At 41.7% G+C, this 72,089-nt stretch overlaps 1 protein-coding gene across 2 annotated transcripts; it reads left to right on the forward strand.

The window, feature by feature from the left end:
- The first annotated feature begins 15,908 nt into the window (after window positions 1–15,908).
- LOC147304480 (uncharacterized) lies at window positions 15,909–42,534 on the forward strand. 2 transcript variants are annotated; one of them, XM_086281141.1, is made up of 5 exons: window positions 15,909–17,758; window positions 27,258–27,411; window positions 27,501–27,579; window positions 33,262–33,440; window positions 33,605–33,832. In XM_086281141.1, exons 1-5 carry the CDS (start codon window positions 17,742–17,744, stop codon window positions 33,830–33,832), a joined length of 657 nt encoding a protein of 218 aa, XP_086137267.1. In that variant the 5' UTR covers window positions 15,909–17,741. The 2 variants fall into 2 exon arrangements, 1 of the variants encoding a protein (XP_086137267.1); XR_015127001.1 differs by lacking the exons at window positions 15,909–17,758; window positions 33,262–33,440; window positions 33,605–33,832 and adding an exon at window positions 41,887–42,534 and having other exon boundaries at window positions 25,601–27,411.
- Window positions 42,535–72,089: the final 29,555 nt, after the last annotated feature.

Genomic DNA, 72,089 nt, shown 5'->3' on the forward strand with positions numbered 1-72,089 from the left:
AAAACCCCATCGCCATGGGTAATTAATAAATCAGATTGAAATGATGGAACACTGGGTAGGCGTTGTTTCATTAATCGCCATCCCCGTCCTCTTCTAGTATCTTCCATCTCAGTGTTGCCGTTCGAGGCTCCTAATTAAATTGTACTTTCTGTCGATTGTGCTCATTACTCAGCCAAAACCAATCAGTGGTCTGCAGCTGGGTCTGGTGAGATGTAGATAAATATGGGAGTAAATGTTGGTTGAGGAACACGACATGGGGTGCACCTCGATGGCAGAGACAACACGGTGGTGCTTCCTTTTGGGGGGATGTTTCAGCACGGAAACCGCCAGAGAAGTCTTGGTGGTTTAATTTTAGACTGGTCCCACGCCTCTTGTCAGTATTGAGTGAACGTCATGCAAACAACTGTTTTGACATTTTAACCTGACCTCAGCTTGACTTTGAATATCTACACTTATGCATCAGATCAACATAATTTTTTCAGAAATATTCTTTTAGCCACTAGTGGGGGAGGAACATGTGATGTTCTTTGACTGGATTTTTCCTTTTGTCGGTTTATTGCTGAAGTCTTCAATCTTTAAAGTCTTTAAAGACCAAAAATTGGGCACAAGTTTGGATTGGCAGGGTTCATTTAAATTGGGTGGGTTCCTGGTATGATCCAAGCTTTTACACTTTTTAACCCTATTTCAATAGGTTTGATGTCAGGGCTTTGGAAAGCCTATTCCAGAAGCCTAATGGAGCTATTTCTAAACAACTGCAGATTCTAGGATCACCAATTAAAACAACTGTGCATAAGTATTAGAGTTTAAAAGTAGATAAACTCTACCAATTCTGCCAAGAGGAGAGGTCACATGTCCAGTCAGAATTATGGCAGAAGCTTGGTCATGGACACTAAAAATATCAGCTTGAGGTGCAATTTTCTAAGGGATATTTAATCAAATGTTAGTGGAGGTGTATTTATACCTTTCACCTGTGCAGAATCCAAAGTAAATTCAAACTAACGAACCGAATACTTAAAGTCACTCAAGACATATGCTGTACAATCACTACAACCTGGAAAAAGAAGAGTTCAAAGAAATTATTAAAAGCCCCAAAATACCTTCACATTCAAGCTGGTGATGAGCGTAAGGAAACTTTTGACCAAAGATGTATATGTGTATGTGGGTGTTCTGGCTTCAAAAGATAGCCTTTGCTTTAAAAGAGCTCCTTTCAAGCTTCCTGTCAGTGTGCTGGAAGCTTTAAAGCTAAGAGGTCTCTGCAGCACTGACAGAGATTCTTCCTGATGGGATATTCCCTTTTCCCGACATTTCATCGTACCTGGCCAGTCAACCATTCCACTCAGACACGGCGCTTCCACCTCAACACTACAAAGCAGTTGGAGGTAGGCGGGCAAATGTGTTTGAAGAGATGACAGCAGCTAAAATAGGGTTGGCTTTGCCACTACAGAGCATTTTTGTAGTTAAAATGAGGGTCACAGCAGGTGACTGCTTTGCTCCAACGCAACTTGACAGATAGCCAAAAGTCCAAGGAGAAACTTTGGCATACTCAAATGGACCTGAACAACTATTTTCAAAGGTATTCTGTCTTAAAAGTTGTGAATTTGTTCCACAGTATCTAAAAACTGGAAATCAATATCTACATGGCAAGAAATGGGAAGTATAAGGCCCAAGGCATGCACAGCTCAGCTAACGCGGTTCATGAGGTAAGGTGGGTGAGTTTAAACATATGAAGAATATAATTTTGCCACTTTAACTTTTGTTTTCATTAAAAATACACTCGGAATACTAAAAAAAAAAAATACTACAAAATAACATATAGGCACACCTACAAAAAACTCAGAGAAACCTCACTTGCCCAAAGCACCCAAATGATTAGAGCCATCAATGACTGCTGATATGAATGAATATACCTTTTTATACTATACTGGCACTGTAATCAAAATTTTCTTTCTTTAACAATTGAAATGTATTGTTGCACTGTGTGTTGGCTTATTTTTACATTTTAAATGAAAACATATATTTAGAAACTGTACATGAATTGCAGTGAAAAACAACAAATCATTGTGCTACTATGAAAAAGTGTTGCTACTTGATTTGTACTACAAAATGAATTGTTTGAATGTGGGAAAAAACGCATACTTCCTGCCACTGCTAATTGTACTGTGTTATCGATTAAAAGGAACTGTTTTCTTGGTATTTTATTAAAATTATGGCACTGCTGCTACATCAATGTCTATGTTGTAAAGTGTACTCTGTTGTTAAAGCTGATTTGTTCAGTTGGTGAACACTTTCCTCTCTGTGTTGTCATGTAAATACTGGAAATCTTTTTAATTTATGAAGGAAAACTCGAGTTTTAACTGACACGATTTCCATGTTGAAATATACACACTGATAAAAACACAAACAAATAATTTAATTAGTGCGTTACATCCGTTATTCTGAACCAAAACAAGAAACGCATGACTTTTTCATTTTTAGTAAGAAACAAAAAGTCTTCTATTATGAAGAACATACACAGCAAATCCAGCATGTCCAAATTAACACTGTCGGATTTGATTTCAACACTATTAAAGTGTCTATATGGGTCCACACCAGAGAGTGTTAATTTAACTCTTTTTGGAGAGTTGGTACGTTAACTCTGATTTAGTGTTAAACACCAAATCTGTCTGGAGTTGATAATTTAACACTTGGTCTTAAGAGTTTATATATTAACTTTCAAAGAGTATTTTAGTTTAACTACGTAAGAGTTATCTTCTAATTCATTCTAAAAAGCGGGGATTTTACTGTTCTGAACTTCTAGAAATTTCTTTTGGAAATAAACATTTACTAAAAAGACACAATGGTTTTTGAAAAACATTTATTCTGAACTGTGCACCACAATTTCAAAACATTTTCTGAAAGATGTAACAGTATACATGTTCTCACAAAACGATAACAATAATATTTATATTTATAACAAGGTGCAATAATAATTAATGTGCAATAATAACAGTGTGCAATACACATACACTTATTCTTCTTTTTTATACTAAGTTAATATACTGTGTTGTGTTGTTTGTTACGTTGTGATGTGTCATATCGTGTCGTGTTGTGTTATATGTAGTGCCGACGTAGGACAGTTTTTCCAATTTCATTGTACTACTGTACTATGTATGACTGTGCAATGACAATAAAGAGTTATCTTATCTTATCTTATCTTATTTTCATTAGAATTTTGTTTATCAAAAGGTCTGACATGGTAAATGCAAATAACAGCATTCTCATCACTTATTTCTTCAATACAATATGCATGTCCTTCATTCATCACTTTGTGGAACTTCAACGCACTTCTGCTCTCCCCCATATTCCATCTTCAGAAGCATATCCTATGTGGAGATTGAATAAAAAATAGTTGACACTAATTAATGGCACAAATAATCCAGTAAACAATTGCAGCAAAGTAAAAAAAAAAAAATAATGATAATAATGGATTGGATTTATATAGCGCTTTTCAAGGCACCCAAAGCGCTTTACAATGCCACTATTCATTCACTCTCACATTCATACACTGGTGGAGGCAAGCTACAGTTGTAGCCACAGCTGCCCTGGGGCAGACTGACAGAAGCGAGGCTGCCATATCGCGCCATCGGCCCCTCTGGCCAAGACCAGTAGGCAAGTAGGGTAAAGTGTCTTGCCCAGGGACACAACGACCAGGACAGAGAGCCCTGGGATCGAACCGGCGACCTTCCGGTTACAGATGCGATTCCCAACCCCCTGAGCCACGGTCGCCCAAAAAAAAGGAATCCTCTTTGAGCCATTACTTGTGTAAAGTCTTTTCCCAAAAGACAAGGACACCGGCAACAGGTAATACTGAACTAAATGTAAAACCTCAACCTTTTTAATTTTTACCTAAACCGTGTGCACAAAACTCTGGAGGGATCTAAATGCTAACGTGGAACCAAGTCAGGACGTCTGCTACTGCTGTTTGCTCGTTTTTTTTGTTTTTTTTTTATGGGCGATCATTTTCAGGCTTCAAGTAGCACCATTATACCAACATTTCACATTCTACACATTGTTTTAGGCGTATTTGACCAAAAGTTTGACTGAAAATTCACATGCAAGCTTTTTTTCAAGGCTGTGGTATTTGCCTGCAAACAATACCTTTCAGCTAGCTAAAACAGAATATTATGCTATCACCGAGCAACATGGCTAATGCCTTTCACACAGCTTTGTCTCAACTCCAAAGAGCCACAGAAGTAAAAGCTAATAGTAATAATTGAAACAACCTTTGAACAAATGACTTACCAAGCATGGCAAACAACTCAAATATGTAGAGCAAAATGTTCTGAAACGGCTTCACTTCAGCTTCGATTGGAGCCTATGGTGCTGGGGGCGGAGTCTGTGAATTTACTCTATTGGTGTCATAGCCCCTGTAGGAGTTCAGAGTTAAGAGGTCAAGAGTTAATGTTTCCATTGTAACACCTCCAGATTTGACATAGAAACACTCATTTTTAACACTCTATTTTAACTACTATCATTTTACACCTCAGAGTTACATTAAAAGAATGTGACTCTACTTAGAGTAAAATTAACTCTACTTTTGCAAGAAGACTATTAACACCAAAACATTTAACACTTTTGAATTTGCTGTGTACCTGTGCTTTCCATGTTTTGAGACCTCAAGTTTCTAATATGACATTTTTGTGAAAATAAACTGGGTTTCTGGTATAGATCAGATAACAACACTCAACCCTCCATGCTGTAAGCTAGCTTAGCCAATTGTGTGTGTGCTGTAATTGCTTCTTTAGTACACAAACAGAAAATAAATAAATATACATTTCCTAAGTTGCAGAATTTTTCTTTTTTCCCACCAGATGCGCTGTTAAACAGCTTTGCACATATTCTCACCCCCAGAAAACACAAGAAAACTTGAAATCCTTTCTTAGAGCTAGCATAAAAGCATTGTTAGCCTAAATTAGCATATAAACCAGAAGAAACTAGCCTGCCTTTATTAAAAAAGCAGACCTACCCTGGTTTATATATAACTTCAGCTGTGCTCCCCAAGTATCTATGTCTCTCATGTTTAGGCATTAAAGTGTCAAAGTTGGTGAGAGATACTCATTATAGATCTTGTTCAGGTATCCAGTCTGTACCCTAGCCTAGCTTCATACTTGGCACACAAACAAGTTAAGTATCGATTTGTTTTGCTACCTTGCTCTAGGAAAGAAAGCAGGCGTTTCATGCAAAAATATTGTACTGTTAATCAGCCCTGCATATTTTCTCAGCTTGGGAAACACAAGAAAACTTGTGATTCAGCTGTTAGTCTCTGAGCATCACTGCTGGAGCAGTTTGGGGTTAAATGTCTTGTGGAAAGAACACATGGATGATAGTTGCTGGGGGCATTATTCAGTCTGTGTCAACATGCAGACATTTGCAAACACACACACACACACACACACACACACACACACACACACACACACACACACACACACTATGTTTACATACACGTTTCTGGAAAAGCAGGGTGCTCGGCAGCTCTCTCTGAAAGAAAGACAAGTGATGCAATGTTTTGCTCGTCACAGTCCTAGTTGACTGCTGTCTCTCTCTGTGTGTGTGTGTGTGTGTGTGTGTGTGTGCTATTGCAGGCAGGGTGGGGTAGGTGGGTGGGCTTGCAAGTGACAGGCCGAGATGGTAAGGGAGATAAATAGTCACACTGAGGGAAGCGATAATGGACTTTTCTTGTCTGCACTGTGTTGGCGTCTGCAGATGGTGAAGCAAGAGCAATGACAGACATGCTGATGTGTTTAACTTCTCTGGCTTGGAAAGTGAGAAAGGAGGAGAGACAGTGGCAGCAGACAGCGAGGATGGGGGGTGAGTAGAGAGGAAAAGATGCTGATGCTCTTTAACTCCTTTCCACATTGCCATTGGCAACAAGACCTCCGTCGACGCTCTGACAGATGCATGGTAATGAATCCGGCTTTAGGTGAAACCCGTCGCCGCCTTTTCCTCACACGCTCACAGTCTGTCCCTCTCTTCTTTTTCTCGCTTTCTTTTTCCCTTCTCTTTCTGTCACACACATGCACACACCTATCTTTCCACCCTTATCGCCACCAGACTTGAATTAAAGGGTTCACACTATTCACAGACGCAGACATTTTCTCACGTACCTCTGCTGGTATCTACCCATGCAAATGGTTTCATTTTTGCCCCCAGGTTTTGAGATGTCACTAATACAATGGTGCTGAAAGGAAAGCGTAACTTTATTTGTGGTGTTCACAACACATGACAGATGAACTATTTTCCATGAATAAAAAAGAAAGAAAGAAAGAAACCTAACAATGCATGACTTACTTAGCAAGCACGTTAGCTTAGCCTCATTGCTAAGAGCAAAATAAGTTCCTCTGGAAAAGAATGATTTAGTCCATGCAGCAGCTATCCTTTTGGATTTCAAGGATTAATCCGGTCTTTAAGTGATGACGTGACGAATTCTGCTTCTGGGCCCAAAGTAGTGTGCATTTAATAAGGCTGTTGTGTTTTTAACACGTTTTAATGCTTTGTATCTTGTTCTATTTAATCTCAACAAGCCTCTAAAAACAGTCAGTGATCAATGTCGGCTTCTCTCAGTTTTTATTACTGCTAATCATTTTAAAGCTCAGTTTTTAAACCCTTCCGATGTAACTACAGCCAGCCCGTGCAGCAGTATATTAATGACTAACCTCGTATTGTGGATGGATTATCTTGGTGGTTCTCCTGACTGAAGTTTGGTCCGTTTACAGCATCCTGCCATGCAATTGCATTTGCCCCTAACCATTGGGAACCCTCACATTAACTTTTATCGAGTGGAAAAAAGTCCTCTGTTCATTAGCGTTCGTCCTCCAGCTTTACTGTTTATGTTATGCTAACATAGCTTAGCACATTATTATTTACAAGCTAGCCAAATTTCAGTAACCCTACACATGTCACTGCTGTTTACTTTATCTTCATTTATGTTGGAAGTGATAGCTGTATGTTTTAATTTGTTTCATAAATCTCTCAGTCAGAACATCCTATATTATATTTAGATGGAAGCTAGTGAGCTAACTCCCTGCTAACTTCTAACTCCGTTAAATATCATAAATTTCGTTTTCATGGATGCCTGGACGTTAAACTTAATTGTTACACCTGGTAGAGCAGCTACATTTCATAGGAAGTAATGAGTGCGTGTGTTTGAGCAAAATAAAGGCTGACTACAACTTTATTTTTATATTCATGCTTATTTACTGTGAGTAGGCCTACTGGGACCAGGCCTTCACATGACCATAAAGACTATGTGTATGACAGAAATCATTACTTCAAGTTGGTTCTACATGTTATTGAATCATGGAGATCAATATGATTATTTTTCACATAACTGTGCAGAGTGCAATACTACAAAATTACATCTTCTTTAAAAAAGACATAACATTTTTGTGTACTGGGGAGCATTAGCGCTTCACACTTTGTAACTGTAAACTGCAGTAAAGCTAGAAATCTTTAAAAACAAAGCACATGATTAGATATTGCTAGGCAAGAATGCATGAAAATGGGTTCTGTGTGTTACAGAAAGTCCTGCAGATTTGAACCAAGATCCTGTTAGCAACAGACTCAAGAGAGTGAAAGCAGAGCAAGTGAGAAAGGGAGAGTCTCGGTTGTCTGATCTATTGGTCACTTCATCTTCTAACCGGTTTTCCTACGCTGTGCAGTTCGTTTGTCACTGCCGGCACAGGCTCATGTCTCACTTTCATGAAGAATTGTGTTTGCGAGTGTGCGCGCAGCAGTGCGTGCTGCTACAGCCGAGACAGAGACAGATGGGCTGACTCCCACTGGTTACATGTGTTTGCTCTCCGTCAGAACGCTCTGCCAAGAGGTCTGGACCCGAATGCCTCTGAGGGAAATATGCTCTCAAAGTGTCTGCCGGGTTTCTAGTTCAAAACCCTTACCTGAAACTGGCATGCAGGGGTTACAGCGGCTGTATGTCAGCGAGGTTAGGGAATAGTAGAGTTTGTGTCACTTAACGATGGCACGCAAACTCACAGCACTTGGTGAAGCGCTTAAATAGCACACCTGTCCGCCCTTTGCTAATCCTGGCTTCCTGGTGTTTGCCCATCATCCCTCTCACCTGTCCATCAAAAACTATACAGTGACCTAAATGTGCTGACAGCCCATTCAGGAGGCAATGACATCAGTATCAAGAGAAGACGGGGGAAAATAAATAAATAAATAAAACAGCCTTTTTGAAATCCCTGAGCTGCAGCAGTGCAAGTAGAACTTTTTGTCCCAGTTTGGCCGTTGACATTTTCCTGTTTTTTTATTTTTTCCTCCCCCTTCTGGCATCAGCAGAGGATTTATGATGAACAAAGGGAGTGAACACTGGATAAAAGCGCTAAACTGGCCTGCAGAGCCACTGTCTGGAGGGGGAAATAGCTTTGTGTGATGGGAGTTTTGTTCTAAGCCCCGCGGCCGGAGCTCAGTTTAACATCTGCTTCTGTCACACTCGGGGACGAGGTGCAGAACACTGTGGCACATTAAAGTACAGCCCAGTGCGCGCACACACACAAACACACATATAGTCTTTATGGTCATGTGAAGGCCTAGTCCCAGTACTCACAGTAAATAAGCATGAATATAAAAATAAAGTTGTAGTCAGCCTTTATTTTGCTCAAACACACGCACTCAATACTTCCTATGAAATGTTTGTCTAACCCTGGTAGCTGAGAGTAATCTACTTTAACTAGTGATGCAGAGTGTAAATAAAAGTGTGGTTAAACACCTCACCTACTATCAGTTTGACTAAGAGCAAGAACAGCTTTAAAAGACTACAAACTGGAACTCTTGCACAGGTTTGATTACCTCAAAAATGCAGTGAAAACAGTATGACGAGAGGTTCAAAGGGTGTTAGAAAAGACAAAAACCTGAAAGGCTATCTTCTTCTTCTTTACCACACGCGATGCGAGCATGCTTCAAAGCTGCGTATCTTTTCTCAGACAGAACGCCATTACTCCGACCTCGCATCTGGACACTTTGTTTTACCAAGGTGACAAGTGTGAAGTGTTATAAATTCAGTTATCTTGCATGTCTTTGCGTCAGCTCAGACAAATGCTGAATGTTTTGTGGAGCTGGACTCGAGCTTTTGTGTTCAGAAAAAAATAATAATGAGGGTGTTTAAGCGGAAAGACCTACACTCAGTTCAGTTCCTGTAATACAGAGCGTGAATCACTTCACAATCTATGACGTATGAGGACAGGAGCATGCCGGCCTCCACATTATCTCCACATGAACTCTATGAACTTTGCTTCAAGGATTTTAACAGATTACCCATGCCCATGCTCACCTGACCAAGCATATCTCTCTCTCAGGCAGTGTGACGCACATTTGCACTACAATCCTTTGACAATGGATCACGAAATAGGATAAAACTGGAAGAGCGATGTCCAACTTTTGAGGAGCGTTGATTACTTCTAATTTCTTAACAAAAGGCCCCGTTATGCCCACCTTGCATACAACAAAATTGTCACGTCTAATGTCGCGAGCCGCCATTTCTACCAGTCATGCACCTCCTGCAAACACACAAGCATTTGACTGTGTTGGTTTTTGTTGACATTTTAATGACACATCAGTGCAGAAGCTCAGAGAGTGACATATTATATAGAGAAAGTGTCATGGTCCCCGTGCCTGCCCAGCCGGCCTCACAAGGCTACACTTGTGTTTTTTTTTCTCTTTCTCCCCCTATCTCTCTGCCTGGGCGGAGCTCACAGCTGGCTCCCGCCCTTGGCTCTCACAGCTGTTGGCGATCAGCTGATTATCCGTCTTCTATTTGAGGCTGGGTCACAGATCCTCTCATCGCGGGATGATTGCGCTACTGACGTTAGTCTACCTTTCCAGCTCCCGTGGTCTTACAGCTTTATGCCTTCGTGATTTGTGAGTGATATCTCCCTTTCCCTGTTCCAGCTTATCTTCCCGGACCTGTGACCTCCCCGCGGTACGAACGTGTGTGAGGACGTGAGCGAGCGTGAGAGAGAGAGAGCCTTCCCCTAATCCCCTGGAACCCTGAATTTCCCGTCACTGTATATATTATTGCACGGGTGTGTAAATAAATTGTGTTTTGAGACATCAACCTTCTCTGCGCTTGAGTCCCTGCTTTCAGCCCGTGACAGAATCATCCCGCCAGGAAATGGACTCAGCAGACTCGGCGGCCTCCACTCCCACTCTCGCCACCCTGGCCGCAATGCTGGAGCGACACGAACAGATGTTTGTTCATCTCCGTGGCGAGCTCGCTGCTCTCACGCAGGCTGTGGCCCAACGAACACCCCTGCCGGCAGTTCCACCTGCCGCCGCTCCTCTCCAGGAAGCCTCGGCCTCAGCAGTAAGTGCCACACCTCCTGCTTCTTCACTTTCCCAAGCTAACAGATTTCTACCCACACCGAAAGCTTTCTCCGGAGAAATTGATAAATGTGCTGGCTTCCTCACTCAATGTGCCCTTCAGTTTCGTCAGCAACCGCAAGCTTTTGCTAACGATGGTGCTAAGATTGCATATATAGTTCAACTACTCCAGGATCGGGCTCTGATTTGGGCTCAAGCTGTGCTCCACGCCAACCCTGACATAACGTATTCTGACTTTTTGGATAAGTTCAAAGGCGTCTTCGATAGAAAATCCACCACGCTCACAGCCGGCCAGCGCCTGCTCGCGCTCAAACAAGGCAAGCGGAGTTTGGCTGATTTCTCTATTGACTTCTTCACCTTAGCTGAACAGACAGAGTGGGGGGAGGAGGCTTTAAAAAGTACTTTGCTTTCTAATGTTAACGAAGACATAAAGAAAGAACTGATGCTTCGTGAACTGCCTTCTTCCCTAGACGCGCTTATGACCCTATGCGTTCGGCTGGATGACAGAGTACGTGCACACCGGAGCGCGCACACACGGACGGGACAGGAATCACTGGATTATCACGGGGCCTCTCCAGCCGGCCGCGGGCCGCGCGACTCTGACGCCGGTGATGAGGAGGAGCCCATGCAGCTTGGACACTCGCGGCTAACGCCTGCAGAGCGCCAGCGCCGTCTGGCCGCCGGTGAGTGCGTCTATTGTGGCCGTAAGGGTCACTCTGTCTCCTCGTGCCCGACGCTGGCAAAAGGGCGCGCTCGCCAGTGATTGAGAGGGTGCTGGTGGGCGATCTGTCTAGTAAAAACCCTCTCCCCAGACTTCTCTTACCGGCCAAACTTCAAGTACAATCTGTTTTTCACTCGCTTTCAGTACTCATTGACTCTGGGGCTGAGCAGAACTTTATTGACACCTTGCTCGCCGCCAAGCTGAACATCGCTTTGGAGCCCTTGTCACGCCCTCTCCGCGTGCACGCGCTCTCTGGTCACCGCCTGCCCGATATCACTCATGTCTCGGAATTCCTTTCGTTGTCTCTCTCGGGCAATCACACGGAGAGGATTTGTTTTTTTGCATTCACGGCTCCGCTCACTCCGCTGGTTCTCGGTCACCCCTGGCTTGTGCTCCATAACCCGCACATTGACTGGGAGAAGGGTGACGTCCTGGGTTGGAGTGTTAATTGTCACATGTCCTGCCTTCGGGCGGCCACGGCGCCCATTCCGCTTCTGCCCTCTGGTTCGCCGTCCGACCCCCCAGATCTTTCGGCGGTTCCGCGGGTCTATCATGACTTGCGTGGCGTGTTCTGCAAGGATCGGGCACGGTCCCTTCCCCCCCACCGCCCGTATGACTGCGCTATCGATCTCCTTCCGGGGGCTCCGTTGCCGTCTAGCCGCCTGTACAGCCTCTCCCAGCCGGAGCGGGTCGCTATGGAGCGTTACATCTCTGAGTCGCTCGCTACGGGCTTGATCCGTCCCTCCTCCTCCCCGGTTGCGGCTGGGTTCTTCTTCGTGGACAAGAAGGACGGTTCGTTGCGCCCGTGTATCGACTTTCGCGGCCTTAACCTGATCACTGTCAAGAACAAGTATCCTTTGCCGCTGCTTTCCTCTGCTTTTGAGCTGCTCCAGGGCATGACTGTTTTTACTAAGCTGGACCTGCGCAACGCCTACCACCTGGTTCGCATCCGGGAGGGGGATGAGTGGAAGACGGCCTTCAATACTCACCAGGGGCACTTTGAGTACCTTGTTATGCCCTTCGGCCTCACCAACGCTCCCGCTGTTTTTCAGACCATGGTGAACGAGGTGCTTCGTGACTTTGTTAATCGCTGTGTCTTTGTGTACTTGGATGATATTCTCATTTTTTCTAAGTCACTCGCGGAGCATCAGGTGCATGTGAGACAGGTCCTGCAACGCCTCTTGGAGAACCGGCTGTTTGTGAAGGGGGAGAAGTGTGTGTTCCACGCGCCTGCGGTGGCTTTCCTGGGCTATATAGTTGAGAACGGAAATCTACGTACCGACCCTGGGAAGGTGCGTGCGGTGGTTGAATGGCCAGTCCCTCCTAATCGCCGCCAACTGCAACGTTTTCTGGGATTCGCTAATTTCTACAGGAGATTCATTCGCGATTTCAGTAAGATCTCTCTCCCTCTCACTAGACTCACCTCTCCGAAGGTTCCTTTTCTGTGGGACCCTGCCGCTCAGCGAGCCTTCGTCCAGCTCAAGGAGAGGTTTTCCTCAGCGCCCATCCTCCGGCAGCCGGACCTCACAAGGCAGTTCGTGGTGGAGGTCGACGCTTCTGACTCTGGGGTGGGGGCGGTTCTCTCACAACAGGAGGACGGTAAGCTTCACCCATGTGCTTTCTTCTCTCGCCGTCTCTCACCCGCAGAAAGCAATTACAACGTCGGGGATCGGGAACTCTTGGCCATAAAACTCGCCTTGGAGGAATGGAGACATTGGCTGGAGGGGGCTGCTCACCCATTCATTGTTTGGACGGATCACAAGAACCTGGAGTACATCCGTTCGGCCAGACGCCTCAGTTCTCGGCAAGCCAGGTGGGCATTGTTCTTCGCTCGCTTTGATTTCACCATCACCTACAGGCCCGGATCTCGCAACGTGAAACCGGATGCCCTGTCCCGGCAGTTTTCCACCACGGAGGAGGAGTCGGTACCCGAACCAGTTCTGCCGGCGGCCTGGGTGGTTGGAGCCGTTTCCTGGGAGATTGAATCCCTCATTCAGGAGGCACAAGAGACTGAACCGGATCCTGGGACCGGCCCAAGGGGCCGCCTCTTCGTCCCCTCGGCGGTCCGCTCCCAGGTACTCCAGTGGGCTCACACTGCCCGTTTCTCATGCCACCCCGGGGTCTTCCGTACCCTGTCCTTCCTTCGACGCTATTTCTGGTGGCCCACCATGGCAAGGGACGCCAGGGAGTTTGTGACCGCCTGCCCCGCCTGCGCCCAGAACAAGCGGTCAAACCAACCTCCGTCGGGCCATCTTCTACCTCTCCCTACGCCGGCTCGACCATGGTCACACATCGCGCTGGACTTCATCACTGGACTGCCTCCTTCTGCAGGTTACACCGCCATACTAACTATCATCGACCGTTTCTCTAAGGCTGCACACTTTGTCGCCCTTCCTAAACTCCCTACAGCTCTGGAGACGGCTCGGCTCCTCGCCTCACATGTGTTCAGGCTCCACGGGATCCCCGAGGACATTGTCTCGGACAGGGGACCACAGTTCACTTCCCGAGTATGGAAGGAGTTTTGCACCGCATTGGGGGCCAAGGTCAGCCTCTCTTCTGGTTTCCACCCACAGAGCAACGGACAGTCCGAACGGGCTAACCAGGAGTTGGAAGCTGCCGGTGTGTTGCCTCCCACAATCAATCGACCTGGAGTGAACAGCTGCCATGGATCGAGTACGCCCACAACAGCCACTCCTCCGCCGCCACGGGCAGGTCACCCTTTGAGGCATCCCTGGGCTACCAACCACCCCTGCTCCCAGCTGTCGAAGGTGCGCACTCTGTCCCCTCTGTTCAGGCTCACCTCCGCGGGTGCCGCCGGGCCTGGCGTGCTACTCGGGCCGCTCTACTCCGCACTAAGGAGCGCAACAAAGCCCTCGCTGACCGTCACCGGACACCGGCCCCTGAATACTCCATCGGTCAACAGGTATGGCTGTCTACCCGTTTTGTGCCGTTGCGGACGGAGTCTAAGAAGCTGTCACCTCAGTTCATTGGCCCCTTTCCCATAGACTCCATTGTCAACCCTGTGTCCGTTCGCCTCAAGCTGCCTCGTACCATGCGGATTCACAATGTTTTCCATGTGTCCCAGGTCAAGCCGGTGCTCTCCAGCCCGCTGTGTCCTCCTGCCAGGCCCCCGCCGCCCCCCCGGCTTGTGGGTGGTCAGCTGGTCTATGACATCTCCCGCATCATGGACTCCCGGCGCCGCGGCAGGGGTTTTCAGTACCTGGTGGATTGGGAGGGCTACGGGCTAGAGGAACGTTCCTGGGTGCCTCGGGCGGCTGTTCTGGACAGGAATATGCTTCGGGACTTCCATCGCAGGCATCCAGGTAAGCCTGGTGGGTCGCCGGGAGGCTCCCGTTGAGGGGGGGGTACTGTCATGGTCCCCGTGCCTGCCCAGCCGGCCTCACAAGGCTACACTTGTGTTTTTTTTTCTCTTTCTCCCCCTATCTCTCTGCCTGGGCGGAGCTCACAGCTGGCTCCCGCCCTTGGCTCTCACAGCTGTTGGCGATCAGCTGATTATCCGTCTTCTATTTGAGGCTGGGTCACAGATCCTCTCATCGCGGGATGATTGCGCTACTGACGTTAGTCTACCTTTCCAGCTCCCGTGGTCTTACAGCTTTATGCCTTCATGATTTGTGAGTGATATCTCCCTTTCCCTGTTCCAGCTTATCTTCCCGGACCTGTGACCTCCCCGCGGTACGAACGTGTGTGAGGACGTGAGCGAGCGTGAGAGAGAGAGAGCCTTCCCCTAATCCCCTGGAACCCTGAATTTCCCGTCACTGTATATATTATTGCACGGGTGTGTAAATAAATTGTGTTTTGAGACATCAACCTGCTCTGCGCTTGAGTCCCTGCTTTCAGCCCGTGACAGAAAGATGTTGCAACAGTTTGAAAACATTCAACTTATAAATATAACTAAAAAATAATTAGCATTTAACATTAATGGTGCCTTTGCATAAATAAAGCTAAAAAAACCCAACAAATCTGGACTTCTTATCGTCCCGTATCGGCACTGATCCAGAGGTTTTGTCTAGTCTTAATAACCACAAGTCCAGAACACATTCCCTCAGGTCTCAGCACTAACCCGTGTACTACCAATAACTGAAAGCAAAAAAAAAAAAAAAAAAGAATGTATTGAGTGCTTTTTAAAAATTTAAACAGTAAAACCCCCAAAATCTGAGGGTAACATGAATATTTCTTCTCACCTAATACTTTTGTATTTGTTGAACACAGTCTGCCTGCAGAAAAGTCTTGACAAAATGGCGCGTTTGTGTACTTGTTAGTGTTGGGAAAAGTACGCATCGTTATTTTGAGGCATGCTAATTAGCCCTAGATGGTAAATCAGTATAGTTAATCCCTATAGGCAGAGACCTGGACTTTTACTGTACCCCTGTGTCTGAGAGTGTGTGTCGCTGACCAGAAACAAATCATAGCAGTGTTTTTTTTTGTTGAGGAATGCAAAGGGGAACTCTACCTGTTCTGATAAAAAAATTATGTTTTCACTGCAAACAGGAATGGTACAGATGGCAGCGTAGATGATGTCTCAGTAAACAGAAAACAGAGACGGATCGGTCGCCAGAGTGGAAACAAGCAGGTGGGCAGCGGATTTAATCACTTCCAGGACCATCTTTGTGTGTGTGTGTGTGTGTGTGTGTGTGCATCTTTCCGCATCTGTCAATTAAGCTCGAAAACCTGCAAGGTGAGCAAATGAGGAGAACCTGGGTAAAGGTGGTTTCCGTGGCAACTGCTGCACTTTAAAACACTTTCCCCACCCCCCGCCATACCCGTTTCACCTTTTTTTTTTTTTTGCCTGCGGTGATGGTTTCCACACTGCGCAGCCAAAAAAGATTTCCTGCTAAGTGGTAACAAAGAACTGCAGGGAAGAAACCTGATGCACGGCGCAGGAGCCGTGGAGATGACAGCAGTGACAAGCTATTCCTGTCAGCAAAGCCCCCTTCATGGATCTACGAGCCGGGCGGGAGAAAGAGAGAGGTGGAGGGGGAGAGGCAAAAAAAAAATGTTGCGCGTGACAGGCAGATCCATCAGCAGCCTCAATAACGGGCTCGTCAGCGATCGTGTTCAAGTCACAAACCGCCCCTCTCCCCCTCCTCTTCCCTGTTAAGCCGCATCCATTTATTGCAACAAATGATTATATGGTTACTTTAACTGCCGGGCTCTGAAGGCAAAAAAATAAATAAAAAATCAATGCAAACATGTTTGAGGTTCACCGCCAGTATAAATGCCCTCTTTGGCTCAGTGGGCACATTTTGAGAATATTTCTCGTGCTCTGCTCAGATGAAATGTAACATGTTATTTCCTCGACTCCTTGACCTGCGTGTCATTCGTCAGCTGGTTGCGTATGCAGGATGCATTCAGGCGTGCACGTGTGCGCGCAGATGGCGCTGCAGGCAATTAGAAAAAGGAGAGTGGAAAGGGAGCCATTAGTGAGCAATTACCTCTGATTGCTTCAACATTGTTTTGGTGGGCTGCAGCACACTGTGAAATAGCCAAATGTTGCATTGTGGGCCTTCTCTCCTGCTCTGGCTCTTCCACTGCCGCCGCTGCTGCTCTCAACCACACAGCTGCAGCCGGAGCAGCCGGCCAGACACCGAAAATGTCTGCTGTTGTCATTGTGCTTTTCCTCGGATCACTTTGTTGATCTCTGCCTTGGCTCTCTGCTCTGTCTCTGCTGTTGCTCTTGCTCAATATTTGCCTGATCCAATATTGCTGCCTCTCTTTTTCGCTTCCCAATGTGTCTACTTTTTCACTTAACTCCACTTCAGCGAGTCTATTTTCCCACCACTGCCTATTTCACTTCCTCGTTACGTCCCTGACACACAGCCTTTCTCATGAATCCTCCTTAATTTCTTTTCTTTTAAACCTTTTCCATTATTGCTTCTTTTTTAGTAACTCGTTTGTTTTGAATAAAGGCATTGTTAGAACTGAATACCTTGCCTTTTGGTCCTGTTTTGGTTGGCCCACGCATTTCTTAACTGCAGTTTGAAACACTGACATTAGCATTTTGGTTACTGCGAAGTTTATGGGTGTGACACATGTACATGCTAATAAGTGCTAAGTAACAGACTCCTAAGATAGTAGTATTTTGCTCACTAAAAAAGAAGTAAAACATTACTGGATGGTCTGAGCTACACATATAGCTTCATATTGTGTCCTGTGATTGCATAAAAATTCCAAAAGGCACAAACAACAGGGCCAGCTACATGTCTTGAATTAGCTGAGGGTTAGCGCTAGCAAACAGCTGTTGGTTACAGCTGCGCGTGTCGACCGTCTCCAAATGGAAGCTTTATAAATATTTTTACACACCATGCAGTTGTTTAAAAAAAATGATGGGCATTTTAACATAGCAACCTGTGGAATGTTACACACTTTTTCAAGTGGCTAATCCAGAAACTGCATTTGTGCGTTAGCTTCATGTTCAAATTAAGGGTTGCTACTTCAATCTATACACAATGTTTTATGATCAGTATATCTGAATGTTATGCAGCACTACCTGAGACAAATTAAATTTTTGGATGGATAATTTAGAAAACATTGTGTTTTCTGTTTATTTTTATTTTTTTGCTAAACTGTGCTGATGTTTTCAGGGACACGTGCCTGCACTCTCTGTATTTGAAAACTCAGAAAGATGACATTGAGAAACAGGTAAGCACATCTCAGAAGAACAATTTTTTTTCAGCAGAGTGATGCTAGTGTGTGTTGGGTGTATTGCTGCCTACATGAGACAGAAGCAATATTTTGACATTTTGGAAAGCACTGGCTAAGAATTTGCTAAAGTCTTTACTATCTTTATAACTGATGCACAGGTAAATGCTCTCACAGAAAGGTTTTGTTGTCATCAGCTACATTTGCACGCTGTCACAGAGCAGAAGGCTGTCAACACAGATCAGACCTTGTTAGAGCGCATTTGCAGACTGTCAAATGACAACAGATTGTACACAATCTATCACGGCCTACTGTCTAACATCTATAAACTGTTTTGGATTGATATTTGATCCTTTGCATGTAGAAATATTTTGCTGACCAAAAACAGAAACCTAGAATTGCAACTCACAGTTTAAGCCACATGGACAAAAGCATGATTGCTGCTGTGTTGCATCACCTCTTCTTTTAATAACATTATGCAGGTACTTGGAAAAGAGAAAACCAATTGGTGTAATTGGAAGGGAAGGGTTTTTTTCATTTTTCCCCAACGGTGGATTTCAGCTGTTACGATATTGTCTGTCTTAGAATGAACCAAATGCAGGAGACTGATTTATATGTTGCTTCAAAACTTGTAATTATCATTTAACTTTAATGGTGCCTTTGCAGGTGTGCAAGTGAAACCTCAGTCACACAGGCCTAGAGACTTCCGCTTGTTAGAGAAAAATGTGTTTCCCCGACCATTTGGCAGGTGGTTGCTACTTGTTGCTAGGTGAAATTGGTCACAAAGGGGGTACTGCACTAAAAACCTCCTTGTGATTGCTTTGTTTACTAGCTGATTGCTGCAGTTGCCCGTTGATTGGTTGGACAATGGTTATCTGCAGACACTTGATACCTAACCACTGAGCAGCAGAGATGGGCAGTACTGTAATCTGATTACTTTTTTCAGGTAATGAGTAAAGTAAGGGATTACTATTGCAAAAACGGTAATTAGATTACCGTTACTTTCCCTTAGGAACGCTGCGTTACTGCGTTACTAAAACCGTGATTTTTTTGCGAGAATGTCTCATGACAGTGACGTAAGCGAGTCCGACGTGTGTGACAACAGCTGTGTGCAGATCAACAATGGATCATATATCGATTGTGGGCGAGAGTATGAGCGTGCAGCGTTTAAAGCGTGGAAGTACTGACCTTACTTTAAGTTTGATTCCATAAAAAGTCACAAAAACATTAGTGTCCGTTGTGCGTGGGAAGAAAACTTCTTTTTACAGCGAAAAAAAACCCTAAACAAGCACTGAGTGCGCAACGACGTAATGGGAAATTCACAGAGAAACTTGCGGATTCTTCAACTGACCGTGGCACACCTGCACCAGGGTAAACCTCCGTCTACCGCAGTCCTGCTTTACAGGTGAAAATAGAGCAAAAGGACCGCTAGTCTTTGACTTTATTTATTTTCTGCTGTGTTTTACTAGCATCTATTTGAAAGACTGAGTGTAAACACACAAAAATAAATGTTGGAATGTGCAGAAAACAAGTTTAAATGTTAAAAAAAATTCTTCCAGTCGGAGAATGTTGCATATAATTAAATTTAAATTTTAAAGTTAAAAGATTAAAACTGATAAAACAAGTTTAAAAAAGAGACTTTTCCATTTGATTACATTTTATATGATGGATTATGCAGAAAAAGTAGAATTGGGTTGAAAGGTCTATCGCTTTATTCAGGTTGTAAATTGTGTTTTTAAAAAGTAACTAAGTAACTAAGTAATTAATTACTTTTGAAAATAAGTAATCAGTAAAGTAACGGGATTACTTTTTTGGGGAAGTAATCGGTAATTAGTTACTGATTACTTTTTTCAAGTAACTTGACCAACACTGCTGAGCAGTAGTTAAGCATGAAAAGGTGTGACTCAAATATATATGCAGGTGGCTGTGGCTATGAAGGTAGAGCAGCTTATCTATTAATCAGAATCTTGGTGTTATCATCAAGAGATAAAGGCCACTCATGATCTCACAATAATGTTATACATCATACAACCAAGACAAATGCACAACTTCTGGAAAACTGCCGCAATTTTTGTAATTTTCAGTTTGTGAAAAAAGAAACATCAAAGTTTAAGTGATATTATGAATATTGTCTTAGATTACAGAATTTAAACTGGAATTGGAGTGGCCAAACGAAATTATTGGATTAACAGTACCTAACCGTAACCTTAGTTTCAAGACTTCAAATGTATTTTGAACGTACACTCAAAAGCTGTTTCATGGACCAGTGTGGGGTTTTGTTACTTCCTCATAGTTCAGGTTGATACAGTATTTTAACAAGTGGGGCATTAAAAATGTTAAAGGCATTGAAAACGGTCTTTCTTAGGCTGCAATTATTTTTTTAAAATAAATCCACCAGAGAGACTGGAGGGACATTAGAAGTAACAGAACAAACAGTTTGGTACAGTTTGGAAAAAAAATGCAATCACCAGCTGGACATCCACAGAAGAAAAAAGGGGTGGAATAATCACAGGATCCTTTACAAACAAAACCAAAGTCTATAATCAGCCTCAAAAACAGAAAGGCCAGATTTGTAGTTGAATGACTTTAAATGTAATCTTTACAATAGTTAATTTTATTATTTGCAGAATGAGAAGCCACCCCTCTCAGAACATCTAGATATACCTCAGATGTATATGAATGAAAGATGTGCAAGGGCCATTAGAATCTTAATTACAAAAGCTGGTCAGGGTGTAAAAGATTGCTTTCATCACGACAGAGCTTGGATCAATAGTACTCTTGTGAAGTGAGGGGTTAGCCAGCAGACCTCAGTATGATAAACTGTAGAAATATATGAAATCACAGAAACTCTTATTGGAAAAAAAGATTAATATTGAAGGGGTGTAATTTAACTGGTTTTGTTATATTCAAAGGTGTTATTTTTAAAAGTTATTGATAGCCTGAGAACATTTCATTCTGGGTACATCCTTGAAATTTGCACTTAATGTTTAAATTTGAGTGTTATTTCAGCAGTAGTGTTATTTCAGGAAGTTTTAACGGTAGATCCCAGTGCATGTGTGTCAGGGACAAATCTTTTGACAGAGCAAGAGCTGAAGATGATGACAGGGAGGGGGGTCTCAGCACTTAGGGTAAATTTAGGATGCTTAACAAGAAGCTGCCTTCCTGCTTTCTCTTATTCTCTGCTTCTATTTCTGTCTTTTTTTCTCCCTCTTCTTTCTTCTTCTCTTTCACGCACTTCATATCTCCATCACACCAGGTCCCCTTCTGTCTCCTTCAGAGTCGGTTGCTTCTCAGCGGGGTGGGAGTAAAGTGTTGATTGGTACCATGCTGGCAAATGGCGGGAGATTGGAGGTAGCCCGCTGATGCGAGCTCATGTTGAGCCTACACCCCCTTTCGGCCTGGTCTGGCAGGAAAAAAAAAAGAGATGAAGCGATGGCAGGGGGCTGGCGGACCAAAATAAAAACAAAATGAAATAGCACTGAGTGAGAGAGGCACTTTCAGGGCTTCTTTACTGATGCTACAGCTACAAATAGGCATGACTTTACATGTCAGTGCTTTCCCAAGACTATAGGCTGTTATTTTGTTGCCAGTTGTTATTTTGTTACTTTTGACTAATGCACTGGATTGCATTTAGAGTTTTTTTTTTTTTTTACCTTAGTCTTGTATTTGGGGATGCTTCAGCAGTGATGAATTATGACCAGTGTTGGGTAAGTTACTTTAAATTAGTAACTTAGTTACATTACTAGTTACTTCTATCAAAAGTAACTCAGTTACTTCAAGTTACTTGTTACTTTCAGAGTAACTAGTTATTAGGGAAAGTAACTTTGGTTTTACTCAGAATTCTCTTGTTAATGTGTTGCTTCCGTAACTGGATACCCAGCAAGATTGCCAGTCTTCTAGCTTGCTTACTTGCCACAAGTGCACTGTGCCACCTACCAATAGAAAGGAAAAAATAATGTATTTCCACGAGAGAAATCCCACACCTGAATCTATCCTAGCCTGCTTTTTACATCCAACACAAAAACTGCAGTCGTGGTGCTTTCGATTGTACTCAGAACTCGGAAATTCTGCCTTCTGAATAGGAAGATGTAGGTAACACCAGACTGAAGATGAGCTGCATACGGAGCTGGACTGGGACAAAAAAATCGTCCTGGGCATTTTGACTAGAGACCGGCCCACCATTATAGGAAAAATCATAAAGCCTTTGAATGAAAATAAACACTGTTGTGACAGTGATGTACACTGTTTTGATGGTATATATGTATCAATCTATCAATTGTTTGTTGCAAGACTCAGATAATTATTTTTTTAAAAGTGAGACATTTTAAATTAGAATAAGAAAGTATTTCCTTGTGCCCCCCTTTCCCTTTTAATGCCCTACGTGGACCCCTGGCAACACTTTGCTAGACCCGCCCCTGCACAGTTACCAGCTGTCAGCTACTTAGAAAAGGATCCTGGTGTTATTTGTCTCTCAGAAACAGTTCATAACTTCCCTTCAACTCATTCATGTTAACTAAAAGTTAAACCTGTTTCTCCATCACAGCTCTGATGATTCAGTAAGGACATCTCCTGGTTTTATCTTAATGTTTCCCTCTCACCAGATAACCAAACCGATATCATGACCAGCAGGTTTACAGCTGTGGCTCCGGCAAACATCAGCTGATACTAGAGATTAATATTAAATAAATTCTAACAACAGCTGATCAAGCTTAAACGTGCTGCTGTTGTTTACCGTGACATCCGCTGGTTTCCTCTTTCTGGCGCAAAGTGGACGATAAAAAAACAAGAGAGAAAAGCCGATCAGCTGATCATTGATCAGTTTCATGATTGAAGTAGAAACAGGAGAGGGAGGGTGAGAGGATGAGAGAAGAAGAGGCAGCTGTGCAGCGTAAACACAGAATAACTCCAGCTTTGTGTCTTTTTCATTCTAGCTGAAGTCCGGGACAAACTGTGTTCCTTTTCACCTCAATACGAAACGCATGATATTTTCTCTGAATACGAGACGATTCCGTTTTTTACAGGATGGTTGGCAACTCTAATAATTAACCTTATGAACAAAATAAAGTTCAACATCAGTAACATAGCACCCACCCAGCTGTATGGAAACTCCGTCATGCTAGCTAGCACGCAGTACGAAAAAGTCAGCATAACGAAAATAAACTCCACCTAAACTTGGTTCATATCTGACCCAGATGGACTGCAGGTTATAACTTCTTACCTGAAGTTCAGTTCACCTGACACTCTCGGACCAGCGGCTGCTTCGGGTCTCTCCTCTTGCCTCCCTTTTCCTTCATCCACCTGCTGGCCTCCACCACTTGCTAATGTTATAAGATAAGATAAGATACGATAAGATAACCTTTATTAGTCCCACACGTGGGAAATTTGTTTTGTCACAGCAGGAAGTGGACAGTGCAAAAGTTATGAGGCAAAAATTAGAATACAATAAGAATAAATACAGTACACAACTGTACAGAATAGAATAAAATAAAATACTATATACAGTAGAATAAAATAAAATAAATATACAATAAGATAAAAATAGAATACAAATACAAATACTATATACAACTGAGTAAAAATACAACGATGACAGAAAGGATTATTGCACTTAGTATTATTGTATGGATGTGTGTGCTTGATCAGTTAAAGTCTTTATTATGGAGTCTGACAGCAGTGGGGAGGAAAGACCTGCGAAATCTCTCCGTCCCACACCGTGGGATATTGAATCTGTGGAAGCTCCGCGATAGCCACCACACGAAGTAACGAATAACAAGCCTATCGAAAATCCCAGTAACGAGTAACGCGTTCCCGGTTTTGGCATAATAACTAGTTACCGTGCTCGTTACCACAATAATAACGTAGTTACTGTAATGCGTTATTTAATAACGCGCTAGTCCCAACCAGTGTTGGTCAAGTTACTTGAAAAAAGTAATCAGTAACTAATTACTGATTACTTCCCCAAAAAAGTAATCCCGTTACTTTACTGATTACTTATTTTCAAAAGTAATTAATTACTTATTTACTTAGTTACTTTTTAAAAACACGATTTACAACCTGAATAGGTGGTAAAGCGATAGATCTTTCAGCTCAATTCTACTTTTTCTACATAATCCATCATACAAAATGTAATCAAATGGAAAAGTCTCTTTTTAAAACTTGTTTTATTAGTTTTAATCTTTTAACTTTATGCATCAAGCAAAAATGTAATTATATGCAACATTCACTGACTGGAAGAAATTTGTTTAATATTTAAAACTATTTTCTGCACATTCCAGCACATAAATATATTTTTTTTTGTGTTTACACTCAGTCTTTCAAATAGATGCAAATAAAACACAGCAGAAAATAAATAAAGTCAAAGACTAGCGGTCCTGTTGCTCTATTTTCACCTGTAAAGCAGGAGCAGGGTAGGCGGAGGTTTACCCTGGTGCAGGTGTGCCGCAGCGGTCAGTGGAAGGATATGGCAGTTTCTCTGTGAATTTCCCATTACGTGGTAGCGCACTCGGTGCTTGCTTGGAAGTTTAGGGGTTTTTTTTCGCTGTAAAAAGAAGTTTTCTTCCCATGCACAACGGACACTAATGTTTTTGTCACTTTTTATGGAATCAAACTTAAAGTAAGGTCAATACTTAAAAGCTGCACGCTCATACTCTCTCCAGTACTCGATATATGATCCACTGTTGATCTGCACACAGCTGTTGTCACAAACGTCGCACTTGCTTACGTCACTGTCATGAGACATTCTCGCAAAAAAATCACGGTTTTAGTAACGCAGTAACGCAGCGTTCCTACGGGAAAGTAACGGTAATCTAATTACTGTTTTTGCAATAGTAATACCTTACTTTACTCGTTACTCGAAAAAAGTAATCGGATTACAGTTACTGCCCATCTCTGGTCCCAACACTGATTATGACTGACTAGTTTGAGTCCCACAGTGCTTCAAAAACATGCAAAAACACATACACCAGAAAGCATCCAATGGGTGAACATCTTGTGGAGACATCTTTTTATCGGACCAACAGAGTTTGAGAGTTCAGACATGGTTAGAGAGTTGGTTTGGCCAGTAAGTAATCTTATCATTTGCAAACGTTTGCACATTTAAAACAGCTGAGTTAAAGAAGAATTAGCTGAGATTAGTAGCCAATGGTGTTTGAAAGAGGCATAAACAGCAACTGGTTATACCTAGTTTCTGAAGTCCTATTTTGAAGGCCAAAAATCAGGGGTTTCTGCTGTCGCCATCTTGGTTGGAAAATCCAAGATGTGACGAGGAATGGTGAGTCCTCTACAGAGTTGTGGTTGAGAAGTTGTTAGCCAATATTCAAACCACTCATAACCCTCAATTTTGAAACCGTGTGCTATTTTTGACCGTTTTCATAGTAATAATGATAATAATCAATCATTTCATTTCATAATCTGTTTCACGAGGCTTCACTGTAGAGTCACTGATTACCTGAGGTTCACGTTACATCCAATGATTAACTAGCTCATCTGAATTTTTAACATCACATTTATGAATACAAGTTAAATTAATTTATATAGCCCAGAGTCCCAAGTCAAATTTGTTTCAAATTTTATAACTGGCCATTGGTTCTAGATAATTTAAATGGCCTGTATTTATATAGCGCTTTACTAGTCCCTAAGGACCCCAAAGCGCTTTACATATCCAGTCATCCACCCATTCACGCACACATTCACACACTGGTGATGGCAGCTACATTGTAGCCACAGCCACCCTGGGGCACACTGACAGAGGCGAGGCTGCCGGACACTGGCGCCACCGGGCCCTCTGACCACCAGCAGTAGGCAACGGGTGAAGTGTCTTGCCCAAGGACACAACGACCGAGACTGTCCAAGCCGGGGCTCGAACCGGCAACCTTCCGATTACAAGGCGAACTCCCAACTCTTGAGCCACGATCGCCCAATTTACTGCAATAACAGGTAAGGAGGGAGGAAAGATGAAAGAACTAGAGCACAAGGGGGGATGAAAGAGAAGGTCAAACACAGACTGAAGGTGGGCAGATGACAGAAAGAGTTACATCATGGAAATCAGGAACTGAGATCTAGCAGCATTTACTGTATTTACTGCATAAAAGCAGTCTGTTTGTACATGTACATCGACTTGAGTGCCTCATTAAAACACCACAATGTAGAAACTAATGTGTTTCAGTTGGAAGTACACTGTCTAAAAGTCAGTCTACACAGTTGGAAAAATAGGACTGATGTTCTTCGCGAAACACACCAGAACTTTTAAAAATGTTACAAATTAATTCATCAAAATTTAACACACTCACATTTACTCCTCCCCACTTCCTTTAAGTAGATAAAGGAATTTATATTATGAATGTGGGACAGAAAAGGAAAAGAAAATTAGTGGATACCAATTCACCAAAGTGCGGGAAATATGCGTGATGCTCAAAAAATCCACGGGGAAGTAATCCCAGAAACCTCATTGCTCGTACAGCAATACTGATCAGAGGGACATATTGATTTTGTTCTTGATATGATTTATAAGAACTTTATTTAACATTTACTTCTGTTTTCGAGCTTTTTTTGAACAAACTCCATGCATCTGTTTCGGTATATCGTGCCAGAAATCACCTTCTCACGGGATTTTGCTTTGAATGAAGTTTCTAATCATAGTCTACATCCGGGGTGTTTTGCTCCAGGTGGATTGCAGAAGAAGTGCAAATCCTACCTCTCAGCAAGTTCTCTGTTTGATTCTTGACTTCTCATTTCGCCCGAGATGCCACATTAGCAGCAAAACCGGAGAGCTATGCGCTTTGAACCAACTAGGTGTGAAAAACCTTTAACCGACGAGTCTGTTTGTAAATGTGCCAGGTGGTGGTGGGAACGAGAACACAGCGCACGCCACCTCTGCCCCACGCCAGAGGCAGAAACATGAGGCTTCGCTAAATGTCAACCATGACTTTTTTCCTTCATTTTTTAAAAAACAAAACTGACTAGGCAGCGTATGTTGTGGGGGACGTTTTTCTTGTGAGGAAAAAAAAAATTCAGACTATAGGATGGAGGAGACAGCGCTAAGGAGGACAAGTAAGCTTGTTGAACTCATTGCCAGCTTCCCTCCCTTTTTCACTTTCTCCCCCGTGCTCGTTGAAGAAAGATTAGCTGGTGCGCTGTAAAGGTCACAATAGTGAAGTCCGTTTTGGCAATGTCAGCCATGGGATTGGATTGGCCGGCCTTCAAAGGGAGGGATTACCATAGAGCCACGAGCTGAAAGTAACCCAGCGCTGACGGGCCAGATCGCAGCCAAATGACAAATTACAGCTGGTCTGGTTAGGTCTGTGGGCCAAGAGAAATAGTGCGTGCGTGCGTGTCTTGGTGCTGCAGCAGACAGATGAAAGCTCCTAGAAGCTGGCTGAGCTCTCGCTCCATTATACAGACGAGTGCCTCTATTCTCTCCCTGTCTCCACACGCACACGCACACACTCCCAGAGTTGAAGTCCGCATGACTCCGCTGCCCTCTGTCTCCTCACGCCTCCAGGACAAAGACATCAACGCACACACACACTTCTAATCTCTCACACGCAAGCAGGCGTGCCCTTCAAAGCCAAAGGAACTGGAGCAGACGAGACAAAGATGGACACGGTGGCTGTAAAGACACGAGCGGGCGTGCGAGTGTCTCCTGTGGCTGCAAGGTAACCCAACCTGTCCCTGTTTATTCCTATTCATCGCACTCCTGTCAGCAACACAGCTTGACCTTGGCTTTGTATTATGTACCTCGCAGAGAAAGTCATTAGGAGCTTTGAAGATGAATGTACAGCATCATCGGCGAGGGACTTGTGCGGCTCCGCGAGGACACAAAGGTGAGCTGAGGTAGCTTCTGCTAATTGTCACAGCTAATTTACACTAATTGTATTTATTTGCCGGCTGCCTGACCGTGGCTCATTGACTGCTGGCTTTACGGTTCAGCAGCGTTGCGATCGGGTTCAGTTGTTGGTCAGAGCTGGCTTCCACTTCCAGGTCTTTGGGGTCTCCCTTGTCAGTGTCTATCTAAGGGACACCAGAGTGAGTAGCACTGTTAAAAAGTACTAAAAAGGGATCATACAGTTAGAAGCACTCACTACTGTTGCTTGACAGGACGGTCTATGTAATCGTTAGTTACTGTTACTGTCCTTTGCTCAATCCACAACCAGTCGCAGCAGATGGCCCCGCCCCTCCCTAAGCCTTTTCTGCAGGAGGTTTCTTCCTGTTAAAAGGGAGTTTTTCCTTCCCACTGTCGCCAACTGCTTGCTCACGGGGCTCGTCTGTGCTATTGCCGGGTCTTTATGCCTTAAAAAAGGCAATAAATAATTCAATTGTATTTTTCATTGTCCTAAATATACTAACAGGGTTCACTGTGGAGAAAATGGATAAATCGCAAAAAAATGCACTCATTGTTAGCTAAGAACAAAGTGCTTACATGCTTTTTTGCATGCAAAAAAAAAGAGATAATGGGCAAAAAAAAAGTGCGACAATTAGGAAGAATGGCAGTCAAGATGCTACACTTTGTCTTCTAAATGCACAAACTGTCTGGCTTAATTAGGATACGTAGGACAATCTCAAAGTAACACTCCCAGTAAAACACCCCCAACGGGAAAGCATACACGGTAATCCACAATAATACTCAAATTATCTCATTACAGTTCATTCATGTGGGATGTGCAGAATGCATTAGCTTACAAATAAAATGATTTGAACATTATTCTGGCTTTCCTGCTTCCCTGTAGGGAGTGTTTATTCTATAAAAATAAATTGTGCTTACACTTGTCAGCAGATATGCATGCTGAGTGGAGACTTACGCACGACTATGCAGAAAGGGAGAGGTCTGGATAAAGGTCTTGCTAAGCATGAGATTCGTGTCTGTTGCATGCAGTGCACATCAATCTACACACATTAGACAAAAGATAAACTAAAGAAAAATCTACCTGCCTCTGAGAAGTCTGAGCCTTGCAAAAAACACTGGATATTCTAATAGCCTAGGGTTCAAGCTGAAGGTTAAAGAGCAGTAACCCTAACCCTAACTCTAACTTTACAGGGTTAAAGACAAGTATCTATGTTAAAATCTTAATTATTTCAGTCCAGTCAGCCAGCTCCCTAATTAGTTCAGTGTTGATATGTGGTTCTAGGCTGTGAGCTTGTCACTCCTAACAAAGAGACACCAAGCTCAGCAAAACAGGGATGACAGGGAATGGTGGTGGTGGTGGGTGGTGGGCACACTAATGAACTTCAGTCAGAGAACTCAAGTTAGAAAACATTCATTATACCAGCAGAGTATAGTTAGAGTTTGCAATCTAGGCTCTGAGCTCATCATACTCTACAAAATATGTTCTTTATAAACTGGGGAGTGATTTGTCAAGGCGGATGCTGAGGAGCAGTGATGCAGGGTTGGTACGGACATGTCATAGGTTTGGGTGGGACGTCATGAAGCTCACATGGGCGAATTTGTAGGATGTGTTGTGTATAATATATGAGAATAAAGCAGTAGCCTATACGTAGGCAGATCGATCCAATTATAGCGCAATAGGATCAATACTTAGATTTGTTTCTAGCCACTTAAGTACAAAAATAGGTCAAAAATATACACTATGAAAATGTCTGAAGCTTTTTGTGTTGACTGTCACCTTGTTTTATTTACAGTGCTCCCTCACTATATTGCAGTTCACCTTTTGCGGCCTTGCTGTTTCGTGGATTTTTTTTGTGCAGTTTTGCATGCTTTTTTTCCCCCACAGCGCATTGTGTTCTGCATCCTGATTGGCTATAGACCATTGTCAATCAATCTTCTGTTGCGTCGAGCTTGTCAAATTTACTTAAATCTTCGATCGCTACCAGTGTGACTCTGAAGTGCTGTACTGGATGATGTAGAAGTCTCAAAAACTGTCTGAAATATTATTATATTACATTTGGCCTTGCCCTGTTTTTAGGAAAAAAAATGCTTCTGATGTGTTTCAGTTCATAAGAGGTGATTTTGTGGTTTTTCCTTGTGCAGTGCTTCAAGTGCACATCCACTTGTTTCTTTAAAGCCCTGCTCTGGTCACTTGTATATCCACGTTGGATTCTTTCCACTGTCTGAAAATGATAACCGTCTATCATGACTTTGATTTCTCGGGACAAGGATGAAGTTAAGTGCAAGTGATAGAGTGCATCAAGTAAGTTTGAACTCAGAGGCTGTTTTCATCCTCGGGTCTGATGCTGAGGAGGGATTCAAGCACTATAACCAGAGAATAAAGTGGAAAGTGGAACAATCTGGAATGGTATTCTGGCATTTTCATTTAATGAGCACTTTAATCTGATAGGCAGGTTAATGCATAACACTGAATGAGTGAACATGTCAGGTGCCGCAGCCTGGTGTTGCTTCCAGTGGGGGCATGGAGACACTTTCTCAGTAATAAGAAAATAATGATGTCCCGCGGTACGTTTACACCTTTAACACATCCCTTTCTCCTCATCCCTTCGGGGCGTTCATGGTGCAGATGTAAATAAAGTTGCAGTCCCACTAGCACTGCAGAAGGGGATTTAACATGACCAGAGTAAGTTTTTTGTTTTTATTTTTAAGTGGCATGTAATTTGAAATGCAGCTTGATAAATATCAAACACACAAGCTGTCTCTGCACAGTTTGTATATCCAGTTAATGTGAAATGTAAAGAAAACTCTTAATGTGTAATGAGAGATTAGGAAATGACTGCTACAAAAAGCTAAGTACGTTAGCCAAATGAAATTTTATAAAATGGAAACTTAAATCTGACATGTAGTGGGAGAGTTTTAAAATCAGATATTGGATCATTACCTGATGGAATCCAACGTTTTTGTGACTTAAACTCCGTCGTCTGAATCTACAGATAGCAGTGAATACTAGAGTAAAAGCACAGGTCAGCTGATCACAGCCTGTGCACAAAGAAAGATCTCTTGGAGCTCACAAAATACATTATTGTGTGACTCGAGTCTAAGACATTCTTTTCCCCAAGCTGCACTGCTGCACCCAATCTTAGGGTTTCCCCACCTCCTGAATCCTACTTTAACCCCTGACCGCAACCCTTTTGGATGTAGAGAGAAGCAACAAGCAGGCTTCTCCTTTTGCTCCTGACCTGAGCTCCACCTTTGTGATGAAACTGCTGTTTCATCACTGCGCTGCAGCCTGAGAATATCAGCGAGCCTCAGTGTGAAGGCTGGGTCAGTTTAAAGATGAAGTTGGTGTTTGCCAAAGCAGAACCTGAATGCATCTCACACATCAGCATATTCAACTTTTCTACTGATACTATATGTTTTGCACTCAGGAAAATATTAGCAGTGGAACAAGAAGACATCTACAGATATCGTGACCAGAATATCTGTATTTTCAATCACAAAAATAAAGTGGTAAATGTAAGAGAGTGGGATGGCGATGCAGTGGATTGCACTTTTGCAAGGTTTTGGATTTGAACATTCCAATTATGCATACAATTTCCCTTTTTGACAAAGTTTCTATTTAGGGCTGCTAATAGTTTCTTCCTGTTAGATGGGGAGTTTTTCCTTCCCACTGTCACCAAGTGCTTGCTCATAGGGGTCGTCTGATTGCTGGAGTTTTCTCTCTATTGGGGTCCTTTCCTTAGAGCATAGGTGTCGAACTCCAGGCCTCGAGTGCTGGTGTCCTGCAGGTTTTAGATGAATCCTTGATTCAACACAGCTGATTTAAATGGCTAAATGACTCAACATGTCTTGAAGTTCTCCAGAAGCCTCGTAATGAACTAATCATTTCATTCAGGTGTGTTGACCCACGGTGAGATCTAAAACCGAGCACTGGGATTGGGCACCCCTGCCTTAGAGAATAAAGCTCAAGGTGTTGTGATTTGGCGCTTTATAAATAAAATTGAATTGAATTGATGGAGCCCATGGACTGATGACCGGTGGTCAGTGTCAACTGGAATAGGCTTCAACCTCCCTGCAGCCCTCGACGGATGAGACGTTAAAAACATGAATGGATGGGTATAATCAACGAACAACACAACAATATTCAGGCCTGTTTTTTTGCTGTACAAATTGGACAGAGCAGAGGAAGAATGATGGATTATTGTAGGTTTTACCATAGCAGTCAAATCTAGCCTTGAGCTCAGTGCACCAGAGTTTGCATAAAGCAACGCTATAGTTTGCCTGCTTACTTTTTCTAAAGCTTGGCATTTGTCTGGGCAACGCTGCACACAACTTTCCACTCTTTCTGAGCGGATGTTATGTTTATAAATGAGACCTCAGGAGGCTGCTGGATGGGGCAGGTGGTTTAGTTTCTGCAGAGGCATACAGGTGGGATGCTGCGGGCCACAGGTTATAGTCACTCTAGTTATTGCTGGTTGCTTGGCACGGCAACTCGCTGGAGAGCAGCAAAGCCAACAGAAATCAGTGACTCACCCTTCCTATCTCCCTCACACTCTCTCACTTTTTTTCCCATTCCATTTCATCCACAAAGGGGGCAGAAGGCCCTCTCTCTGAGCACGGTGATGCACAGAGACATGTATGCCCAAGCATTTACATTTAGTTTCTTGCTTTTGAAGATATAGTTCTACCCCTGCCACTCATTCCAGGTGGAAAAAAAGTGAAAAGAAGTAAGTTTGGTTCCCTTCTCAGCCTCGCTCTTTGTGGATCTACATTAGCCTCTGGAGAGCAAACAGTCTGGAACAATCTCTCCCCACCAGACCTCTTTCAGTCTTTCTTTCTTTGTTATGTTTTCGCCATCCGCTCATCTTCCCCTCTTGTCCTCGCCCCGTAATCCTCCAAGATATACTTTGCTCCCATTACACGTGTGTTCCCAGTCAAAACCGATGAATTATAAATGAACGTCCATGAAGCAGAATGCCAGAGGTCTCCTGTTGCTGTTACACACAAAAATACTGCCCAGAGGAGTGGAGGCATTATGATACGGTCATTTAACAGATGCTTTTATCTTAAGTGAACAGTAATACATGCTGTATTTTTAGCTTAGACCTCAAGGGCTTTAGCTGATTGCTGGGATTTAAGAAGCAACATACAGTTTGCTCTGCTGATGGCCAAGTCGCTGCCTTCACACTGTATTGTCTGTCCATATGTAGGGCACACGAACTGAACCTTTGGGAAAGACGTCCCATTCCATGTTATCATCTGCCAGAAAGTAAAGAACTGAGCTTGTCCGAAGCCTCGGAAGAATCTAGCGTATTTGCATAAGGCTTGTGTGAAAGAGAACAGTAAACCTGTCGTTGCGGCTCCCTCATTGCTTAGCCTCCTTTTTCTTTGTGGAGCTTCACCTTCTTCTTCTCTTTCTGTTTCTTTTATTAAACTGAATCAGTTTTTCTTGTCAGAGTCCTCCCTCGCTCCATCACTTTTTAATAACCCTCCTCACTTTAATGAGTTCTGTTATGTACACAGGGGGCAGCGGCTAGGGGCCAATTTGTGATTTCACATCAGATCAGATCAGAGAAAGCTAAGGAAATAAAAGGGGGGGAAACACACACACACATACATCTTCCTGTGTGTCTCTTCTTCTTCTTCTTTTTGTGCCCACAAGAGAGAACCTTGCATCTCATCTGGGCAGCCTGGGGAATTGCAGCACTCCCCGAGCCGCCATTTTGGAAGCATCCTGTGGAACAGCGAGTCACCGGAGAGAACTCCTTAGGGGGCGAAGGGGAGAGAGCAGCAGGAAGGGAGAGGGAAAAAAAGGCGAATGCTGGTGTGTACCCGCATGAGGTTAGTTAACTTTTTACATCTGGAAAAGCCTAATGAAGCTCTCCTGTTTGCTCTCGCCGGGTTCTGTAACTGGAGGAGTTGCAGAGAGGTGAGGGATTTAGTAATGGAATGCAAGCTGCAGAAATCCTCAACTTTCACATCGGGGCTTTGTTTATCTCTACTAGGCGAGGGAGCAGCAGCCGACAAAGCAGCTCCACCACACACGACTCAGACAGTGTCATAACCTCGCCCATTTTAGCTTGCCTGAGAGGTACTGCGTTGCCGAGCTGAGCTGGGTTTTATATGAGACCAAAGACTGTTGCAGAATCCCAAAAACGAGGATGATGATACGCTTCCTTGAGCTATTTTTCATGAGCTCTTTGTTTCCTTTAGCATTTATAATATGTGGTTGATGAAATAAACATGATATTTTCAAAAGAAAAATGCAGTAAGCTATATACACATATATATACAGTCCCCTCTCACCCTGCGGGCGGTCTCTCTTTCAAGCTTGGGTCCTCCACCAGTGGCTGGGGAGCTTAAGGATCCTGCACAGTACCTTAGCTCAGTGGTTCCCAAATTTTTTTCGCTGGGCCCCCCTTTGTTTTACAGGAAAAATGTTCACGCCCCCCTCACGCACGCGCACACGCACGCACTAACACATCCTCCAACCACACACACCCATATTTTGCTCAATTGTGGTTTATTTCACACCTCAAACATTTAGTAAACAATTAAGCAAATATAGGTAGTAAGAAAATAAACTACTAACTCTTTTACGCTACATCCGCACCTACACAGGTATTTTTGAAAACGCAGCTGTGTCATCCACACGTAAACAGCGTTTCGAATCACCGAAAATGGAGATTTTTTTAAAACTCCTTTTTTGCTTTTACGTGTGGACGAGGAATACAGAGTTCGTCACGCAACGTCAAAGGTATGTGCCTTTTTTCACGTCACGCTGTGCGCCACGTTATTGTTTACATGAGATGAATTGCAGAATGGCAGATAGTCAGATTAACAGTATTTTGTGTCTATCTTCAGGTTTTACACACTTACATATAAACACGCAGTTACTGTCCCTCTATTTAGAAAGGCAGAGGCGTCACGGTGTCATTATTTTACATGTAGTTGTTTTTTTCTTGTGTAATAATATTCAACATTGCTATCAATACATTTTTCAAAAACTGCCTCTCTGTGCAAAATGGGTTTAAAAACATAAACAACTGTGGGATACTGTTTGTCTGTGATTTGGACGGGGGAACAAATCGTGGCAGGATCAGCCTGATGTTATTTGTATCCCGCTGTAACTTTACTGTATAAAGAGCTAACATCTCCAAAATGTCAGGAGTAGTTAGTCATTACAACAAGTGTTTGTGAACTAAAAATCAAGAATGTGTGATACTGTTTGTCCGTGATTTGAAGAGCCCAGCGCTGCTCCTGACGAAGGAAATACCAATTCTGCAGGGGAGACCTACCTTGGCACTTGTGCAGGTGAAACCAAAGGGAAGATATGCTTCACCATATTTTCTAGTCTTTGGCTTAGAATGAAGTTGGTTTGGAAACATATTCAGCTATGCTTCATCTCCTGCTTTGCGTTTGTGCGGGCGCCCCGTGCTAGCAGTGTCCAAGCGTCATTTATTTATTTTTTTTCCCTTTTCATACCGCGCCCCACTTGCAATGGCTCTGCCCCCCACTAGGGGGCGGGCCCCACACTTTGGGAAGGTCTGCCTTAGCTGTTCCTAGCACTGCCCTCTTCTGGACAGAGATCTCAAGTGTTGTTCCTGGGATCTGCTGGAGCCACTTGCCAAGTTTGGGAGTCACTGCACCGAGGGCTCCAAGCTGGGTACAGCTGGATAGCATAATGGTAAGCCCACATCCATTTGGAACAGGAGTCATAGGTTTGACTCCCGGGGTGTCTGTATCCAGTACGGGTCTTAGGCTAGACACCTGATGCCAACCAACCTGACTCAGCTGGATTGAAGACACTTGCAGGAGAACCTGCAAATTCCACACTTCTCAAAATATTTTGACTTTGATAAACAGACAAAACATTTAAAAAAAGATTTCCTGACAACATAGATGGAGCTCAGAGTTTGCAAACCTGAGTATGTTACCCTTGAAATACTTAAAAATAAAGTGGAAGCAAAGTGTGCTATAAGTACTCTGAGTGCTATACTCACTCACTGTTCAGGGACTGTCTTCATAGTTGCTGTGAGTCTAAAAACAAGACACAAATAAAGGCTATTTGTCTTCTTTGGCTCTTGTAATGCCAAAAGAAATCCAGTTAGTAACATATAAACACAAACAAAATTCTCCTCCATGCTGTATCCCCTGGAACAGTCTGTTATCCATGCCGGGATCCAGTGCCAGGTGAGTGGAGTCGTGGGTCAAGTCTGGACCACTGAGGGCCCTCGGCTGTGCTAGTAGGGCAGAGCTCTCCATCTGTTCCCACTCACTTTACCACGACTTCATCACAATCACACAGAGGTAGAGAACAGAAGATTGAATGAACCAATGCAATGCCAATATTTTATTCTGGAGGATACCCTCCTTTGGACAATCACTTTAAAATGATATATAAACACACCTTATTTTCACCAGAAGCACCATCACATACAGGCAAAAGAGCAATAAGTACACTGCTATAACATCCTTCAAATTCTTGGAATTTGGCCTCCAGCTTCTTCCTGTATGCATCTGTACACCATCTCAATCATGCATTCAGTTCATGGTGTATCCTCTTCTTTTCATTCAGTACTGCTTTCAGGTAACTGGTGATCCAGGGTTTGTTGTTAGAAAAACTGCTGGAGTGTTGCCAAGTCTAGGATAGATTAAAAATCTTATAATTCTGCACTGGTTTTGCATGTGTGACAGCAAAAATTGGGATAGGAGAATTATTTTCTCTCATCATTAAGGTAATCTTTTAACTAACTTTGGCTTAACGTTTCTACAAACAGGAAAACTTTAATGAATTCACAAATTTGCCAGCTACCCATGGTGTCACTTGCTGGAGCCATTTTAAGCCATTTTTGAGCAGGAAAAAACAAACAAATCTGTATGGAAAGCACATTTGAGGCTTATGATGAAGCTGCCACAGGGTGGCTATAGCTCAGGAGTTACAGCAGGTCATCTACTAATCGGAGGGATGGTGGTTTTATGTGTGGATGCCTAAGTGTCCTCGGGTAAGATACTGATCTCCAAAATGCAATTATTAAAATTATATAACTAAAAAAAAGTTTACTTTAAATTTTAGTTTACTAAAATTAGTTTAATTTATTACCAGTGCAACAAAATAATTGAGAAATGGATGAAAAATGTATTGGTATGTGTAGGCCTAGTTGAAAACAGAGTCGCTATAAAGCTATGCCGGCCAGTGCTGATACTGAGGGAGAAGTTGGCTACGCTACGTGTCCAACAGACAATGCCGACAGTGGATTCTGGTGTTCCTAAAAGGCAATCAGTGTTACTCATTATTGAATGAACGCAAACAAATACAAACTGCCAAAAGAGCAGTTAGCTAACAGTAACTGCAAAGTATGAGAGCAACAAACTCACACATAACTGACAAATGAACAACAGAAAGACTGTGGTTTAGTCGTGACCTCTGTAGCTGCTGTCATATCAGAGGAGGGAGTAAATGCCCCTAAAGTCTCACTTAGCAGCGGTCATGTCAGCTGACGAGACAGATGGCCTAGTCCAAAATATTCTAGTAATGCCCCTGAGAAGATAACACTTTAGATTATTAATATTTTTACATAAAAGCTGGGATGATATTACAAAACTAGGATCGAGGTCTCTTCAAGGCCTATTTATTAATGAAACAGCAATGCAGCTGTAGCAAAATACAGATTTGATTAAATCAATCAAATACGTCCAGAATGTTCCAGTATTATTGGGAAAAGTACAATGTAAAATAGCAAAAAGCAAATAATTTGCATTAAATTACAGAATTGCCACTTATACCTTTATCTTTTGCATCCAAGGACACAGACATTGTAAAATTTTAAAAGTGATTTTGAGCAATATTTTTCCAGGCCTACTTTAGATTTTTCAAAGATTTTTGGGGGTTTGTTGAGCCTGATCTATGGATGAGTCAAGCATAAAAAAGACACCTAACTCAAAGGATGAACCAGTGTTTTATATACAAATAACAGACAATTTAGCAAACAACCAGTTTTAAAATGTGTCTTTAGGCACTTATGAACGGAGAAAAGTACCAGATTTTGATCCATCATTGAGTGTCATCTCAAAAGCATCTAATTAGCAACAACTACATTTTTCACCATGACAATGATCCTAAACACACTGCCGATGCAGTGAAAGCAAACCTGAATCGAAAAACACAATATGGAACACTATCGGTCATGGACCAGAGTATTATTATTCCCAATACATAGCATACAGACTATTTGTCATGCCTCTAGGCGTTGCATAGTAGTGCAAAAGGTACTCTTCCACATCCTAATAAGCCACTCGCAGCAGTAGGACACTCTTAGAGCAGAGGCTCCAGCTGTCCATTCCAGCCCTAATTCTAACCTTAACCATAACCTTAACCCTATGACGTAGTGTTTTCCAAAGTGATTCAGGATCCAAAAGTGAAGAGATTTAACATACATAATGCTTTGTTAGGTTGATTTTCATGTCACACATGAAAACACATTTATAGATTCATTCCAACCCGCTCTCATGCCTCCGAATGTGTAACATACCGATGGTTTGCCACAGTCGTCAGTATGTTACGCGTTGGGATGAGAACGTGTTGCATGGATTGGCCTCCCCAGAGCCAGAACTCAAGACTATTGAAGCAGTGTGGGATTATCTTGACAAGAACAGAACAAAAGGCAGAAACATCCAAAGAAGAACTTTGAATGTCTTTCAAGAAGCCTGGAGAACTATTCCTGAAGACTGCTTAAAGGAATAGGACCTTAGAGAGCTCGGGCTTGTATAGAAGAATTATTATTGATCATTATAATTGTACAAACTCTTTTTTTGGCCATATATGTGTATATATATATATATATAAATATATATATAAATATATATATATATATATATATATATATATATATATATATATATATATATATATATATATATATGAGAGAGAGAGAGAGAGAGAGAGAGAGAGAGAGAGAGAGCGAGAGACTGTATTTCAATCTGTGTTTGTATGAGTTATGTATGTTTTATTAAACCACTGCATCCATTTCTCATTTTCAGACTTTGCCACAGTACTCTATGGTTGAGTCAGTTTAAACCAGTCATGTTATGTCACAATAAATGAATCAGAAGACATTATGTTGCAACCTTTTTCAGGAAAAAGTCAGATTCATCCAGTCAGGTTCAACAAACACAACCTTATCCTGTGTTCTTTTTCCATCTTAAATTTTCTTTTCTTTTAGCCATCAATCCTATATTTGTTTACTGGGTTCAAACAAATAAGTTGGACATGGAAATTTATTGGAGCTGCCAACACTGGCAAGCAACAACTGCATCATTTTTATGCCTGGAGATGAATCTAAATATAGAATTATTCTCTTAAATTAGACTAAAATACCAGTTCTTCCCACTTTGGGTGATACAGTTACATAAAGTTTCTATCTCAGGAAAAGTTTTATAGTAGCAGCATACAGAGTGGGTTTGTGGTGTAAGATCCAAATTGCAATAGCAGAATGGGTGATTAATTGTCTTTTGTCGCAGTAGCTCCATTGCAAATGCAACAAAAGCAAAAGCAAAGGTATGCAGACATGAGCTAAACAAGCAGAAATTAATGCACTGAAGAGCTGCGCCAAAGATTCTGTCCAAAAAGCAGAGAGCTGCAGAAATACTGTGGACAATCAATGCGGTGTAATAACTACCAGCAAAAGTGAGTTGATTTAAGCACTTCGGCTTCTCAGAGGTACTTTGTCACTAGATTTACCGATTTAGCTATTTTATGGCTTTTGTACTTTGGGTAGACAATTTATGCTACTACTAACCAGAGTCTTTAAGGAGCCATAGAGCTCATAAGCAGTCTGTGTCTTGTCAAAGACTCTTGAGTGAGGCTGTTGTTTGCTGTCACATTAGGTCTGAACTTGTGCAGTCTGATTAAAGCACAATGTCAGTTGGCTACTTCTTAAGTTATGAGAGACTTGAGCTTTGGTTTCTGCCCTTCATGTGTGCAACATGAGGGATTGTTATCTCACTCTGAATGAAAAAAAAAGAATATTACATTTAAATAAAGATTCTCAAAATTAATACAAGGATCTACATTTCATGGAAGGGGAGTAAACATACTAAATGTATGCTTAGTATCTGTACTTCCACTCACTGGTCCCTTCTGTCTGAAGCAAAATCTGTGTCAAACTAGCCAGCAGAGACAGAGCTATACAACGCCTAAGAATGAAATAACCAGCAGCAGATTATAATAAATTCCTTCATTTATCATTCTTTCCCAGGGCTCAGTTGAAAAGAGTTTTAAAACCTTAACATCTTAGTGTGGCGCCTTTGGCAATGTAAGCACTTTATCTATGGCTAAAGGTAAACAGGGAGATTTGCTAAATCTCTTTTGATCTAAAATTCCATCAACCAAATTGTTTCATTTCTTTTTCTTTTTTTTCGGCCCAGATTAATAATGATTAAGTAATACTTTGTTGATCCCGGGGGAAATTCCCTTTCCTCTCACCTCTTGGAGATTAGAGGTCAGGGGCTGTAATGGAAGATCATCCCTGGGGCGCACAGGGATTCTTTGAATTGAGGAGTAAAATTATGTGGTTTGGAAACATTTTCCAGCTCAAGGGTGTTCTCCGGTGTTATTACAGGAAGCAAAAAGGATTAGATTTTCCCACAATTTACTCACATGATATATATTTTTCGCTTGACATGAAAATAGTACAGTTGTCACCACGTGTCGAGCTCTTAAATTTTGTCATGTTATATTAATTACAAGAGATCCACTCACTTTAATGTGGAATGGTGGAAACAACAAAACACGTTCAAATCCGAAGACGCTTCCAACAACTTTCTGTTTATCTCGTGCATAAGTTTAATTGTTATACTCTGATATTACCTGAACTATTTTTCCTGCAGTTTTCTGCTTCCCCCCCTTTTTTATATGGGCTTGACTGAACCCCAAAATATGTCGAAACAACGAACACGTAATTTTATATTCGTCACAAGCTGTTCGAGTTCTGTGGCCGGCTTTGGTGTTTGAGCTTTCCTCCATGATGCTTGCATGTCACAAACTAAAAAGAGCAAAGTCACGTGACCACAAACTGGCTAGTTTCTTTTAAAGAGGACAGTGCACACTGGGGTAACACGAAAATAACCAAAATGGGCATGATTATGTCAATTAGAGAGTCTGAATGTCAGTTTTGATTCATTTTTGATTAATTGCTCAGTCCTAATGGGGACATTGTGGTCATAAAGGGATGGACATGCTCAGCAACAATACTTGTGTAAGCTTTAGCATTTAAATGATGTTCAGCTGGTGCTAATGGGCTCAAAGAGTGCCAAGAAAATAACTCCCACACCAATTACTCCTCCAACAGCAGCCTGAGCTGTTGATAGAAGGATGGATCCATGCTTTCATGCTATTTACGTCAGATTCTTATCCCACCATCCACATGTTGAGGTGAAAATCAGGACTCATCAAACCAGGAAATGTTTCTTTAAATTTGTTATTTCCCACAGCCCCACCAGGTTTACCGCATTTCAGTATTGGCTTCAGTTTCCCACCTGAAGACTGCACTGTTTAAAATTATTAATGTTATTATTATTTTATTTCCATGCTTTCTATATGGATCTGTGCCTCCTCTGCTCTTGACTTAAATTATTATGGGTTCATTTATTCTACCATGTTAGTCATTTATGAGTTCTGGGTGTGCACATCGTGCTCTGTTTTTTCTTTTTGTGGGTCATATTTTTATAAATATTGTAGCTCTCTTCTCTCAGTTAGCAGTGATCCTTCCAAGATGACCGAGTATTTACAGTGGTGACAGATTGCTCACTGGCCAAGCTCTCTCCTGAACTAAGGTGCTAAGTGAGGCACTGAGGGACCCAGCACGAATGTCTAACAGCCTGGTGTAAAACTGACCGAACCGAGAGGAATGGAGGAGTGATGGAAAGAGAATCTGCTCTGACCTAATGGTATCATCTGTTGTGAAAGAGAGTGTGGTGCAGTCCAGGGCTGCTTTGGCCTGGTTGCATTTATCTGATTTGGACTCTGCAGGGATTCCAGACTGTCTGATATCTAAGGGATCTGTGACATTCTTTTTGCGGTAGTAGTTTACATTCATTATTTGGCAGCTTGGCCAAGCTGTCGAGGTTTCTTGTCTCCAAATCGAAGCTTGAAAAACGTTTTTAATGGCTATGATTACAGAGTGTGGAAACCATGTAGTGGGCAAACACATGCCTCTAGGATCTACAAGAATGCAGCTTTTCATTCCATAGGCCGGAATTATCTGATTAATTCTCCTTCTCTGTCTAGGACAGCTGCTGAAATCACTGAGTGGAAAAAAAAGAACAACAAAATCTGTGGACCATCCATGATCCCAGTTATTAGACAATGGAGTGACTCTGGGATCAGAGGAGGAGATGTGATGCTCTGGCTGGAGCTCCACAGGCCACAGAGATGACACATGGATAAACACCATGCCAGGGACATGATGACATGATGGGGCCTTAATGATAGTTCTTAGCACCTCATTCTCATCAGGGCTGTCAAGTCACAAAGGTTGACTTTGACTCCCTGTTGGAGCTCAGTCTGGGGGGAGTTATTTTTTTCTCCTTATCTTTCCTCGTGTGGTGCATTTTTCCATTGTTGTACCTCTCTGACCTGTCTTCCCCATGTGATGTTTTTGTGTAATGTATGTATAGTCAGAGGGTAAGATGGCGCCGCCATTGCGTGCAATAGGTCGGCAGCCTAATGAAATTTCCCCTTGTGGGACTAATACAGGTATATCAAATCAAATCAATTCAAAATCAAAAGTTCATTTTTTGTTTTTCCATAATGCTTCTTCTTCTACAATAATTATAGGATTTGGAGGTGGTAGTTGTTGTGTTAGTTTTTTTTTGCAGCTTTTGTTTATTAAATTATAATATATGAAATTCTAATGTATAGTGTACCTTTGCGATCTGCAGTGAAATAAACAAAATCTTTCCTAAAACTTAATCTTAAATGCATATTGTGATTTTTTTTAAGATAAATTTTGCAGTTCTTGACACTGTATTCGGAAGATTTTCTGCATGTCTTCTTCTGTAACTTTCACTCCTCTGTCCAGTGAACCACAACCCTCTCACTCTTGACAATAAAGGTGTATTTTGCCTCTTTTCTATGTGTGCGCAGAGGATGCTTTCCAGCATCTCCAGCCATTAAAAAAAAAAACTGTCTGGGCTGCAACCCAACACTTGCAAACAGGGCCAGTTGGGTAGCTCACTCTGCCAGATCCTCACGCCGGATCTCTCCATAACGACCTCCCCTCCCTCCTCCATCTTTGGTATTGGGGTCACGTTTCCCTTCATTGACAGGAAAGACTTCTTTAGAGGGCGGATTAAAAGGCCTCCAAAGTGATTCTGATAGGAGGTGTCTGGCAGCCGATGTTGCTGGCTGATATGTCACAGCACTCAGGAGTGGAGAGGAGACGTGGGGGGAGACAGAACAGGAAACTGCTGATTGGCTTTGACCGGGTGCACAGGTGTGTGCGTGCGTGTAGCCTTCTGTGCGCACGTGTGTTGCAAAAGGGCATTTTGCGCTGACCGAAGATGAAAGGATAACTGTCGTTAGTCTTCTCCTGTGATGGCTGATTAGAGTGATGCAATTGTCTGCAAGAAAGGGCCACAACAACATATGATCAAACCTGCATCGATATACAGATGTGAAGATCAGAGGACACGAGCACACACGCACAGGCATAGCAACTGTCCGCATCTCAAATCATGAAACATATCCTTTGACGTCATCCAATTTTGGAAAAGAACACTCCACCTTACTGTCAATTGCCAGATCACCAGCTGGCTCATCTCAAGTATTCTTCGTTAGATCTGAGAGAGTAATGAGGGTGTGTGTGTGTCTTTGTGTGTGCACATTGCGGTGGTTGGGGTGGTACTCTAATGGCAGATGAGTGACCCAGTCAGAAAAGGTCAGCAACACTACAGGGCTGATGTGGCGAGGCACCCTCCACTCACTGACTAATTAAATGTCAGTGCTTCAGACTGGATAGAGAAGAGAAGCTGGAGGGGGGAGGAGGATGGGGGCAGAGTGGGGTTTGGGAGGAAAACACAGGAGAGAGTGGCAGATAGGTAGACAGGGAACGGACCTTGTTGTAAATGTCACATGTTACATAAGGCTGGGCTCTTTGGCAGTGGAGAGTTTAGGACTTAAAAAAGAAAAAGAGAAACACTTTTGGACAGATGGTTTCTGAATGTTGGAGATTTTTCGAGCGGCGTGCTGCAAAATGACTAGTTTTATTTTTATCTCTGTCACCATGTTAGCTCTGTGTACTCATTATATACAGACTTTATCTAAAAGATGGCTGCAACTTCTGGCTCAGGAAAGTGAGCTTCTTTCCTCCTATGTTCTTTGTAATGGCAGGGGATTGTTGTAGAGTGGTATAGAAGTCTGTGATAATTCTTATCTTAGAAGATCATTTGGTCTGAATTGTAAGTTTTCAGTATTATTCATTGTAACATGATGTTCCTTTTGTAAATGACGGTTAATACTGGAGTCAAAAAAGACAAAACAGACTCTGATTTTAGGGTTGATGTCTGAGTTAGATCCATCGCTTTTCATGTCCAACTTTAGATCACCGAGATGACGATGGTGAAAATGCTGAGTTTGAGGTGTCATAACAGAGCATCTTTAAAATAATGAGAGACATTATGACCATCTGCCTAATATTGCATTTTGCTGCCAAAACAGCACTGACCCATGGAGGCATGGACTCCTACAGACCCCTGAAGGTGTGCTGTGGTATATGGACCAAGATGTTAACAGCAGATCTGTCACAGCCGGGATGGCCGGTGTGTTTATGAAACGCTCCCAAAAGTAGACATGGGAGAAATGAACTTACTGTTTAAAGAAAAGGCGAGCTTTTATTAAAGCTGATAACATGAATCCAAACACAAGACAAAACGAACAGTGGTGAAAACTAAAACCTAAACTGGAAAAATACTAGATGATAATAAATATGACCAAGAGAGACATGAACACGATTCTGAGCAGAAGCTACGAGACAAAACCTGAACATGTCCTGAACAGAATCATGAAACACTTGAAACCTGACTTGACAGACAACCTGACACTGAACAAAGGAAGACTTAAATACACAGAGGGGTAATGAGGTAATGGAAACACCTGGTGAGACACAGCTAACCCAAATGAACAAGACGCCACAGGGGAAGCAAAACCAAATGCACTGAACATGGAAACTCAATACTTGCAAATAAAACAGGAAATATGGAGAGACATGAACTGGGACACACAAGCTTGACAAAGAGAGAGGGAGCGAGAGAGGGGGAGACAGAGGAGAGAAACACAAGGAAAACAAGGATAGACAAGGAGATAACACAACTAGACTAAATTTGAACTAAACCCTAACTAAGAATAACACCACAAGAACTGAACATATTTCAATATAATCTGAGAAACCAAAATTACAAATAAAAAATAAAAGCTGGGTCACAGACCCAGCCCCCTGACAAGATCCTTTAAGTTGTGAGGTGTCGGCTCTATGGATAGACTTGCTTGGCCAGCACATCACACAGATCCTCCATTAACTAGATCGAGATTTGGAGGCCGAGTCAACACTTCAAACTCTTTGTTGTGCTCACAAAAGCATTCCTGAACCATTTTTCTCTGTGGCAGGACGCATTATCCTGCTGAAAGAGACCACAATCATCAGGGAGTACCGTTTCCATGAACGGTGTAAAGGGTCTGCAGCAATGCTTAGGCAGGTGGTATGTGCCAAAGTAACATCCACATGAGTTCTGTTGGGAAACCTAGGGTCCTGTATCCAACTCAAGAAGGCAATGCCCAAACACGGTCTTCTTCCAATAATGCATCCTTGTGCCAGGTGTTCCTCAGGTAAGCAACGCGGACACTCCACCGTCTACGTTACTTAGCACGTCAGCATGGACACCCTGACTGATCTATGGCTGTTGTCAAACTTGCTCAAATCCATTTGCTTGCCAAATCAGGTTAGCACATTTCAACACAGCAGTTTTTTAACAAACTGGACTCGTGCTGCACGAGTAAAATCATCAAAAAACAATACACTTGATTGAAGGAAAGAAAAAAGGATAAAAATAATAATTTTATAGATAAAATTAGAGTAAAAAATGTAATATAAATAGTGATCAAAACAATATTAATGAAAGAGATGCAATATGGAGAATGACTCAGTTAGCTAAAGCTATTCTGAAGATGACAAAGCTAATGAAAAGCAGCATGTTTTAAGTTTAAGGGATTTGAAGACTGTTAGTCTGCACAATCCAGCCTGTACTAGAAGGTTCTGATCAGCAGACCTAAGTGAGTGTATGAGGCATGGGAACATAAACGATCTGCTTGATAACGTAGAGCGAGCCCATGTAAGTATTTATAGCTGAGCAACAATATTTTAAAATTGATGCTATAGTTCACAGGAGGTCAGTACAACAATTTACTACTGGGTGAAATATAATTAAGTATTATCAGGAATTAATAAACATTATCAATAAAAACCTTAGTGGGTCTTAAAATTACATCAATACAACCTTATTTAACAAAAATGAAACTAAAGTGCAGAAGCAGGGTGTGAAAACCAACCTTACTGCTTCCATAGGAATTAAGTGGCTGATGCACTTGATTAAGCACTTGATTAAGTGCATTTGTTTAGCAGCTTTGATCTGATCAAAGTTTGTTACTCTCAAGTCTTAAATGGTGGTGCAGTAGTTGTACTATCACACCACAGCACAAATGTTTAGTACCAGGTCTCACCTGTTTGGCTGGAACACTCTGTGTGGAGTTTCCCAGCTTCTTCTCACAGTCTGGCTAATGGTTATTTGAAATTGTTTGCAGGTGTGCACATGAAAAGCTGCTTGTTTGTCTGTTTCTATGTGGCAGCCGTGATGCTCTGATGGATTTTTGGGTTGTCCATGTCATGGCTCTGGATCTTGAACCCAGGACATTAAATTTTGGTGGTATTTCAGTCTGCACACAAAAGTATCTTTTGGCAAAACAGTGAACCCTGAGTTTCTCTCAGCGTGTTCACTGGCATGTTAATGCTGGAAAGAAAGCACTTAGACAAAGAAACGAGTGGTTGTGTGAATGAGGCTTGTAGTGTAAAGTGTTGTGGGTGCTCAAGCAGAGTGTAAGAAGTGGTATAGTAGAACCTGTCCATAAGTCTGTTTGAGTTATGACTTTCTCTAGTCTACCCTCGTGTGTCAAGTTCTTCTATGTCTGGTGTTCTAGTTAAAAATGTCCTCTTTTATTCTGGTAATCTTGTATTTTATGTCTCACTTTACTTCCTCCTTTGTCATCTCGATTGGTTTTAGCTCTCCCTTGTGTACTCTTTTGTGTAAAAATGGTGCTGTCTTCCCTACTGTGGATTTGGTTTGAGTCTTCCTTTCATGGACATTATTCTGAACACCGTAATCGTCCTGAATGAAGGTTCACTTTTCCTTTAATCTCACCTGCCTGCGACTGTCCGTTTAGGTCCCTTTGCATGTAATTCATGAGATCCCAGGGTGTTGCCTCCCTTCGCCTTGTGACGACAGGGATTGGCGTCCCTGCAACCCTAAGTTGGACAAGTGGTTAAGAAAATGGATGGATTGATTTCTTAGTGGGAATATACACCCAGCAATCTTACAACATCAAACATTTCCTTAAGAACAATTCTGAGAGAATTCATTTCCATAACAGGCGAGCTCGCACAACATTACAACATACCGATTTTGGCCATTTCCGAAGACAACTTTCCTGTGAATCGCAGCAGTTGGGAAAAGCATCAGTGAAAAGCAAAAGGTTTGCAAACGGTTTTTCAATTTTGTTGATTTTTATGCAGAAATGTTTGTGAGCAAATCCACTGCTGAGATCAAAAATTTTCTCCCACAGACAGTTTAAGGGGATTAAGCACTACATAACTCCCAGCTTTGTATAAATTTGTGTGTTTTATTCCAAATGTTTTGTGTGTAGAGTTGCCAATGCTTGTTCTCTGACAGCCTTGGCACGCCTGTCTGTAACATTATTTAAAAAGCTATCCACTTTTAAATGACTCAGCAAGCTGCCTCGAGCACTAGTAGTCGTGCAGTAGCTACAGTTGGTTGTGCGGTTAAATGCATATGAAGAGAAAAGCAGCAAATGTGCCATCTTTGCTTCTCTTTTCATTTTGAAGTTGGTTATGCTGTGCTCTCGCAGTCTGTGGCATCACGAAGCCACCAACAGCCGTTCAAGAAATCCATCCACGTATCCGTTTTCGTCCACTTGTTCTCTTGTTGTTTTTTAAGATGTCTCCATGTAAATGCACTTTAACTCCATGTGGGGTTGTAGTTGTTTGTTACACGGCTTTACTTTTACTCCTGACAACTGTGGATGGTGGTTGATGCAATGCTGCGTCTCCCAAGGCACACAACAGTGATTCTGATACTTCTGTAAGCGAGTTGACCAACAGACAATTTCTCCACAGTTTTGCTCATTTCCTTTAAGTAACACGCAGAGTCTCAGTGGGTTTAAGCTAGCCGCTTAGATACATAGTTTAGCACAACCTGTTGGCAGAGACTGAATTGATGGCATACTCGTCTTGCTCACATACCGTGTTGTGTGTGTGTGTGTGACTGTATTATGAGACCAGGGTCCTTCCGTTTCTCCTAAGGGAAGATATTGGAAGCGTCTCCTCTCCCCCTAAAAAGCTGCTGAATTATTCACTATGCCCCAGTTTCTGCCCATTAAGTTGACACACTGCTGGAACTCTCTCGTCTGGAGTAGTTGACAGCTTTCTTACACACACACAGCTACATGTGCAGACGAGATCTCTCACACACACAGTCACGCATGTATAAATATATATATTTAACCACCTCAGCTCTTTAAAAAAAAAAAGAGAGACTTTTCTTTTCAAAGTCTGTGAGAATACTCATTGCTTCTGTCATTACCTCTGCTCCCTCCTTTCTTCCATTATTTAAAAAAAAATACTTATTTTGTATTTCAGGCTCATATTTCCATTCACAGTCTGTTTTTTGTCCAAATTTTCTCCCATTGCTTTTCTACTATGTATTCACTGCACACACTGAGATGAGCGTGTTTTGGGAGAACTCTTAAGTTAATTTTAAACGTGTAACATCTGACATCTTACTGAAAGACAGCTTAACAAGTGGTGATAAACTTCAGTTTATACATAAGCTAGTATGGCGCACAGTGGCATTTCTTCTTTAGGGAAACAGCTAAGTGCTAAAATCTTTGTGCACAAAGGTGCACAAAGATTTTAGCACCTTGTGCACCTTTGTGCACAAAGATCATGTGGTATCTTTAATCAGGTGATTAAAGATACCACATGATGAGTTTTCAGAAGCCCCCTGACCAAGACCTAGAACTGGGTTGTGTGGTATTTTTGCCACAAAATCGACACATTCTCATAACCTCTCCTACGATCAGCCTGTGGGGAAGAACAGAAACCAACAAAACTCCTCATATGGAGGCAGGTGGGAAAGTTAAAGACATAATAAATTAAATAATTAAACATTGCGACAGCGCTGCAGCAGTAGGTAACTCCTCTCTAGTGAGATACTGCACTCCGCTGTACTGCTTCTCAGGTACAGCTAGAAGAACGCAATCTAAGATGCTGACCCAGCCTCCAAACTCATCGGGTTCCAATCAGATCATGTATCCAAAGCATCAGCTAAAATAAGCCTGTTCCTTGGAGGCTCAAAGAGCCACAGAATCTACTTTGACAAATTACAATGAATGTAATTTTCAGTAACCAATCATTTTCAGTTCATACTGAAATATATTCATCTGGTCTTTCTTCCTCTTTTGGCAGCCCCCCTTCGGGGTCACCACAGCATATCATCTGCCTCCATCTCACCCTATCCCAGAATTCTCTTCATGTCATCCATCAATCCATCCTCCTGGCTGGCAGCTCCATTTTTAACATTCTCAGTCCAGTATATCCACTAGCCCTCCTCTCCAAACCATTTAAGCTTTGACTCTCTAATGGTGTCTTCCAACTGCTCAATTTCACCATTTACTTAGAAAAAAAATCAGGATAACAGCTTGCATGGCTAACAATGATCAGCAGTAAATTTACCTGTTAGTGATTGTGCCAGCTCCCGGACTCCCGGGTCATAGAAGGCTCATAAGAACTGAGAATGTCTCATATGGGTCACTGTTACTGCAAGACATGTACTACAGAAATGTAACGGGACAGTCTTGTCCACTGTGAATTAAAGGACTAAGATCAAATGTTCCTTCTGTGCAGCTTTGTCATCCCCTCATCCCTCTCATCAATCTCTCCCTAAGCCAATATTTTTAGCCTCGTCTATTTTTCATACACCAATTTTGTACCTTGGAGACTGGCTGATGTTTCGATAAACTCGAGAGCTAAAGTGAAACACAAGTGATAGAAGTCAATACAACTTCCATGCGGTTTCCTGGAATGCACTGTTGAAATATTGAGCCCTGCTTAAAATTTCAAGTCCATGATACAGGCTTTTTCTGGCGATGCTAGCTCTTGTAGGGTATTCAAACCCAATAATTCATGTGCGGATATGAATATTTCAGTCATGGCAGAGGAAATTAAAATAAATTAATGATAATCAAACTCCAGGCACTTTTGCTATTTCAGGTCCGGCAGAATAAGCTAAGATAAATGGGTACTGCTACATCTTTAAAATCTAAGAGTTCCTCTTACAAAGTAGTATCACTTTTCCATGATCCACATTTTGGTGAGCATTGACTCATTAAAGCAGACAAATTCCAATCTATCTTGTTAATCTTGTTAAAATGTCACTCACAATCATACAAAAAGGCATATTAAATGTTATAGCTAATCAAATGTTTTTAATCTACCCATTCATCCATCCCCACCATTTATCTTGTGCCAGGTGCAGCAGCGAAGCAGCGAAGCCCAAACCGCCCTCTCCCCAGGCACATCCTCCAGCTTATCCGTGAGAACACCTCAGTGTTCCCAGGCCAGCTGAGAGATATAATCTCTTCAGCGTTCCCCGAGCTTTTTCCCAGTAGGACATGTCTGGGTCCTCACTCAGGAGGTACCCCAGTCAGATGCCCAAACCATTTTCAGCAAGCTGCTTTTGATGCAGACGAGTGGCGACTGTAAGCGAAACCCCTGTGGCCACCCTTTGGAGAAAGCTCATTTCTGCTGCTTGTGCTCATTCTTTTGCTCACCACTCAGAGCTCAGGACCATAGGGGAATGTAGGAATGTAGATCGACTGGAAATCAATGCAGGCAGCACATTCCAAAACAAAAATGATCAAGTTTACCAGTGTGTTGGACCTCTTCTTTTAAGACTCTTTAAACATTTAGTAAGTGGAGGGAAAAATGGGTAATGCTTATTCAGGGTCTGGTAATAGATAATAAAACACTTATAGGTCCTTGTAAGTAAGGGGCCTCCTTGAGCTGTGTTTTCTTTAAAAACAGCATACTTTACTCCAATATTGCTTTCAGCATTAATGGGACCTTCGGGGATTCACAAGTTACCTGTGGTATGTGTAAGAGTGCACATGGCATCACGGATGCCGGGGTTTAATTAAAATTCAGTTTTATTTACATATAGCATCAAGTCACAGAAACAGTCATCTCAAGACCCTTCATATTGAAAGGCAGAGACCAACGCTGTGAGCAAACGCTTGACGACAGTGTGAAGAAAAAACTCCCTTTTAAGATGAAGAAACCTCCAGTAGGAAAATGTGTTATTGGCACTGCAAAAAAAACCCGTACTGACTAAAACAAACAAAACAACAACAACAACAATACACGTAATCATTTTTGACATGCTTTCTTTGTTTTCATTTAGTACAGTGTTGAATTATTTGTTGATTCCTCCATTTTTTTAGTTTTACAGAACCTCACAACTTTTCTGAAACCTACTTGTAAATAAAACATCTACGTGGGAGTTTCTGAATAATCTGGAGAGCCTGTCTAGCGAATTGTCTCTGCTTATTATAATTAACTCGTGTTTGGATTTTTGTTCATCTCTGTGTCTGTTCTGAGAAAAAAAATGACCTGAAATGTGAGCAGAAAGGATCTGCAACACGTTCACAAAATATTACGACATTTATTTTTAATCACAATATAAAACTTCTGATTAATTAGTTTGGCCCAAATGTATGTTGCCCTTTGTATGACAATTTCAAGCAAACGATAATTAGGCCAGATCTGGGAGCATACTGCTTTGTGCAGGCATGACAGGGTGCGCACAGTTAATATCCTTGTCTCATTACCGTGTTTTTGCATATTTTTGTACATTTAAAATCTCAAATGAACTGTCTTATCTCCATTATATTTCCCTATTCCTGGATCTCTCCATCTCCTGTGCTAATGATGCACCCGAATGTCCTCCCTCCTGAATCCATCTTCTTTTTTCCCCTCTTTCTTTTTCTGTCTATCCATCTCCACTCCACCCCCCTCTCATGTCTGTGTCTGTTCTCCAGACTCTAATGATGGGGCAATCTATGTGTGGTTGCATGCAGTGTGTGTGTGTGTGTGTGTGTGTGTGTGCGTGCGAGGGATATGTTGAGGCTGAAGAGCTGACAATGAGCTATCCACCTACAGTGCAGCCAAGCACCCAGGAAGATGTTATTATAAAACGCAAAAATTCACACGCGGTCCACAGCGTGCGGAAAAGCGTCTGCACACACTGGGTTGCTAAGAAGGAGCACAAGGCTTCATTAGCATGATTGATCCTCTGATTAACATGAGCGACCTACACACCCGACCACAAGAGAAGGCTGGGTGGTAAATGCTTCTAATCACAGTGGCAGTTTCTCTCGGTGGGAGCGGTGGTTACCTTCAGGTTAACGCATTTCTTTTAGAACCAGGATTCAGGTGTCAGTGTTTAAACGTGGGTCAAGGCCAGAAAAAGGTACAAACATTTTTTTTTTTTGAAATATGAAACAAAACTCTCAAAGTGGTTTTTACAACTAAAGGCTCAGCCGCAGCTGACCTTCAGTTAAAGTCCAAATGACCCTCATTTATCACACCTGCACTGACACTAAGGGAAAACTGCACCGGAAAAATCTGAGTCACCGAATGCAACACGACGGGCATAATAATGCGTTCTCATGGCTGTGTGCATAAATCCCCTTTGTTGCTCATCCTCATCAAGATGACACAAATCTCTTACTGATTACAACGGAAAACAATAATACAGTTCCCTACAGGATATATATGGTGACTATCATGTATCTAAGAAGCAGTAGCATCAGTCTTTAGAATGACCATCATCTTACGTCACACTGTGCTTTCTTCTTCTTTTTAAAATATAAAAGCACAAAGTAACTTTCTTCAAAGTGGAAATCCTCCCATGGACTGAAGGATGAAGAACCTAGAAATCTATTTCTTATAAAGGTTCAATGATGTTTACACTACAAAGCTTCATCTGTGTTTACACTGGGTGATTGGGGAGTGTGTGGAGTGGGTCATCCCTGTTGAAGAATTCTGTGTATGAATGTCGAAACACAGGAGGAAAAAATGTGAAGGAGAAATGTTTTCAGTGGATGATGAAGTTCTGTGAAATGCCCTCACTCACTATAAAGATTATAGTGAGCAATCCTTTGAATCCTGGAAAAAGCCGCTGCCATCGTGAGCCTCAGGCAAGAACCACCTGTAAGACAGAGCGTAAAATGCTGCCGTTTTGTCAAAGCTGCTGGTGTCTCACACCTCTGGGTCAAGGCTATAGTGTCACTCCGAAATGATCACATGTGGATGCTTGTAAAAGACTTATTCATGTCAAATTTAAACAGAATGTGCAGCGTTAAGTGCAAAACTGGTAAGGTGCATGTTTAATTTAAACCACAATCCTTTTCCTAAACTTCCTAACGTACCAAAGATGTCTGACTAAATGTAACCATGCAGCAACTAAAGTGACAGTAAAAAGGAATCAAATCAGTGCTCTTCAGTCTGCTCTTTTACACTGATCAAAAAATGTAAAGAAACTCTTTTTTTCTTAGAGTAAATCTGTCATGGTCCTGGGTTGGTGACCCAGTGTTTTTGGTTATGTACTTTTACTTTTGATAGTTTTGTATTATGACTGTTGTTTTGGGTTTCCTAGGGTTTAGTTGTGTTCCCTCTGTTTGGTGTCTTCCCTGCTTGTGTCTGTGAAGGTTCTCAGTCATCCAGGTCATTGTAGTCAAAGGAGCTTGCAAAGAAAAGCGTCTGGACTTCTTTAAGTTGCTTGAAGACGTTTCACCTCTAATCCGAGAAGCTTCTTCAGTTCTAAAGTCAAATGGTGGGGAGTCCCAGATTTAAACCTAGTGGGAGTATCCCCCCACAGAGGACCACCTGATGATCCTCTAATCGCCTGAGCCAAGGTGTGAAACTGTGTGTGGGTCCCAATCAGCCAGAGTTTCGGGTGTGTTCATTGTGAAACCTGGCCCCACCTTATCATGCGAGTTCCTGAGGTCAGATGGCCCAGGATGTGAGTGGGCGTTCAGGCGTCTGGGGAGGGAACTCAAAACTGGATTATAGATGGCAGACAGTTGGTGTCGTAAACCCCCGCCTCTGTTCAAAGATGGTCGCTCACAGTGGACATAGATGGCTTCTTTCACTCCTCTTTCAAACCATCTGTCCTCTCTGTCCAAAATGTGAACATTGGCATTCTCGAAAGAGTGTCCTTTATCCTTAAGATGCAGATGGACTGCTGAGTCTTGTCCTGTGGAGGTGGCTCTTCTGTGTTGTGCCATGCGCTTGTGAAGTGGCTGTTTAGTCTCTCCAATGTAGAGGTCTGGGCATTCCTTGCTGCACTGTACAGCATACACCACATTGTTAAGTCTGTGTTTTGGCGTTTTGTCTTTCGGGTGAACCAGTTTTTGTCTGAGCGTGTTGCTGGGTCTGAAATGCAACGGGATGTCATGCTTGGAGAAAACTCTCCTGAGTTTTTCTGATACACCGGCTACATAGGGGATGACAATGTTGTTGCATCTGTCCTTCTTATCCTCCCTCGCTGGTGTCTGGTCTTCAAGAAGCGGTGGGGCCAGGTTTCACAATGAGCTCACCCGAAACTCTGGCTGATTGGGACCCACACCCAGTTTCACACCTTGGCTCAGGCGATTAGAGGATCATCAGGGGGTCCTTTTGTCCCTCTGTGGGGGGATACTCCCACTAGGTTTAAATCTGGGACTCCCCACCATTTGACCTTAGAACTGAAGAAGCTTCTCGGATTAGAGGTGAAACGCCTTCAAGTAACTTAAAGAAGTCCAGACGCTTTTCTCTGCAAGCTTCTTTGACTTCCCTGTTTGTGTATCCCCTTAGTGTAGTAGGTCTCTGTGTTTAGTCCGCGTCTCTGAGTCTGTGTCATTACGTGTATGTGTTTCCTGTTTTACTTTGAAGGTCTCTGTCTTATGTCAGTGTGTTCTGTTTATGTTTCCCCTGCCTCATCAGCTGTTATGTCTCCCAGGTGTGTTTCCCTCCTGTTCCCCATCCCCTGATTACTGGTGTGTGTATTTATAGTGTGTGTTCACCCATCCTCGTTGCTGGTTCGTCTGTGTTCTTCCCCTCCGTCTTTCTGTCTATGTTCCTCCGTCTTCCTGGACTTTCTCCTTGCAAGGTACTCTCATTCGTGTTCTGGTTTTGTTGTTTAAGTTTTAGTTTTCCCAGTTTAGAGTATTTTCAGTTCTGTTCCTCGCCACCCTTTCGTTTGTGTTGTACTTCACCCTTGTGTTAATAAAGCTCGCTCACTACTACGCAGTCTGCATCTTGGGTCCGTTTAATCATCAAGTCAGTTACATTTCTGGGATATCGATGTGGTCATTTAAGTAGTAGAGGGGGTTAATAAGTTTTAGTTGCTTTGGTGTGATTGGTGTGCTACTGGTAGCACGAGGTGATACCTGGACTCTACAGAGGTTACACACGTAGTTCAAATCTTCCATGATGGCTTATCAGTACGTGCCATTGGCAGAAGGTTAGCTATGTTTTGATATACCGGCACCACCAGCTGCACCTAAGACTGTTTCAAATCAAATCAAATCAAATCACTTTTATTGTCACATCACATGTGCAGGTACATTGGTACAGCACATGTGAGTGAAATTCTTGTGTGCGAGCTTCACAAGCAACAGAGTTGTGCAAAATACAATAATGTAAACAAGCAAAATACAAGAATGGCTACATCTGAAACTAATAAATATATGTACAGTATATAATAGTATATGCATTTCTGGATGTGTATACTAAATATGTGTGTGTGTGTGTGTGTGTACACATATTTTACAAATTAAATAGAGTAAACAATAAATAAAATATATAAAATAAATAAAATAAAATATACAGAGCTCATGCAGTTTAGGAGCTCATGCAGGATCTCCTGCATGTGTATCTTCACTTGCATTGATTTCATATTACAAATCAATATGAATACTGATTGGCTGGGAGAAATCAGTGCAACTGTGTAATCTTAAAGGTAGAGTAGTAGGTAGAGTAGCCAATTTGGATGTCCACTGAAGTTATGGTTTCTTGCTCTGGGATTAGAGTAAAGCAGAGCTTTCTGTGTAAGTTCATTCTTCCTAAGCTGTAAGCATTGCATCTCAATTCAACCACTGGTGCTCAGAAGCAGACTTTTCCTTAGAAAGAGTTACTGGGTCAGGGCTAGCAAGGGACAAAACACCTTTATCAACCATAGCAGTCTGCACTTCAGATTTGATTGCCTTCTTTTTCAACTGGTTTGGCACAGAAAAATGAGCAGCAACAATTGTTCTTCGTTGCAGTGATTAAACTTATCAAGGCTCAACTGAGACTCAAACTAAAGTCTTAAATTATTGAGAATAAAATGTTTCCTCAACTATCCATCAGCCAACAATAATCAGTGGCTTCAATTAATATCTAATCAGGCAAGAAGTAGAAAACATGAAATTCTGTATAATTGATGTTGCTGTGGCTGAAATGTATCTATGTACGTGTATTTTATTTGACTAATTTCGTGCATGTACGCTTTCATTGGTTTGAAAAGTTGTTTAAAACTGCCTGTGAGAGGGCTTTCTACTTCTTGGGTGACACCATTACCCCTAGAGGCTAGAAAGAAAATGGCACATGCACTTAGGCTACGTTCAAACTGCAGGCGAAAGCGCATGAAATCCGAATTTTTTGACCCTATGCAACCCATATCCGATCATGGTATGACAGTATGAACATCACAAATCTGATATTTTCAAATCTGACCTGGGTCACTTTCGTATGTGGTACTGAATCCGATACATATCTGATGTCTTAGAAAGTGACTGCTGTTTGAATGGTCATGTCGCATTAAATCCGTCTTTTACGTCACTGACACAAGACAGACGGCAGTTATCAGCGCCGGAGAAGCGCCCGATAAGACATCGTGAACACTTCCTGGCCCTACAGTGAAACTGTTTGGAAGACAACGTTGGAGAAACTTGAACATTTTATTTGTACTATATAATCTGCAGATTCTGACAGAACTCTGCAACTATCCTTTGAAGCACCGCTCCTCTCTAAAACAGCAATAAGGATAATTATGAGGCCATATGTAAATAACAAAATAACTTACAGCAAAATTATGAAACGTAAAGTCCCTAAACGTAAACGTAAACCCTGAAGAAGACCTAAACCAATACACGTGTGTTTTTAATGTATTTAACGCTGTAAATCAAAGGCCTTATATTTTCTTGTCCAAACCTACAAACCCTACCATGAGCAAGGATTTTTTATGACCATCTTAGCTATAGTCTTTCCATTTTCTTTTCACTGTTATTCCCTTTCATGAGCACTGGTGATTTGAGGGATTTATTATTTTCTTTATAGCTCTTTAGATCACAGTCTGTCTTTCAGCATCTACCTATATACAGTGATGGGAATAACGGCGTTATAAGTAACGGCGTTACTAACAGCATTACTTTTTTCAGTAACGAGTAATCTAACTAATTACTATTCCTATCGTTACAATGCCGTTACAGTTACTAGCAAGGAAACGTGCCGTTACTATTTTCAACAAACAGGCAGTTGAAGCTGTGTTCAGCTTACCGCATCTTATATCAGTTGCACGGAAGTAGCTGTAAGTAATCTGTAATTGCTTATTACAGATTACTTACAGCTACTTCCGTGCTGCTCCCGCGGACGGTAATCATGATCACTATCTAGCACAACACCTGGAGCTAAGGGGGCAAAACAATCGCATGAGTGCTGCTGTTTGACTAAGGAAGAATAAAGTAGTCGTGGTAAGCCAATCACATGACCACTTAAAGACAAAGCAACAAGGGGACATATACCAGTTTTTAAATTGTGTTGATAGGCCACGTAAAACCTAAGTCATGATAAACAATATATATGCGGCGTTTTTTCCTCAATAGTTTCGTCACGTAAGGATGCAAGCACTGTCTGCTTATGACACCCCCCCTCCCAAAAACGAGAGAGAGAGAGAGAGAGAGAGAGAGAGAGAGAGAGAGAGAGAGAGAGAGAGGCGTTTAGCGTGTTTGGAGTGTGTAGTTAGCGTGGATAGTTTTGTGTTGTTTTATCAGTGAGGCCAGGGTGAGCAGGAGAGGAGGAGGGGTTGCTGTCTTATTTAATGAAGTTTTCAGTCTTTTGAATATGTGGCTTTACAGCTGAAGGCCCCATCCAAAGTTGTGTTTCTTAATGTTTACAGGCCTCCCAAATACTGCACAGACTTTATTAATGATCTCAGTGAATTGCTGTCCGTGATTTGTGTTGATTTCGACTGTGTAATTATTGTTGGGGATTTTAACATCCATGGGGACTACCCTCAGGACAAAGGGACTAAAGACCTGAGTAACACTCTGGGCAACTTTGGGCTGACTCAGCATGTAACAGAGACCACACATAATAGACGACACACTCTTGACCTACTGATCTCCAAGCGCCTGAGCATTTCAAAGGTTACTTTAACCAGGTCTTCCCATTAGCACCTGACCTGTCCAGAGGTTCAGTCAATGAGCTCGTCAATAGCTTCAATGCAAAAATGTTAAATGTAATGGACACTATTGCTCCCATTAAGCTGGTTATCTCTGGAAGGAAGTCTCCATGGAGAAACTCCACACTGGTATAAAATGAAAAAAGAGAGTGTAGGAAAGCTGAGCGCAGATGGAGAAAAACAAACCTCCAGGTTCACTATGACATCTATAAAGAGAAAACTCACAATTATAATTTACAACTGAGGAGTGCAAGGAGGTCCTACTTCTCTGACATCATAACCAAAAACAGTCATAATGCTCGGGTCTTATTTTCTAAAGTTGACAGGCTAACAAACCCTCCTGTGCCAGTGGCAGCTGAACTTCATTCAACCATGGCCTGCAATGACTTTGCCAAATTCTTCACAGAAAAAATCCAAAAGTTTAGACAAACAATTGGTACATCAACAGCAGATTCAGGATATGTACTGTGTCCACCGAAAAACTGTTTAAACACCATAAAACAGTTTCACCCTATTAACAGCAAATACCTGGAGGACATCTTAAGTCAACTGAACTCCTCCTCTTGCTGTTTAGCTGTCCTGCCAACAAGTTTTTTCAAAAAGGTGTCAAAGACTTTGGAGTCAGACCTGTTACAGATCGTCAACTTTTCTTTGATGTCAGGTGTGTTTCCAGAACCACTAAAAACAGCTGTAATTAAACCTATACTGAAAAAGGACAAGACACAAATGAACAACAGGCCGATTTCAAATCTCCCATTTTAAAGTAAGATCATTGAAAAAGCAGTTTCTCAACAGCTCAATTCCTTCTTAAAACATAATAACTGCTATGATGCCTTCCAGTCAGGTTTTAGGCAGAACCACAGCACTGAAACCGCTCTGACCAAAGTGTTTAATGACATATGTCTGGATACAGACAGTGGAAAAATGTCAGTCTTAGTTTTACTGGATCTCAGTGCAGCATTTGATACAGTTGACCACAACATATTACTCAAACAACTGGAGAACTGGGCAGGTCTTTCAGGAACTGTACTAAACTGGTACAAAACATGCTTAGAAAACAGGAAATAATTGTATCAATAGGTAACTTCACATCTGAGCAGACAAGTATCACATGTGGAGTTCCCCAAGGTTCCATCTTGGGACCCCATCTGTTTAACATTTACATGCTCCCACTGGCACATATTATAAAGAACATCCAAATAAACTACCACAGCTATGCAGATGACACACAAATATATATCACAATGTCACCAGGAGACCGAGGCCCTGTACAGGCTCTTGGTAAATGCATTGAGGAAATCAATGACTGGTTGTGCCACAATTTTCTCCAGCTAAACAAAAACAAAACTGAGGTAATAGTCTTTGGTGCCAAAGAAAGGTCACCAGAGAACTTCAATCTATACATCTAAAAACCACAAACCAGGCGAGAAATTTGAGTGTAGTGATGGATGCAGACCTAAACTTAGAAAAACACATTAAGACAATAACAAAATCAGCTTACTATCACCTCAAGAATATTTCAAGGATAAAAGATCTGATGTCTCAACAGGACCTGGAAAAACTAGTCCATGCATTCATCTTTAGTAGGCTCGATTACTGTAACAGCATCTTTACAGGTCTACCTAAAAAAATCAGTCAGACAACTACAGCTCATTCAGAACTCTGCTGCTCGAGTCCTAACTAAGACCAAAAAAGTGGACCACATCAGTCCAGCTCTGAGGTCTTTACACTGGCTGCCTGTCCGTCAGAGGATAGACTTTAAAGTCCTGATGCTGGTCTATAAAGCTCAGAATGGTTTAGGACCAAAATACATCAGTGACCTTCTGACCCAGTATGAACCTTTCAGATCCCTCAGGTCGATCTGGTTTTTTATCAGTTCCCAGAGTCAGAACCAGACACGGAGAAGCTGCATTTAGCTTTTATGCTCCATATATGTGGAACAAACTCCCAGAAAGCCTCAGATCAGCTGAAACACTCAGTTTATTTAAATCCAGGTTGAAGACTCACCTATTCTCAGCTGAATTTGAATAAAACACCAAATCCACACTTTTAAGCTTAAATTTCAAAACTTACATTTTAACTAATGATTTTATCTACTGTTCTGATTTTATCTACTGGGGTTTTTTTTAATCAATTTTAAATCATGCTTTTTATTTGTTCTTGTCTTTTAATGTCTCTGTAAAGCACTTTGAATCACCTTGTTGTTGAATTGTGCTATATAAATAAACTTGCCTTGCCTTGTGTGTCAGAACAATGAGGTGACTGCTGTCTCCAGGTAGAAACAGGAGTGATACACCTGCTGCTGTCAGACCTGCAGGTATCAGGCTGTGATGTTCTGCTTTATAGTGGACAGAAATAATTTTTTTTGGAGTGGCACAAATAATTTGTGTGGCATCTTATTGAATGCAGAACAGCTGATTGTTCTGTAAATAGTTTTAAATGGTTATTTAAAAAAATCAAGGTAAATGGATGCAAATAACTTTGTTGTTTGCAAAACTTGTGCATAGGATTTTAAAATTGACAATTTATATTTGCATTTAAAGTTATGAAATATGATTCATTAAAGATGTTTGTGGTTGTTACAGTAAAAATATATAACTTTTTCTACTCTGATTTTATGTTTTTTGTCTGATTTTAGATCAATATGTCAAAAATAAAACATAACTGTAAATTCAGATATGTGAGGTTGTGCTGAAAAGAATGATACCAAACAAGGCAAAGTAAATAGTTTTTAAAGGTAAAATGTGGAGGGAAAATCAAAAGTAGTTAAAAATGGCCAATTACACCCTGGACCCCAGAGGGTTAAACATTTTTTTTTAAAGTAACGCAATAGTTACTTTTCAAGTAATTCATTAGTTTTAGAATATTGTAACTCAGTTACTAACTACTAACTAACTTTTTTTGAAGAAGTAACTACTAGTAACTATAATTAATTACTTTTTCAAAGTAACTTGCCCAACACTGCCCATATACCAAAAGATAGTATCAGTGCCAAAAGACATCTTGTGCATGTGTGATGACAGCTACAGCTAGAAAAAATGGCAATATTTGATGCCCAACATCTTCACATGCATACACTTACGAAGTTTCATACAAAGAAATTTGTTTTTAAAATGATTTGTCACACTGACTAATTTACTAGGAATTTCATGTTAGGCATGAGCATATCTTTAAGTTGTCCTGGCCCTGCAATAGACATGCAGCTGATCTTAGAACTATAATTTCTTTCTTATCATTCCCCATTAGGGTTGCCAACTCCCTGAAAAATAAATAAGGGACACCTCGTGGCCAGTGTTGCCAACTTAGCGACTTTGTCGCTATATTTAGCGAGTTTTCAGACCCCTTAGCGACTTTTTTTCTAAAAAAAGTCGATAAAAAGACGTGAAAGCGCGTATCGCTTTTACTCTCAACAAGCAGCGGGTGCTGTAACGCAGTCAGTTCTTCTTTTACTCTTATGCTGTTTTGTGGATCACAAGGTTTAAAACTACTTATAAACACACACACACACACAAAGTAACTCCACCAGAGTGCCTATTTCGGGTCACTTTTGCCGGTCCACGCCCAGGTAAAGGAGCAGGGTTGGAATTGTGATATTAAAAAAAAACAATAATTGCTAGAAGAAATTTAATTTGTAGTTCTAAATAAACTCCCCTATGACAGCTGGGATAGGCTCCAGCGCCCCCCGCGACCCTGAAAAGGATAAGCGGAAGCGAATGGATGGATGGATGGGTTCTAAATAAACTCTAAATGCATTTAGGACGTTTTTTACTCACTTTCTGTCTCTTCCACGATGTTATTTCTCTCTCCAACAACATAGGTTACAATTAGATTAGCATGACCAATTATAATTATGCAAATTAGGCGATGACGTCATTTAGCGACTTCTAGCGACTTTTAGGACAACCAATAGCGATTTTCCTTACTGAGGAGTTGGCAACACTGCTCGTGGCCAGGGCCGGGCAACCCAGTTGTCTTCACCCTTCCCAGTGTGATGAATTTTGTAGCTCATTTTTTTTTGTGTGTAAAATTATTTTTTAACCATTTTACTTGAATTTGATTTAAGCAGATGCATATTCTTTGTGATATGACCATATGGGAAACAAATGATCATTTAGTCATTTATTTTTAGCTCAAAATGACAACATTAACACAGTAAAACAGGTCTCTTTCTTAAACAGAAGCCTGTCATGTTTAACTTTTGAGAATATAAGTAAATCTTTCTTTAAAAGAACTCTGTCCTGCTTAACTTAAAATTATATAAATTAATAGAAAACAATAGAACGAAAAACATTCTTGTAACAGTGCACATATAGTGCATTTAGTACAATTGGCTTCAGTTGAGGTATTATTTCAGATTTTCTAATGCTAATCAGCTGCTCCTGTTTGTAAACCCGCTTGTTCCCATGAGTACGCATCTTAACTCATCATCATTATTAATCTATGTATTACTTTTATGTATTAGTGATCTATTTGTTGTATTCATCTATCCTTGCAGTTGTTTATTACACAAAATAAATTATATTATCACACTTCTGGCCACATAGCGCTGATATTCACTGCACATGCCCATATTAACCTTAACCAGTGTTTACATACCATATCTGCTTCTGCCGTGGCCTGGTGGACAAGAAATTGGTTAAGGGTTCCCCGAGCTTTCACGCCCCTCATGTTCTTCATGTGCCCACCATTAGAAGCATGCCTATGGAAAAAGTGCGCTGGCACACAGTGCAGTGCGCTTTAAAGGTGTTATCGTGCATTTTCCCAGCCAGGTGTTTTCCTTTTCCCATTCCTCCCTGTACTTTTGTAGCCTTTTTTTCTTTCTCTGAGCGAACAAACATTGCTGCTCTAATGCTGGGCTTACACTGTGCGATTTTTGGCCCATTTTGAGATGATTTTTGAGTCGTGCGACCGATTTGGTGATCGGCCCGATTTTGGCCTTCATCGTGCATCGTGTAGCATACGTGGGGTAACGAGAAGCAATTAACACCTCACGACCAGCTCCCAATCATCAATCGCTCGTGAGGGTGTCACCGCAGCCGCTCACACTGCTCACGCGCGAACACGTAAACGTCGGTGAAAAAGATGGAGCAGCACAGCTGTGCAGCATGTGATCTGGACACAAGCGATGGAGGCACAACTTGTAGAACTTTGGAAAGCTCATCCGAGCCTTTTCGATGTGGCCTCACAAAATTATCACGACCACAACAACCGTGAAAATAGTTGGATTTACATTGCTGCTCAATCACAGCTGCCTGATCAATGTTTTTCATTAGCAATTTAGAAAAGTTGATGGTAGTGGTGTGTCTGTGTGAGCGAAAGACAGAGAGAGAGAGCGACAGAATTTCTGTTATAACCTTCATTTTATGGAGACACAGTGTGAGCACTCAGGTCGCATCAGAGCATCGGGCGGTATAGTGTGAGACTCTGCATCGTGACCTACCAACTTCTAACCCCTGCAAGTCAATTGTACAGTTTGAGCAGCAGCTGAATAACGTGACTGAAAAAATCGCACAGTGTCTGCCCAGCTTTAGGTGTACTGTCGTCCGAGACTTGCACTGCAGTGTCGGCATTTGTTTCCCTGTTGGTCATGCTTCTTGTTGTGGTCATCTGTTGTCTTCTGGTATTTTCTCCGTAAGCAACCTTTCCTCGACCAATGAGATGAGCGGTAATCTGAATTGTCATACTCGAATTGTCATAAGTGTGCTGTCAGCTCATTGGTCACAAAGCAGGAGAGGGGCTGGGAATTATGTTTTCAAACAAAGCGTTAATTCCATAAACATTTATAGACTACTTTTGATTCTCACTGTATTATGGGACAAAGTGCGTCCCTTATTAGCTCAATACGGGACGTGTACTTTTGTTTCTAAATACGGGACGATTCCGTTTTTTAAGGGACGGTTGGCAACCCTATTCCCCATGGAGCACCCTTCAACTGTGTGAAGCTTGCACATGATTGATTAGTAGACTTCATCACTGTCAATCTTCATGCCACTGAGCCTTATGAGTGAAATAAACTGTCACATTGTTAGTGTCCCAGCAGCATGCTTGTATCAAGTTTTGGCTGTTGCCTGTTTTTCTTTTACGTAATTGGCAGCAGTAAAATAATCAGCCTTTGAATAAATGGCTGCCTAGTTAAGAAAATCTCATTTAGTGCTATTGCTAATTCGACACCAAACAGAATTCCATAAAGACCTAAGGTTAGCTTTATTATTGACAGATTTTAAGCTTAGAACAAGAAACACAAACTGATTTTTTTTCAACAAAATAAAAACAAAACAAAAAACTAACCTATGTGGATTTTGTCAAAACTTGGTCATAAATGTGCTAGCACTAGCAGCTTTAGCTAGCAGCTACATGCACGGTTTCTCTTCTTCCTATTGAAAGCATGGTAATGGATTTTTCTGCCAAATGATATGCCTTTTAGTGTGGAACAGACTGTCCAACAACTCTTTGCTAATATTTTGGTGAGTAAAATTGTACTTTTTTATTAGTCTGTTACTAAGCATTTGAACAGTTGATGGATGTAGCTCGCAAATCAAGTTTGCTAGTGTTAGCTGCATCTTCATTTTTGACTTAAAAACAGACAACACAAAACAAACAAACAAACCAATGGTGGTTGCCCAAAAGTAAAATGTTAAGGTTAAATCCAAAGATAAGTGCTTAGTTCATGTTACATGTCTACCAGTCTGTGCTTACACATCAAGTAGAAGGACTGGGGTTGTTACAAGCTACTAAGTCTTCAACTCTGTTTTGCTAAATAAGATAGAAATAAGAATCAGCAGTGTTTCCAGTTCAATCTGCCAATCAGATTACTGCCCTTCAGTCAGGACTCTCGCATCGTGGTTTTACTGCAACGATAACAAAAATTTGAATTTGGTGGCTTGGTTCTGCACCAATGCCCCAGAAACAAATCTCTGTGAGATAAGGTGACACAGACAGTCTCAAAGCTCACAACCCTCCACCCCCCAGCAGAGCCCTAGGTACACAACACCTGACTGAGCAAGAACACATACAGGAAAAACATTCTGATTTCACTTAAATCTAAATGCTAATGCAGGAGGAGGCTGGGGAAGTGAGTTATGTTTACTGTGTAGCCGATGGCGTTAGCACAGAGGGTTCACTGCTGAGAATTAAAATGACACCATGACTTTTTTATTACTCACACTATTATATTTAGGTGTATATATACATATGATTGGATGTTGACTGGAACATGTGTTCAGTATAGTAAACTATATCTGGTCCGGGCTGATCCGGTGACAGTCAATGACATCTGGGCAGTGTTGCCAACTTAGCGACTTTGTCGAGTTTTCAGACCCCCTTAGTGACTTTTTTTCTAAAAAGCGACTAGCGACAAATATGGCGACTTTTTCTGGTGTTATTGGAGACTTATTTATGACGACTTTTTGACGTGAAAGCGCGTATCGCTTTTACTCTCAACAAGCAGCGGTGCTGCCGTGGGCACCTCGCCCGTTCCAAAGCGCTCACGGGTGGAGGATAGTCCTCCCCCAGCTGCTATCAGGGCAGGAGATGTGCACACCTATGCGTCCAAACTGCAAATGAATCGCGCATTAGTGAAGCCACCGCTCCCGCACTGACTGTAATGCAGTCAGTTCTTCTTTTACTCTTATGCTGTTTTGTGGATCACAAGGTTTAAAACTACTTATAAACACACACACACACACAAAGTAACTCCACCAGAGTGCCATTTTCGGGTTACTTTTGCCGGTCCAAGCCTGGGTAAAGGAGCAGGGTTGGAATTGTGACATTAAAAAAAAACAATAATTGCTAAAAGAAATGTAATTTGTAGTTCTAAATAAACTCTAAATGCATTTAGGACATTTTTTTACTCACTTTATGTCTCTTCCATGATGTTATTTCTCTCTCCAACAACGTAGGTTACAATTACGTTAGCATGACCAATTATGCAAATTATAGGCGGTGACGTCATTTAGCGACTTCTAGCGACTTTTAGGACAACCAATAGCGATTTTCCTTACTGAGGAGTTGGCAACACTGCATCTGGGCCTACTTACTTTGACTGCTCAGATTGTCATAACATAAGCTGCACATTTCAGTGGACAAAAACAGGCGTGTCCCATGGGTCTATTAAGGCTTGTTTACTTCGATACATTTATTTATCAGTGTAGAAAAATGTATCTAATTTGTGTGCAAATCCTGTTGAGTTGTATTCACAATTTAATGCGTGCTCAACAAAGACAAAAACTGCTTTGCAAAAAACTGTGTTGTTGCCGGAGCTGTATTAAACAGCACCTCCATGGATTCTGCTAAAAATAACTTGATGGCAGACAATCAAAAACATTTCTGACAAGCTGCTGGGAATTGGGAATTAAAATGGCACTGTGACCCCTTATGAAAAATTAACATGAAACAATGACACAATAACTTAAATATCTGGGGTTGCTATCAAGCAGCGGCTACGATTAGGATAATCTTTAAATGCTGTTAAATTCCCGCATACCTGCTACTCACTGCTACTCACAAAACTAGTTTATTGCTGAGTGTGCCCTCAGCCTTATCTGGTCATGGGAGATGGCCTCACCTCCCTGAGGCTGGTTTTGCCTGAAGTTTCTTCCTGTTAAAAAGGGAGTTTTTCCTTCGAGCTGTCACCAAATGCTTGCTCATAGTTTGATGTCTGATTGTTGGGCTTTTCTTTGTATTACTGTGGGGTCTTTACCTTACCATATTAAAGCACCTTGAGGCAACTGTAGTTGTGATTCGGTGCTATATAAATAGAACTCAGTTGAATTGAGTTGGGTGTAAGAGGTGTCTACATAAATTTAAAGGATATTTAAATTGATTACAGTAACAAATGTGGCAACATATATTCAGAAAACAAGGACAAATACAGCGTCATGGTTAAGTAAACGGCTCATCATAATGTTACAAGCTACAAGCTGATTACTGATCATAGTTACATCAGTAATGCATTGCTACAGTTAGCAGCTTTTACTCAGTATGGTCTATGCTTGTCACTCATTTTTATTCTTGTAGCAGCTTGCACATAGTTAGTTTGCTCATCAGCTCTTCAGCCAGTACATCTATTGGACACTTTGGTAACAACTAGCAAACAACACACGTAAGAGCTAATTTGTGAGGCTAAATCCAGTTTGATTCCATCTACCTGAAGTCTGAATCCATGACCAGCTCCAGACTGGCTCCTGAACATTTTCTCTGAGATAATATAAGAGCTCAACAATTTTCTACTCTGTCATCAGTACCTGTTAGGTCCTATTTGTCACCTGAATTTAACAAAGAAAAAGAGAGGAAAAATGAGGATCTTCAGGGTGGGCCATTTATATGGATACACCGTAATAACATGGGAATGGTTGGTGATATTAAAGTCCTGTTTGTGGCACATTAGTATATGTGCGTCCACATTTTGGCAAATCCAACACTGAACCAGTTTCACGAGACTTAGCAAGCAGTTTGCTAACTGTAGCATGGGAGATGTGTGGTCTCGTAAGGTGTCTTGCATTGAAATCTGCTGCAATGACCCGGTTACTGCGTTCACCAGATATCAACACAATTTCGATCTGCTCCTCACGTGTTAACCTCTTCGACATGTCAATGGCTGTGAACAAAGAGAAACTTGTAAATAACTCATGAAAGAATAAAGTTACGTTGAAACCAAGCACACCATTGTTTTTCTTGTGACATTACCAATAAGTTTGATGTGTCACATGGCCCTCTTCCTATTGAAAAAACAAAAGTTGTATCCAAGATGGCCGACTTCTAAATGGCCACCATGGTCACCACCCATCTTGAGGAGTTTGCCCCCTCACATATACTAATGTGCCACAAACAGGACTTTAATATCACCAACCATTCCCATTTTATTACGGTGTATCCATATAAATGGCCCACCCTGTACATCAGTAGTGGTGGACGTAAGAGGATTTAAACATTATTTTTCATTAGTAAGTAAGAAAAAAATACAAAATTCTTTTACACACAGTTGTGATTTTCTGACCTTACTCAAACTTGTTTTGTGTTTCTCTTTTGAACAGTCGTTGTACATCTTTCACTGGAACAATTTCTCTTTGTACTGCTCAGAGATGTGCATCCTGGATTAAAAAGTCACAAACAAAAAGTGGATGAATATTTAGGATGATTAGGTCAGCTGTTGACTGTAGCTGAACGGAGGTCTGTAATGCAGATAGCAAACAGGTTTTTTTTCCAGGTGGCTAATTTCTATGCTGACTTTGTGTCAAGCATGAACATATTTCAAATGATTCATGCCAAAATGTGTGCTCTTTTTTATCGGAATGGTTCAGAGAGCTTGTTATTTTACGGGCCCACTGTTTTATGCTTATTTCCCCAACCAAAGATACAACAAAAGTGGAAGAGGTAGCATGGCCTATGGAGCCATAATAGCCACATGAATGGGAAACACATCAAGCTTGTTCATGCAGCAAATGAAAGGCAGGCCTAAATTAACCCTAATGTTTTATATCATTGAGGAAGCTAAAGAACTCTAGGTCTGCACCTTTACGTGAAATAAAACCTATCTTCATGTAGCTTTTTAATAACTACATCATATTGCTTTGCAAATGACCTTGCTTTTTTTATGTAGACATCATAATCATATTATAAGCCTGATCGCTTTTCAACATATTCAACACAATCCCGGTAAAACTTCCACAAAGCAGATATGAACAAAGTCACATGATTTTTGTTCATATTCATTACTGAGTCCAGGAATTGGCCTTTAATATCTGTTTCCAGGAGCATGTGCCAGGATGTATCATTTCGGACTGTATCAAATTCCACTCTGTAATCAATAAGAGAAAAGGCAAAACAATACAGATCAATATGTTTCAGTAAAAGACGAAATAACCTTTTTTTCCCCCTTTTTCCCAGCCTGACTTCTCTTAAGGATTGGATCATAGTTTAACCAAACAAAAGGACAGCAGTGTGACTAATAAATGATTTTTGGAGCATTCATTATATACAGAACAGGCTCATTAAATGCAACAATCATCACACTGGTCCGTGTATATTTGTGGCAGATTTGTAACATGCTTGCATTTAGTTTGATGAGTAATGCCAAAGTTTTGGTGACATTGTGGATCACGGTGGCACGGTGGTTAGCACTGTTGCCGCACAGCAAGAAGGTGGGAGGACCGTCATGTCTTTGGACTGTTCTCCCACCGTCCAAAGACATGCATATGATTGTTGGGTTTTTCTCTGTATCTATGAAGCGCCTTGAGGCGACTTATGTTGTGATTTGGCGCTATATAAATAAAATTGAATTGAATTGAATTGAATGCAGCTTGTGGGGATAGGTTAATTGGATAATCCAAATTGCCACTAGGTGTAAATGTGCGAGTGAATGTGAGTGCAAATGGTTGTCTGTCCCTGTGTGTTAGCCCTGCGACAGACTGGTGACCTGTCCAGGGTGTACCCCGCCTCTCGCCATGTGACAGCTGGGATAGGCTCCAGCGCCCCCCGCGACCCTGAAAAGGATAAGCGGAAGCGAATGGATGGATGGATGGATGGATAGTCTTTCACCTCACACATTTGTACAATAGCAGAATGGTTGTGTGCCTCTCTGTGTTAGCCCTCTGACAGTCTGCTGACCTGTACAGGGTGTTTCCCACCTCTTGATCCAGGATAGCTATAATAGCCTCCAACCCCACCATGGCCCTAAATTGGATAGGTGTTCAAAAATGAATTGATAATAATAAATTATAATTAAACTATTACTTAGAGAATAGAAGTTCTTGAATCAGTATCTGCTCAGACAATCTGTTCTCACAATATAACATGAACTCTTTTATCATCCAGTATAAATGAGTCTTATGCTGCCTGAGAGATGTTGGTGATGCTGAGGACAAAAGGACCCGAAGAACTGAGCATATGCTTTGCTTTCCTTTGTTTTTCAACCAACATGGGTTGGTTTGACATGTGATACCTTTGTGATTGTGTACAATCTTCATTGACTTCCTTTCATCACACCTCCAAATCCACTAAAAGAAAAATTACACAGGTGCCAATTAATACTTGTCCATCACTCATTCATATCCTCAGACAGGGCCATAAAAATATTGTAAAAACAGCTCTCAGGGTTCACCATATGTTTTCCAGCAACAGCTACAGGATTTCTGCTGGGATATTTTGGCTCTCAGCTTCCTGTCTAAACAGGAAGTGTTGGGATATGTAGGAGGATGTCTGCTTCTTGTGACCATCTGCGCTGTGTTTTGGCACACATTTGACCAATTTTAGAATTGCACGTGCAACTCTGAGAAGACGCAATACAATGAGAGTAAGGAGGCATTTCAAAGGCGTAATTAAATGAGTTTTCATGGACAGCACTGGGATCAGTTACTTGAGGTAGTAAACCAATAGTCACTACTTTCCAGTAAAATTCCAATTACACATGAACTGCTTGGTTAATTATATATAGAAGTCTCTCAACAAAAACACTTTGCAAGGTTAGGAAAAAAACAAACAAACAGAGCCTAAAGTCAGGGTAAACAATCCTGTAGGAAACTAGACCAAACGTTATATGCCAGTTCCATCTTGGAGCTTCTTTAGGATTTGCTATATTGTGGTATTGTTTTACTTAATTGCTTTATTTTTAAAAAGAAGCACGGAGAGGAGCGCACACATCTGCCAAGGCAGCTTGCTCTCTAGGCAGTACTTATTTTTAAAGGAACAGCATTGTATCCTGTATATATCTATTTTGTTTCTTTGTTCTTAAACTTATTTTAAGAAGTTTTTAGTGCAGTGGAAACAAGTACAAAGTCCAGGATTTTGTTATTTAACCTGTTGAACCCAATGGTTGAAACCCATTTTAATATACATAATAGACATAATGTTGAGTTCAATTAGTTTTTATTTACGCGGCTGTAGCATACGAGTAGAATTCATTTAACAAAATTTGTTGAAATGTTTAGTAAATAAATATTTTCCAACTTTTAAAATAATGTGAAATTTAGAATGGCCATAAGAAACAGTTTTAAAGAGTCTATATAGTATTATTGTTATCATTTTGACCTTCAGATCAGGTCAGAGGTCAGTGTGACATTCTAAATCATGGGTAGGAAATTCCAGGTCCCAGTGCCGGTGTCCTGCAGGTTTTAGATGTTACGACCCGTCTAGGGCCAGACAATAACATGAGTGAAGCACTCGCTCCCCCCAGGACCCAGGAAACAGAATCGTTTGTTATAATGAGATTTATTTACAGTGTTTAAGTGATAACGGCCAAGGCCAAAATAATAAACAAAATGATTCTAAACTGATTCCCACACACCTGACCTTACCAAAACAAAAGCCAAAAATAAAGACAGAGTCTGACCTCCTTGACTTACTAAAAAACAGAAGGACACTGATGATGAAAAGAAACGGCAGCTCACCTCTACCTACCTACTCCACTTCCTCAACTTTCACAAATGAGACTGCAGCCAGTGGCTGTCACAGGCACACTGCTTGGTCGCGGGGAGAAACAGGAGAACCTCCCTCGTCGTGGCTTTCCAGCCTCCATTTAATAGGCGGGTCCTCCACCTAGAACCAGTCACTCCGGAGCTGTATATCCACGCACCAATCGCAGCAGGGCCCTGGCACAGCTGAATTAACATA

This window comes from Aulonocara sp. 'chitande type north' Nkhata Bay, linkage group LG22, assembly GCF_057382095.1.
Source record: "Aulonocara sp. 'chitande type north' Nkhata Bay isolate Kocher_YH1m ecotype deep benthic linkage group LG22, A_spYH_male_GT1.1, whole genome shotgun sequence".
Taxonomy (NCBI): domain Eukaryota; kingdom Metazoa; phylum Chordata; class Actinopteri; order Cichliformes; family Cichlidae; genus Aulonocara; species Aulonocara sp. 'chitande type north' Nkhata Bay.

What these genes read in the sequence shown, in the direction of transcription:
- LOC147304480 (XM_086281141.1), top strand. An exon ending in GGCTCCGCGAGGACACAAAG is followed by an intron (nt 27,580 to 33,261) that starts GTGAGCTGAGGT and finishes TGTGCCCACAAG; the next exon opens with AGAGAACCTTGCATCTCATC. An exon ending in CTGGTGTGTACCCGCATGAG is followed by an intron (nt 33,441 to 33,604) that starts GTTAGTTAACTT and finishes TATCTCTACTAG; the next exon opens with GCGAGGGAGCAGCAGCCGAC.